Source organism: Oncorhynchus gorbuscha, linkage group LG12 (assembly GCF_021184085.1).
Source record: "Oncorhynchus gorbuscha isolate QuinsamMale2020 ecotype Even-year linkage group LG12, OgorEven_v1.0, whole genome shotgun sequence".
Taxonomy (NCBI): domain Eukaryota; kingdom Metazoa; phylum Chordata; class Actinopteri; order Salmoniformes; family Salmonidae; genus Oncorhynchus; species Oncorhynchus gorbuscha.
The window spans coordinates 41,429,007-41,501,095 of NC_060184.1; the positions used below are offsets into that span (position 1 = coordinate 41,429,007).

General features: G+C 42.3%; 1 protein-coding gene across 1 annotated transcript; it reads left to right on the plus strand.

Moving 5' to 3' along the window:
- The first annotated feature begins 1,359 nt into the window (after positions 1-1,359).
- On the plus strand, positions 1,360-49,109 carry LOC123991019 (prospero homeobox protein 1-like). The gene is made up of 5 exons (XM_046292129.1): positions 1,360-1,688; positions 8,752-10,770; positions 17,476-17,583; positions 27,034-27,228; positions 47,880-49,109. Exons 2-5 carry the CDS (start codon positions 8,818-8,820, stop codon positions 48,063-48,065), a joined length of 2,442 nt encoding a protein of 813 aa, XP_046148085.1. The 5' UTR covers positions 1,360-1,688; positions 8,752-8,817; the 3' UTR covers positions 48,066-49,109.
- The last annotated feature ends 22,980 nt before the right edge of the window (positions 49,110-72,089 follow it).

The window sequence follows — 72,089 nt, forward strand, 5'->3', positions numbered from 1 at the left end:
ATTAGAAATCATATATCAAAATAACAAATAATGCTATTCACACATTTGGATTTAAATATATAACCTAGATTTTAATTTATGGGGAACATTTAGCCTCTAGTTATACTTACTATGAACACATATGGAACTAGGGCTAAAGACATTAGATTATTTTACAGAAGACCGGTTCAGATATTACATTTACATTTTAGCAATCTACTACAAACATGCGTGAGAATTGTACACTGAAATTCACTAGTCTACAAATCACAAATATGTTGAAGTGGATAATATGCCTATTCAGTTGATTAGGTGCTGGTTATTTGTTAGAGGTGTCTTCAATTAAAATATACAGAGGGTAAAAAGTAAGGCCAAGAATTGCAAAGAACAAAATTAAAACTTTCCGAAGCAAACCTCTTGCAAACTGAACACCGTAACTAATTGCCTAAATGTCAAATGACAAATATAAAACATAAAATGTGAGGATTACGTAGCCTATAATTGATCATCTAAATTGCCCACTTAAATGCATAGGCTATACTAAAAGACACACATTGATGTTTGCTCAGTAGTAAATATAGTATTAGCCTAATATGCAGTGAAACAGAGGGATGGAATTTTGTCTCACTCCGTGACAGAAATAACTGTGAATGAAATCAAATGTAACTTAATAAACTCGTATTTGAAATGACTCTGGCCAGTGTTATCAGGCAATAATATAATAACATTTCCATGATATAGTGTATTCAAACCTTAGCGTGTTCGTCTGTGGTTGGTAAATCAAACCAGGATAGTGATATACCGACACCATGCCTTTCTGAGCCCCTGCGGGCAGTTACGTTCAACCCCTGGACTCAGGAGACTCACAAAGTTAATCTTATCGTTGTTACAAGGATAGTGTTGCACTAAACACAACTCAATCGGCCTAACCGAGACACGACAATTAATCTCTTATCGAAAGGCAAACTTGGAAATAAAAAACTAAATGAAACAATGTTGCGTACAATTTGTGAGGAATGTGTGTCTTTAATGGACACCGTTTAATATGAGTTTAAATTACATAAACACGTATTCAGGACATTTAAAATATAAATGTTGTGCCTTAAAAAAAATGCTATTATCATATATCCACAATAACATGTCCATAAAATGAATGTTCATGCAAACATTAGGCCTATTAACAGTATTGTATTGCCATAAGCTACTTCTCAATGAGGGTTTCTTACATATTAAATCATTTATTTGTAAACAAAATAAGATACTTTTTTGGTCTGTTGAAGTCCTGTTCCTCGGTCAAGTTCAGTGCATTGTACTCCTCGGTATACGACGGACGGTTCTTATTGGTAGGTGCGATCCGTTACATCACCAAGCGTATGACGCGCCGTCTTCCTGTTTCCTTCAGCTGTGTCTTAAAGTGAATCTTGTTGGTGGAGGAGAGCTCGAGCGTCGAAGCTCTGCATCGCGTGCGCCTCGGTCAAGCTGCTACGACATCATCACCAGTCGTTCACCCCTCGAGAGAAGATGACAGAGAGCGGAGCAAAATAGCTCTTGTATGTCTATTTTTATGTCCTACGGACGCGCTCATCACTCACTTTACTCATACTCTTCCTTCCCTGAGAAATTATAATATTGAACGTTTCGCGGCGAAGCTTTCATAGTCCCTATTCTTTTTTTCAGCAGTAAAAAAAGGCCTTTCCCTTCATCCGTGGGTAAGTAACCTTGTCCTCAGATACCTCCCTCTTGTTCTTTTGCGTCGAGTGCGTTTGGTGGGCAGAAAAACAAAAACAAATCAAAAGATAAACAGCAGAATTTATTCTAATGAAAGACAACATTAACTGTCTTTGACGATATTATTAAGCTGAATTGTTTTTTTAACCTAAAATGTGACTAAGTTGCTTCATTGTTATGATGTGCAGAATACTTTATTATTACAGATTATTTCTCACTTTCAAAAGTAAGTTACTGTCTTTTAAAATGTGTTATTTGTGAATAAATTATTTATTTTAGCATATAGGCTGAAGACTTTCAAGGCTGTCTGACTTGGTTTGATTTGATCAAAGGCTGAAGTCCGTTATCTTTGAATCTCTGTGGGCTACACCTTCAAGTCTCGTATATGGTCTTTGTTGTGTGTAGTCTTATTCGTTCAGTGTATTACGCTTGTGAGTCGTTTCGATTTTAACAAGCTTGGTTTTATCACTATTAATATCTGATATATATCATATCAGATGAATGGGATCTACTCTTTGAATGTTTCAGTCTAGTAGTGGTTTAACTGTTTCCCTGGAATAATTATTGTGGTGATGAGCAATTATTGTGCCAAGAATGAGCAAATGTTGATGAGGGAAAAAGTGTCCAAAGTGCACATTATGGAGACAACAGGGATATTTGGCACAGATACACACAACCTGGTCATGGCTAGAAGGAAACAGCGTTTGTCAAATGTTATTATCATTATTTTCCATTTTAGCTAACCCTAACCCTTTTCCTGACCTTAACCTAATTCTCCTAACCTTTTGCTCTGCTGCCTAAGTTCTCCCAAACTGTTAAGAGAAGTCAAATCTGACTACATCTGCGGCCTATCCCTCTGGGCACATACTGGTTGATTCAATGTTGTTTCCACGTCATTTCAATTAAATGATGTTGAACCAACGTGGAATAGAAATGTAATTGACATGATTGGGAGTCCCATAGGGTGGCGCCCAATTGGCCCAGCGTCGTCTGGGTTTGGCCGAGGTCGGTGGTAATTGTAAATAAGAATTAAATAAAGGTTAAAAAAAAGTCAGACTTGCTTGAATAGTTACTTTGCCATGTTACAAATCCAAAGGTTTATGAACTTTTTTTAACCTTCATGGTGCCCCGTTCTCTCTCTCTCTCTCTCTCTCTCTCTCTCTCTCTCTCTCTCTCTCTCTCTCTCTCTCTCTCTCTCTCTCTCTCTCTCTCTCTCTCTCTCTCTCTCTCTCTCTCTCTCTCTCTCTCTCTCTCTCTCTCTCTCTCTCTCTCTCTCTCTCTCTCTCTCTCTCTCTCTCTCAGAGCTGTAAAGATCCCGGGAACACACACAACTGCACCACCTATCACACTTTCACAAAAAAAACATGAAGACATGGCTAAAGGCCAATCAGACTTGTGAACATAATCCCTAGTTGTCTTTCCATGTTGTCTGTTGTCTGTAGCTTGTGAGGTGTGGAAACACTTTGTTGCTTTTATGGAATTGGTCTTGTTGCTTTTTGTGCTATGTTGGTCTGTCTGCATGCTACGTCTTGCTTGTCCAATGTTGCCCTGCGTGTGCTCACTGCTCATTGATTGTCTGTATTATTATTGTAATTATTTTTAATAACCTGCCCAGGCACTGTGGTTGAAAATTAGCCGGCATGCTAAACCCGGGACATTTACTGAAATGTTGATTAATGTGCACTGTCCCTGTAAAAAAATAAATAACTCAAACTCAAACTCAAAATGAGCGAGGGGGGAGAGATGAGCGTAGCTCATTGTTCAAATGCGCTCCTATTTCCTTGAAATTGCTGAAAAGTATTCCAATAGACTGCGCATGGGCAATGGGGGTGACACATGTGCCATCGGAAACGACAGATGCTAGCGGCTTTATTTTCGAGCGACAATGACCTGGCCCATTGTTAAGCTCTTGTGGCACCCAAGTCAAAGTTTTCTTGGAGATATTTCACCCTCGTTTGAACTTCTGGAGATGGATAGATGGATGGATGGAAACAGTTGAGCCAGAGCCATTTGTCATAACTAGACACAGACATGCTTTTAATAATTTTAATAATAGACCGACATTTGTTTAGTCTGTGTAATATATTTAATTTTGTTTTGCCAGATTTTGTTTCTGTAATGAGATAAAAACAAATCTGTCAAGCTTCCCCAACCTTGTTTCTTCTTCATTTAGTTACACCAATAATGTGCTAAATAGTGTACATCTTACCGCATGTTGCTCTTGTATTGCTTAATAATACAGTAATAAGCCTATCTCAAACAGTTTCCATCTAAAATTGTGTGTGTGTGTGTGTGTGTGTGTGTGTGTGTGTGTGTGTGTGTGTGTGTGTGTGTGTGTGTGTGTGTGTGTGTGTGTGTGTGTGTGTGTGTGTGTGTGTGTGTGTGTGTGTGTGTGTGTGTGTGAGAGCGAGAGAGGGGGGGAGAGAATGTGAGTTTGTGTTTATTAGAAGAGAAAATGATGCTTGTTATGCGTGGTTACTTATGGCATCAATTACGTTGACATATATCCTATAGGTGATTTTTACTCCCAGTTCAACTAAGTTACTTTATAGACGGAATGGGCTCAGATTATAAATACTTTTACACTGGCCCCATTTTTATATCCGACTCTGAGTGGTTTGAGCAGAGATCTAAACATTTGTTTTAAAAAACTACATTCTCCCTCAAAATATGTCTTGACAAATGAGTCAAAACACTCAGTAACAATATGAGCTGTTGATGAACATTTAGATATACCTATATACATCTATATTTTGTCAGTTCAAAATGTCTTTGACAGTCTATTTGCATTGTCCGTTTTATTATTGCACTAAAATCCTAAATAGTGTTTGACAGATTTAAATGAATGTACTCTACTTTGGTTCTCCAGTAAGAACTCACACAATTGTCAAGCGTAGAAAACCCTATTCACCCTATACATATATGTTATTAATATAGATTTCCTATTAGATTATCTCACCGCTGTTCTGCTTAGCAGGGCTTTAGTGGTCTTTAAAGGATCAGGCTTTGAGTAAAACGACTCGCCAGGATGAAGTCTTATTATCTTACACAGTATTGTCTGCATAGATAGACAATAGTTGAGATTTGGAAGGAGGAATTAATGAATATTAAATAATGTAACAAAATAATTCTTACATTTTACATAAAAGTTAGAATTTTTTCTCTATTGCCAGCAAATGTTAATTCATTCTGTAAATATACTGGATAAAAGTCCTACACCTCTGATGATGACATGCGTAGTCGTCAGCTGATGCTTACAACGGGGTTCTGATTCCGTCTGGATGGTGACAAAATATTTGTCGTAGTGCTCTAAGTTGCTTCTTCAATCAGTGCACATTTAGTCAGTAAAATGTAAGAAGCAATCTGCAAATAGGTTTTAGTGTTTGAGGCACTTGTTATTATAACACTTTAAATGGGTGTGATATGTGGTTTGGATGAATACACTTCCTGTACTTTCTGGTCATTCAATTTGATTTCAGTCACTTTTTGACCACTCCCTTTTGATTTGAACAAAACTTTCTATACATATTTGCCCAGTATAGAAGGGGTCAGAAAGTAAGTTCTTGGACCTGAATGCCAAAACATTTAGGAGATAGCAGAGCCCAACCCTACCACGAGACATCCATGTCTTCATCACTGTAAACGATAAACGGTTGAGTTTTATATAATTTAAAAGCTTACAAACAGGGTTGCCAAACTATTTTATAATTTCTTGTTTTTTGAACTTTAAACATCAATTATCAAAAAATGTATATGTTAAACATCATCTGAGGTGTTTGTGTTGTGCCCACCATAGGTTGAGAGACAGCATGTCTTAAACTTTCAAAATTTGGTAGCACAAAGATGGTTGGTCCACACATCAGAGAATGTTGACTTTAATGGGAATATCAGTTATTTTAAATTACACTGTCAATGTTCCATGGACAACCTATTGAAATCATATAAAAATAGATAATAAAATAGACATCCCCATTTAAGTTGACATTCAATGTTGGGTGGACCAGCAGCCATCTTTGTGGTTGTAACTGGAAGTTCAAATTTCAATTCAATTTAAATGTAAATGATGTACCAGCTAAATTCCAGTGATCCAAAAGGATATACAGTGGGGCAAAAAAAGTATTTATTCAGCTACCAATTGTGCAAGTTCTCCCACTTAGAAAGACGAGAGAGGCCTGTAATTTTCATCATAGGTACACTTCAACTATGACAGACAAAATGAGGGAAAATCACATTGTAGGATTTTTAATGAATTTATTTGCAAATTATGGTGGAAAATAAGTATTTGGTCACCTACAAACAAGCAAGATTTCTGGCTCTCACAAACCTGTAACTTCTTCTTTAAGAGGCTCCTCTGTCCTCCACTCATTACCTGTATTAATGGCACCTGTTTGAACTTGTTATCAGTATAAAAGACACCTGTCCACAACCTCAAACAGTCACACTCCAAACTCCACTATGGCCAAGACCAAAGAGCTGTCAAAGGACACCAGAAACAAAATTGTAGACCTGCACCAGACTGGGAAGACTGAATCTGCAATAGGTAAACAGTTTGATTTGAAGAAATCAACAGTGGGAGCAAATATTAGGAAATGGAAGACATACAAGACCACTGATAATCTCCCTCGATCTGGGGCTCCACGCAAGATCTCACCCCGTGGAGTCAAAATGATCACAAGAATGGTGAGCAAAAATCCCAGAGCCACACGGGAGGACCTAGTGAATGACCTGCAGAGAGCTGGGACCAAAGTAACAAAGCCTACCATCAGTAACAGACTACGCCGCCAGGGACTCAAATCCTGCAGTGCCAGACGTGTCCCCCTGCTTAAGCCAGTACATGTCCAGGCCCGTCTGAAGTTTGCTAGAGAGCATTTGGATGATACAGAAGAAGATTGGGAGAATGTCTTATGGTCAGATGAAACCAAAATAGAACTTTTTGGTAAAAACTGAACTCGTGTTTGGAAGACAAAGAATGCTGAGTTGCATCCAAAGAACACCATACCTACTGTGAAGCATGGGGGTGGAAACATCATGCTTTGGGGCTGTTTTTCTGCAAAGGGACCAGGACGACTGATCCTTGTAAAGGAAAGAATGAATGGGGCCATGTATCGTTAGATTTTGAGTGAAAACCTCCTTCCATCAGCAAGGGCATTGAAGATGAAACGTGGCTGGGTCTTTCAGCATGTCAATGATCCCAAACACACCGCCCGGGCAATGAAAGAGTGGCTTCGTAAGAAGCATTTCAAGGTCCTGGAGTGGCCTAGCCAGTCTCCTGATCTCAACCCCATAGAAAATCTTTGGAGGGAGTTGAAAGTCCGTGTTGCCCAGCAACAGCCCCAAAACATCACTGCTCTAGAGGAGATCTGCATGGAGGAATGGGCCAAAATCCCAACAACAGTGTGTGAAAACCTTGTGGAGACTTACAGAAAACGTTTGACCTCTGTCATTGCCAACAACGTGTATATAACAAAGTATTGAGAAACTTTTGTTATTGACCAAATACTTATTTTCCACCATAATTTGCAAATAAATTCATTCAAAATCCTACAATGTGATTTTCTGGATTTTGTTTCTCATTTTGTCTGACATAGTTGAAGTGTACCTATGATGAAAATTACAGGCCTCTCTCATCTTTTTAAGTGGGAGAACTTTCACAATTGGTGGCTGACTAAATTATTTTTTGCCCCACTGTATATGTCCATTCTATGAATTCTATTTCTATGACTAAAATTATACCCACCCTGAACTCAAGAGTATTCTGTGTCTCAAACGATTGCAGGCATAACACTAACACCAAAGATGATGTAAAATCATGTATAATCTACAACATGGGAAAATGGAAAATAATCTTGACTCCATGCATTTCTAGATAATTGACTTTAAACGTTCAACAAAATGTACATATTTTGTATTAAAACTTTATTTTTCAAGAAATTACAAAACAAAACAACCATGTTTGTAACATTTATAAAGAATTGCATAAAATTAAACTGTTTATATTTTCAAGTGATAAAGGAATGGATTTCTCATCATAGGATTGGATGTGCAAAATGGTTCAACTTTGAGCACCTCTATCTCCAAATATTTTTGACATTCAAGTCCAAAAGTAACTTTCTACCATCAGCAAATATGTATAGAAAGTTTTGTATAAATCAAAAGGGGTGTGGTCAAAATGTGATTGAAATCAAATTGAAGAACCCTACATGCACGTAATGAATTGCTTTGGGTATGGGCAACTTCTAATCTAAATGACTAAAATGTAACCTAAAATGTAAATGACCTACAGATGACTTTTGGAGAAGAGATTGTAATTAAGTCAGAAAGGAGTTCCACTGAGTTTACTGTGTCTTTGTGGTATTCTTAATCCAATCTCAGCCTCTCTCTTTAGTCTTTTGACTTAATGGTTTTCTGTACCGGCTTGAAGCCGCACAAACATGGAAATGAGGAAAAGTGCTTAAGTAATTATCATAATTTTATGAAGCTTTGTGTTGCCTGGGAACTGGTTCAGTGTTGCGCAGGCAGGCAGTGTGGAACAGGGGACAGACAGAGAAAATGTAGGGTGCGTGTGAAATGGCACCCTATACCACGGTTTCAGAAGCAGGACAAGACACCCTATTTTTGTCTGATGACTTGACACAAGGGGCATGTACACGATAGGCCTATCTGGTTCATATGATTATGATGTTCATAATACTTCTTGACAGTGCCACAAAGTGTATTTTCTTAGTCCAAGTAAAGTGACACAGGATGGTCATAATTCTTCATGCGGTGTCATGAAGTGTATTGTATTTTATCTGAAATATAATGAGAAAAAAACCGTGTCTGTGAAGAATTCATAACAACAACAAAGGACTTAAGAAATACATTTTTCAAACGAAGGAAAACGTCTTGACAGGGGTAAACACATTAGAATAAATATGGCTTTTGACACTCTTATGTTGTTGTCATAACCAGCCATAAAATAGCACAATATATGTCACAACAAGTGTAAATATATCGGCCATGACAGTGTTATGACCATGTTTCCTTTATGTTTTCATTCTACAGGTGTCATTCAGCAGTGGGGCTAGAGGAGCGGGTTTGTGGGATATGGCCCAATAGCAGCAGACCGTGATGCCGGACCATGACAGCGACTCCTTCCTGAGCAGACAGACCAAGAGAAGACGAGTGGACATCGGGGTGAAGAGGACTGTGGGCAGCAACGCTGCCAACGCAGCAGCAGCAGCCACAACAAGCGCAGACATCGCCCATGCCAAAGCAGCAATCTTCGGTACTATGAACTCTCTCAACTCCCACCACCATGGCTCCGATGCAGACTCCATGGACTGCTCCATGGTGCAGCCGCACGGCCACGCTGGGGTCGTCACAGCAACCAACAGCGAGTCCAAGTCCAACGTGCTCCGGAAGCTCCTGAAGAGAGCCAACTCGTATGAAGACGCCTTCCCCGGTGCCACTATCATCTCTCAGCTCCTCAAGAGCAACATGGCCAAGAACGGAAGAGGAGAGAGAGGGGAGAGAGGAGATAGAGAGGATGGGGGGTTCCCCAGGTCGGGCCTCTCCAGTGGGGGTTCCGAAGCCCACCAGGAGGACGCCTGCAGTAATTCGTCCCAGGACAGCCCCCAGGAGTGCCTTTCCCCTTTTGGCCATCCCCCGGCTCTGGGCGCCTTTGACCTAGAGCGCCTCAACGACGAGCACCTCCGGGCCAAGCGTGCCCGAGTGGAGAACATCATCCGGGGCATGAGCCACTCACCCGGGGTGGTGGTGCCCACACGCCACCTCGGAGAGCGGGACCACGAACAGGAACAATGTGGACGGGAGAGAGAGCGAGAGATGGACGGTGACAGGGACAGAGAAATGGAGATGAACTGCCCCCCACAGCCGCCCAGCCCCAGGGGAGAGGTGTGCAGCCGGGAGAACAAAAGGAAACAGCGCCTGCCCCAGCAGCAGCAGCAGAGCTTCACCCAGCTGGTGTGCCAGCGTAAAGAGCAGAAGCATGAGGAGCGCAGACAACTGAAGCTGCAGCTGGAGGACATGCAGAAGCAGCTGCGCCAGCTGCAGGAGAAGTTTTTCCAGATCTATGACTCCACCGACGACTCGGAGCATGACCTGGCCCATGACCTAGGCAACATGTCTGAGGACAGCGCTGGGAGGTCTGATGCTGGAGGAGATGACCGGACAGACCGTTCCGACAATGAGATGTCAGACCTGGATCCGGGACACTTCCTGGACCGAGCAAGGGCTTTGCTCCAGGAGCAGGCCCTGCTGGCTGAGGGGGACAAGCTCAGGAGAGAGGGGCTGGTCTGGGGGAAAGGTCCTGGTCAGGGCCCCTCCTCCTCCATGCACCATGCAGAGGGCAAGCTGCTGGCTGAGACATTGAAACAGGAGCTCAACTCGGCAATGAACCAGGTGGTGGACACAGTGGTCAAGGTGTTTGTCAAGCCCCCTCGCCCCACACCACCCCAAGTCTTCCCTCCCCTCCCCATGCCCACAGAGAGGTTTGGTGTCAACGTCAAGGGCCCCAACTTCCACACAGCCAACCAGCGCCTGCAATGCTTTGGCGACGTCGTCATTCCCAATCCCCTGGATTCGTTCGGCAGCATACCTGTGCCCGGCGCCAACGACCAGACGGAGGCGCTGCCCCTGGTGGTGAGGAAGACGCAGACGGGGCACCATCACCAATCCTCAGCCGTGGGCACCCACGGGGGCCATCACCACCCCTCCCTGCACCCCTCCTCCCTCTCTACCTCCATGGGCTTCAGCCCCCCTTCTTTCCGCCACCCCTTTCCCCTTCCTCTCATGGGTTACCCCTTCCAGAGCCCTCTGGGCCCACCCTCCGGCGGTTACCCAGGGAAGGACCGTTCCTCCCCAGACTCCATGGACCTGTCCAGGGAGACCACCAGCCTGCGGACCAAAATGTCATCAGGGCATCATGTGGGGCACCACCACCGGTCTTTCTCTCCGACCAACCCTGGGAGCACTGCAGAGGGGCTCTCCCTGTCCCTCATCAAGTCAGAGTGTGGAGACATGAGCGACATGAACGACATCTCACCATACTCAGGCAGCACTGTATCCTTCACACAGAGAGAGGGAGGGAGGTGGGGAGGGAGAGAGAGTTAGAGATGCTATAGAAGGGCTGGTTGTTCATCTTAGATAGTTTAATATATTGTTATGATGACTATTGCATATTATTGCTAAATCAGCACATTTATTTTATTTTCAGTTCTCTCTAAAACATCCCTTTTTTTATTTGATCATATACCTTTGTCTCTACTAATTGGTTGAACGCACTCTAGTCACTCTACCATTGGTCAGATAATGTCTCCACAACATTTATAGCCCTGATTCCCATTTGAAACATGACTGAACGAGACAAACACTATAGAAAGCTGAAGTTGAGCACAATGGCTCTCTGTACTGATAGTTTAACCCCTGTGTACCTCAATCATGGGCTGCAGATAAAGAGGTAAGGTACCTATGGGAGGATCACAGTCAACCAACTGGGACTGGGCCTAATAGCCTCAACTGATCCATTCAGTTTGCCCTGTTCTCCTATATAGGCTACCTCCCTATCCCTCTACCATTCAGACCTGTCTTTGCAAAGACCTTTCACTCATGAAGGCTCCGTAGGAGTTATTTTGCGTGATCACTGTCACTGAAAATGTTATATCAATGACACACACGACATACATGTACAGTGTACACTGAGTGTACAAAACATTAAGACCACCTTCCTAATATTGAGTTGCAAGCCCCCCTTTTGCTCTCAGAACCGCCTCAATTTGTCAGGCATGGACTCCACAAGTTGTTGAAAGTGTTCCACAGGGATACTGGCCCATGTTGACTCCAATGCTTCCGATGGCACACATACACAATCCATGTCTCCAATGTCTCAAGGCTTAAAATACCTTCTTTAACCTGTCTCCTTCCCTTAATCTACACTGATTGAAGTGACATCAATAAGTTATCATTGCTTTCACCTGGATTCACCTGGTCAGTCTATGTCATGGAAAGAGCTGGTGCCCTTAATGCTTTGTACACTCAGTGTATCTATGGTCTAACAGGCTTGGACATGTTTTGGCTGAGATTCGAGAGCATGTTTTATTTTTTTTTTTACTTGACTGTGTCTAAAAGTTAGACATGGCTACTGTATGTTAGTGCTGATCTATGTCTGTGTTATGATCACCTCAGGGCTTGGCCTTTGTTTGTGTGTGTGTGTGTGTGTGTGTGTGTGTGTGTGTGTGTGTGTGTGTGTGTGTGTGTGTGTGTGTGTGTGTGTGTGTGTGTGTGTGTGTGTGTGTGTGTGTGTGTGTGTGTGTGTGTGTGTGTGTGTGTGTGTGTGTGTGTGTGTGTGTGTGTGTGTATATGGTAGATAGGGTTCGCCTGAGGACTCAGTAAATATGTTTATTTATGGCCACCTGTGTCTTATCATCCCCCATTGTAAAAACAAACACTCGTTGTCGTTTCTTTTCTATTTCTTTCTCGTTTCATAAATATCTGTCAACAGCCCGGGGAGCTTTCAGCAGTTGCTTGGCACCCAAATACTTTAAAAAAAAGGTTTCTTTCTCTCCCGCTCCTCCCTTTCTTTTCTTTGAAACGGACGTTAACAGGTGTACGCAGCGAACTGCTTTTCTTTCATAACAGTGATTGTCTTCATTTGTCTTCTGACCAAAAGGGGAAGAGCACTTCCCAGAGATCCATAATATCCTCTGCTACACTGTTTCTCCTGATGGGAGGATGAAAAGAGAGGGAGAGAGAGAGAGAGAGAGAGAGAGAGAGAGAGAGAGAGAGAGAGAGAGAGAGAGAGAGAGAGAGAGAGAGAGAGAGAGAGAGAGAGTAAAACAATAACTAAAATTGATGTCAGAAGTTTACATACACTTAGGATGGAGTCATTAAAACCACTCCCCAAATTTCTTGTTAACAAACTATAGTTTTGGCAAGACATCTACTTTGTGAACGACACAAGTAATTTTTCCAACAATTGTTTACAGACAGATTATTTCACTTATAATTCAATGTATCACAATTCCAGTGAGTCAGTAGTTTAAATACACTAAGTTGACTGTGCCTTTAAACAGCTTGGAAAATTTCAGAAAATGATGTCATGGCTTTAGAAGCTTCTGATAGGCTAATTGACATCATTTGATTCAATTGGAGGTGTACCTGTGGATATATTTCAAGGCATACCTTCAAAGTCAGTACCTCCTTGCTTGACATCATGGGGAAATCATAAGAAATCAACCAGACCTCAGAAAAAAAAATTATAGACCTCCACAAGTCTGGTTCATCCTTGGGAGCAATTTCCAAATGCCTGAAGGAGCCACATTCATCTGTACAGACAATAGTACGCAAGTATAAACACCATGGGACCACGCAGCTGTCATACTGCTCAGGCAGGAGACGCAGTCTGTTCCCTTAGAGATGAACGTACTTTGGTGCGAAGAGTGCAAATAAATCCCAGAACAACAGTAAAAGACCTTGTGAAGTTGCTGGAGGAAGTAGGCACAAAAGTTTCTATATCCACAGTAAAATGATTCCTATATCGACATAACCTGAAAGGCACCCTCAGCAAGGACGAAGCCACTGCTCCAAAACCACCATCAAAAAATCTAGACTACGGTTTACAACTGCACATGGGGACAAAGATCGTACTTTATGGAGAAATGTCCTCTGGTCTGATGAAACAAAAATAGAACTGTTTGGCCATAATGACCATTGATATGTTTGGAGGAAACAGGGGGATGCTTGCAAGCCGAAGAACATCATACCACCCGTGACGCACAGGGGTGGCACCATCATGTTTTGGGGGTGCTTTGCTGCAGTTGGGGCTGGTGCACTTTGCAAAATAGATGACATCATGAGGAAGTAAAATTATGTGGATATATTAAAGCAACATCTCAAGACATCTGTCAGGAAGTTAAAGCTTGTTGGCTAATGGGTCTTCCAAATGGACAATAACCCCAAGCATACTTCTAAAGTTGTGGCAAAATGGCTTAAGGACAACAAGGACAGCTTGTGGAAGGCTACCCTAAACGTTTGACCCAAGTTAAACAATTTTAAAGGCAATGCTACCAAATACTAATTGAGTGTATGTAAACTTCTGACCCACTGGGAATGTGATGAAAGAAGTAAAAGCTGAAATAAATCTTTCTCTCTTCTATTATTCTGACATTTCACATTTTTAAAATTAAGTTGTGATCCTAACTGACCTGGAAGACATGGAAATTCTACTAGGATTAAATGCCAGGAATTGTGAAAAACGGAGTTTAAATGTAGTTGGCTAAGGTGTACGTGAACTTCCGACTTCAACTGTACATATATGCCAGATGCTTTTATCTCTAATCTGGCATATAATTTTGGGGCATTAATTAACAGATGTACTCCCTTTAATGGGAAGAATAGTTAGAACAACACGGCCATGTGTTACAGGTTTTAAAAATTTCCGCCACATGTTAATTTCACGTCTACAATAACTAAAGACAACAGATTGTCAGACATTTTGTGTTGAAGTTCATCTGCATTCCGGAGCGTCGCGCAGCAGATGGCTTCCATCAGTTTCCTCATTGTATATTGGCCTTACACCTGAAATGAGCAAGTGGAGCAGCTATTTTCTCTCTTGACTTGGGAAGAGCTGGGGAGAATGATGATATCTTGTCAGATGTGCTCAGATACCACTAACCTTGCTGGTACAAGGGCACCAACATGGCTAAATAATAGCCGTGTGTCACCCCAAGTCCAATCACTATTACATTTGCAAGCTGTTAGAGATATTAATTCATCAAGATTCACTGTTGCTTGATATTGAAGCATAGGGAGAGGATCCTGTGTTTGTAGATTTTTGCAACTTCAATTTATTTATACATATAAATGTAATCTATGTAATGATGGGATTGTCATTAGTTTTTGAATTCATTTTGATTTAGAAGCGAGCGCGTGGTAGTCTCATTGGGAAAGCCCAGTCTTATGAGACTAACATGATTGTGTCTTTACAGCAGCAAGTCATCTTGCCAGACTTGAAGAGAACAACCCTCTCCCACTCTGTCCATGCCTCTTTCTCTTCTGTCTTGCTTCCCTCTCTCTCAATTCAATTTTCAATTTAAGGGGCCTTATTGGCATTGGAAACATATGTTTACATTGTCAAAGCAATTGAAATAGATAATAAACAAAAGTGAAAAAAACAAACAATAAAACATTTCCAGTAAACATTACACTCACAAAAGTTCCACAGGAATAAACACATTTCAAATCTCTCCCTCGCTCCCTCGCTCCCTCGCTCCCTCTGAGAGGCCATGGTATCCCTCGCTCCCTCGCTCTCTCTGAGAGGCCATGGTATCCCTCGCTCCCTCGCTCCCTCTGAGAGGCCATGGTATCCCTCGCTCCCTCGCTCCCTCTGAGAGGCCATGGTATCCCTCGCTCCCTCGCTCCCTCTGAGAGGCCATGGTATCCCTCGCTCGCTCTGAGAGGCCATGGTATCCCTCGCTCCCTCGCTCAGCTCTGAGAGGCCATGGTATCCCTCGCTCGCTCTGAGAGGCCATGGTATCCCTCGCTCTTGGAGCAGATGATGTGGAGAGTGGAGTGCTGCTCTTTTGGCCAGGCCTGTTGGCCAGGCCTGCTGGCCAGGCCTGCTAGGGTTCTCCCCATAGGCCAACTCTCCCTCACTATTTTTGGAAAAGACTGTAAAAACACCAACAAATAAGCTCAAAGTGATTTTATTTTGGAAATCTGTGATTTTTAGACAAATATTATATCTGTTTGGGCTACATGCTGTCAATTTGCAGTCTACAAATAATTTCTAATTATGTTCTGTCCAATCCGCTTAAGAAAAAGTCAGCCCGCGGCTGAATCTAGTTGATGATCCCTGCTTTAGGGCCTAACTGCATGCATGCCAAATACACACCAATCACCAAATGCTTTTGAGAACTTGGGCAGAAAAAGTTAATGTCGATCCAATGAGGCAAAAGGGACGATGTCAAAGTTGAATCCAAGAAGAGAAAAGCTGTGAAATGGAGAGTTGAATATAAAGAGAAGGGAGGGCCAGAACAGTAATGTTCGGGGAAGATTTTGTGAAGTGGTAAAAGAGGATGATAGCAGTGCCGGCTATGTGTGAGGTGCTATTTGAGAGTCACAAGACAGGGACTTCAAATATGACACGTCAAGGGAACTGTAGGCTTAATAGGCGTACTGTACAGATGGGTTACATTTAATAGCCTAACTGAAATCTGGACACTTACTGTATAATATTAACCCCTGCAAGGTTTAAGCATTTCTTGCAGTAAAATTATACACTAAATGTAAATGTTGACTTGAGAACAGGAGTGGATAAGTATGATTTCTTTCTTTCAACATCTTGAGAGAAAGAATGTGCAGTTAGGGACCATCTGTAAAGGTGCTATATTTATCAGCTTCATAGAAACTGATAGTTTTTCAACCACATAAGATATTCATCCAAGCTAAACTTAAATCGTATTAGAAACATGTTGGGTTGTTTTCACTGCTTTAAATTTTGTTAAAAGCGGTCAAACTGAAATACCATGAAAAGTTCCATCCGTAGCTATATAAACATACAATCCAGAAGGAAAAGGTATTATGACATTGTCCTACTTACAGACTTACAGAGTAGCCCTTTATTTGTCGGTTCAAGATATAATAGTTACTAGAGATTGCTTTCCGCTCAACGAGAGAGCGGGTTTACCCTCATCTCTTTTCATTGTCTTAGCCCCAGATTGATATTAGCTGAATTATACAGCCATTAATTCACCATGGAAATGGTTTGGGCCGTCCGCAGCACAGATGTGTTCCAGGGATGCAGCGCCCATCGCTGGAGAGATTCACTGCCTTGGAGCCCCTCTTCCTCCTCCTCCCAAGGTTTGGCAACACTAGAAAGGCTGGAGGACGAGCAGTGGGTGTAAATGAAGTTGAAACAACTCTATCGTTCAATGTGCCTTCCCCCCATCCACCCCCTGCTTCCTCCTGAGACTTCCCTCGGAAAACCTTAGTCTCTAAAATCTATGACGTGTGTATTTTAAATGAATAAGGTCTACAGCTCTGTTATAGAGAGACAAGGCACTTAATGACTTCGTCAGAGTTGTCCCTTTAAAACCTTATTTTTATATTAATATGGATCCTGTCTTTGGTTGTCATGTCTTGTCGCCAAGCCATTAGGCTCCTCTCTCATAAACCAGTGTTAACTGCTTTCTTTGTCTGTGATATGCAAATTTCATTTTTTTCCCCTTCCTTTTTTGGGGTGGAGGTTGGAGGGGGGTATGATGGGGGGGAAGAGGGAAAGGCGTTTGCTTACTTTGACTGTGAAATTAGCTCCTTATGTAAAGGCACCAGCTGTGGCGCTGGCCGACGTTTTATTTACCGTGACACGCTCACACCTGATTAAGAGTGGATGCTAATCGCAAGCAAATGGTTTGGCCCTGGTTCACTCACTACTCTCTAACAACTGATTCAAGATCAGCCCTACCCTTCTCCAGTGCTATCACTATCCTAAAATAATGAATGTGAAATGCATAATATTGGTTTGGCCTATATCTATTATAGTCTTCAAGGAAAACAATTAACTGACTAAGTATTGTACATTAAGTACATGTTAATTACATGTTATTTATATTAAAAACACATCAACTGAAATAGCGGTGGTTTTAGGTCAAGTTACCCTACCATAACTATATGACTACACATTGAAAAGCATTGCAAGGTCAGCCATTTTAATTATAATTTTCCATCCCCCCCCAAAATATACATTTCCTTGACGGCAGACATGTTCAGATTCAGGAGGGTCTTTCCCCCAACCACCTGAAGAAGGCCAAGCTCATGTTCTTCTATGCCCGTTACCCCAGTTCCAACATGCTCAAGATTTTCTTCTCCGACGTCAAGGTGAGCCACACCCCGGGACCCCAACCTTTTACCCCTCACCTTTCCACCTCTATCATCATGAAAAGGAGTAGGATGACGTAGGCCCTAGACGGATGTAGCTCCCTGAAGTAGAAGTTGCCCTTGCGCACTGATCTAAAATCAGATTACCCTCCCAAAATCCTAAACTGAATTATTTACCCAGTGGTTATGGTAAGGATTTGGTGAGTGTAAGCTGATCCTAGATCTGTGCCTAAGGGATAAGTGCTACATGAAGCTCATGAAAACATACTCTGGGCTGGCACTCCTCTCCATAGTTATCTAACTGTACAGGTGTGTTCAACACTGTCAGTGTGTCTGTCCTTTGTCTTCCCAGCGGAAGTGACTGTCCTTGCCCCCGGTGACAAGTTGTAAGGACAGATCACCATGCCTGGACTTTTCTTCCTTTACTTTTTCTCTGTGTTTTTCTATGCCTGTGCTCTCACCTCAGACTGCAGTTAAAAGTTGAGTGAAGCAATAACTCTTCTCACTTCCCCCGAGATGTTCTTCCGGCACAGTGCTGTACTAATGTGAAGTGCCTGTTGTGTGTCTTACATTGCTTCCGTATGAGGATCTTTTCCCTACTAAGTCATGGCTTTATACAAAAGAGAGAGGATGAGGAAGGTGCAATAGGTAATATTTAGAAGCCAGCGGGGGAGCATGGATGTTACAGCATGGCAAAGGAATTGAGCGGGAGCGATAGACATGGGGTAGATTTTTTTAACCTTTATTTTACTAGGCAAATCAGTTAAGAACAAATTCTTATTTTCCAATGACAGCCTAGTGGGTTAACTGCCTTGTTCAGGGGCAGAATGACAGATTTGTACCTTATCAGCTCGGGGATTCGATCGCGCAACCTTTCGGTTACGAGTCCAATGCTCTAACCACTAGGCTACGCCGCCACCCTATCATGGGATAGCATGCAGAAAAGGGGTTATCTGAACGGTAGGGACAAGTGACGGATAGACATTGGGGAGAGGACAGAATGGAGTGCAGAGAAAGAAAGGGGTAAAGAAGAGAGAAAGAAGAGGGGTAAAAACTGTCACCGATAGTTAAGGGTATTAAGATTGTAGTGTCTTTGTCTTGGCTAACAGTGGAGGACAATGGAGGAGGCAGAGCTAAGCTAGTGTCCGTATATGGGAATGGGAGCTGCCAGTTCATATACAGTCAATGAACTAAGCAGACCAGACCCAGCTTCAATCGGATTGGTGCTTATGGGAGAGCCACCCCTTAACGAGAACGGAACTGTGACAATTATTTTCAATGGTGAATGGCATGAGTGGGACACCTTCATTCATCCACCATCTTTGGAGATGCTAGTGGCTAACTAATTAGACATGGCTAGCTGATGCAAGGCAAGGAGAGTGGCATTCTTAGACATGTGCTCTAAGAGCTAATAATATCTTGACTAATAAGGTACAAGTTCCCAGTTGTTTTGATCGCGGCATTATTCTTAGACTTTAAAAAAAAAACATTTTACCTTGATGACCTTAGCTTACGGTATAGGCTTTAAAAAAAATAGCAGAACCCTGCTTAACTGACCGGTTAATGTCTGCTTGAAAGAGCCCGCCAACCTAGCTAAGCTGCTAACGTTAGCCAGCAAGCTAAAGAAGTTTGTCCCAGTTGAGTTTTCCAATGGAGCCCTCTTTGTCTGGAGGGGTAAATGAATGGTTCCCGTGCTGTAGGAGCTGTATCTACTACGCTTCGTGTCAGGGCAAACTGGATCACTCAAAGTTCCAATGTGGCAATTGTTTGCTTGCTGAGGATTATAGGCTTGAGGTGGCTTCTTTGATCACACAGGTAGCCAGCCTACAAAGAAAACTGGGGTGGAATGTTTACCTTTTCTATGCCAGTGGCTGGACTGCGTTCGCGCATGCTGGTTGCATCTCCGTCTTGTCGTTAGTCTTTATCCGATTGGCCGGTGTTGCCCGGGGAGATATATTCTGCATCTCCTCTCCCATCTTATGGCGGAGTGGAAGGAGCACTTCAAGAGGAGCATTGCAATCAATGATGGTTGCATTTCACAAGACTGTGGAAGCGGAAGAGAGTGGCCTGCCACAAAGCAGCCTACACTCCCAACGAGAGGCCTGGAACCGATACAAACAACGAATATTTTCGCCACGTTGGAGCCTTCACCTTCATCGCTGGGGGTACCTGTGTGTGCTGCCGTCCTACCTACCCATACTCCTAGATCGAGGCCTGCACGGAGTGTGTGAAGTGTGAAGTGTTACCAATCCTTAGGAAAGTTATGGAAAATATGGTGTTTGACCAGATACAACGCTATTTTACAATAAATAAATTGACAACAGACTTTCAGCACGCCTGTAGGGAAGGACATTCAACAAGCACAGCATTTACACAAATTACTGATGATTGGTTGAGAGAAATGGGTGATAAAAATATTGTCCTGGGCTGTTTTGTTAGACTTCAGTGCGGCTTTTGACATTATCGATTGTAGTCTGCTTCTGGAAAAAAATATGTGTTATGGCTTTACACCTCCTGCTATATTGAGAATAAAGTGTTACCTGTCTAACAGAACACAGTGGGTGTTCTTTAATGGAGACTCTCCAAAATAATCCAGGTATAATCAGGAACGACTAACACACAGCTCAGACACTCATGCATACCCCACAAGACATACCAACAGAGGTGTTGGCAGCAGCTAATCCATAGTAAATACAAATAGTAAATACAAATACTAAATCGAATGATCGTGGGAAGTGGGTTGGCCCGACAATGGCGTGATGCTGCGCCGTCTTGGCGCTGGTTTACTAGGGATGGTGGAAGAACGTTCTTACTACTGACCTGATAGGTAAATGTTGTGACAGTTGAAACATACTGTGATTGTTGTTTTCACTGCAACAGTTTAGCATTACGCTATCCTTACACTACACACCATGATGGATTAACTTGTGTGCTTTGACATGGTTCAGTTAGCCATTAGTATTGATCGCCAATTACCAGCTTCTCTGTTTTGACAAATGCCCAGACAGGTCATACATAGGTTATTGTTATGGTGTGATGGATGAATAATAGGCTAAACACAATCTTAGCGTTATGTTTGGTTTCCATATTTCAGACGTTACTTGAGAAAATATGAAGTTGATGTGATGTCAGAGAGAATAAATGTCAGTGTTGTTTTAAAATGTTGGGGTCATAAATGAACGCTGAATACACAAACAAGGATGTCCCAAACTGATTCTGTTGTGAATCTTTCTCTCTCTTTCTCTCTCTTTCTCTTTCTTTTCATGAAAGCAATTGTTTTGGACACACACTGCCCCCACAACCCTCTTTCCCTCTCTCGTTTTTCTCTCTCTCTCTCTCTCTCTCTCTCTCTCTCTCTCTCTCTCTCTCTCTCTCTCTCTCTCTCTCACTCTCTCTCTCTCGCTCTTTCTCTTTCACTTCATCTCTTTATCTCTCCTTCTGCCAGGCCTTTGTGTGTATTCGGCACACTGGCCTCAGTATTTGTACAAGTCGTGCTATGGAGTGGATGAGGTCAGGAGGTTTTTCCTTTTACATGTCATTCCTTGTCTTTTCTTTTTTTCCGCTGATGGTGTGGCATCCTCCCCCCGCACGACGAAAAGCCAGGCGCTGGATTTCAGGGCTGGTTTTTGTAGAGTCAGCCAATAGACAACGAGAGATTATCTCCCACAATTCACCCCTGCAAAAACAGGAAGCAGTAGAAAGCCCTGATGACTATGGATGGGCTTTAGGCAGAGAGGGACGGGCCGCTTCTCTTTCTGTTCCTCTTGTTGTTTTTCAAATAGCTTGTTGGTCAGAGGTCATGTGTATGGATTCTTCCTCCTCTCCATTGTTTGGAAGGCAGGGAGCTAGATGGACGCAGAGCAGAGTGTACCTGTTTGTCTGTCCAGAGCAGAGCTGCTGGGTGACTTTGACTTTACTGTCAATGTCATCACAATGTGCAGGAGACACCTTGTTGGTGTGTCTCTCTCCTTTGAGGTCTTGCAGTCTGCTGTATTTGTAATGTCATACGACAACGATCACTGATAATACAGAATGGGGATTTAACATGATTTAACATGACCTAAATTTACTCAGCAGCTCTCTAAAATATTACTGGATAAGATTATGACATGTACAATACATGACTAACAATATATGGACATCTGCTGGTCGAAAATCTCATTCCAAAATCATGGGTATTAATATGGAGTTGGTCCCCCTTTTGCTGTCCCAACAGCCTCCACTCTTCTAGGAAGGCTTTTCACGAGATGTTGGAACACTGCTGCAGGGACTTGCTTTCATTCATCCACAACAGCATTAGTGAGGTTGGGCACTGATGTTGGGCGATTAGGCCTGGCTAGCAGTCGATGTTCCAATTAATTCCAAAGGTTCGATGGGGTTGAGGTCAGGGCTCTGTGCAGGCCAGTCAAGTTCTACCACTCTGATCTTGACAAACCGTTTCTGTATGGACCTCGCCTTGTGCATGGGGGCATTGTCGTGCTGAAACAGGAAGCAACCTTTCCCAAACTGTTGCCACAAAGATGGAAGCACAGAATGATCTACATGATCTATCTTGTATGCTGTAGCGTTACGATTTCACTTCACTGGAACTAAGGAGCCTAGACCGAACCATGAAAAACAGCCCCAGACCATTATTCATTCTCCATCAAACAGTTGGCACTATACATTGGAACGTCAGGCAGCCTGGTGGTTAGAGCATTGGGCCAGTAACAGAAAGTTTGCTGTATCGAATCCCTGAGCTGACAAGGTAAAAATCTATCGTTCTGCCCCTGAACAAGGCAGTTAACCCACTGTTCCCCTGTAGACTGTTTTGTAAATCAGAATATGTTCTTAACTGACTTGCCTAGTTAAATGAAGGTTAAATTTTAAATAAATTCTGCTGGCATCCGCCAAACCCAGATTTGTCCATCGGACTGCCAGATGGTAAAGCGTGGTTCAGCACTCCAGAGAACGCATGTTCACTGCTCCAGAGTCTGATGGCGGTGAGCTTTACACCACTCCATTGCACATGATGATCTTAGGCTTGTGCACCCTAATGAACAGTTATTGTGCTGACTTTGCTTCCAGAGGCAGTTTGGATTGATTTTTACCTGCTTCAGGACTCGGCGATCCCATTCTGTGAGCTTATGTGGCCTACCACTTTGTGACTGAGCCGTTGCTGCTCCTAGACGTTTCCACTTCACAAAAACAGCACTTACAGTTGACCGGGGCAACTCTAGCAGGGCAGAAATTTTACAAACTGACATGTTGGAAAGATGACATCATACGATGGTGCCACATTGAAAGTAATTGAGCTCTTCAGTAAGGCTTTTCTACTGCCAATGTTTGTCTATGGAGATTGCATGGCTGTGTACTCAATCTTATACCCCTGTCAGCAACTAGTCTTGCTGAAATAGACTAAATCCACTAATTTGAAGTGGTGTCCACATACCTTTGTATGTATAGTGAATGTCCCTGTTGTCTTACAGATAATGAGTAGGATTTTGTTTCGGTGTTGAAAAGAGCTTAATCGTTGGGACAAGAGTGTTTTCCCTCTCTGGCGCTGTGTGCATAGTTTTATGTAGGTTGCATGGTAGGGAAGCGTGTGTTTGTTTTGTTCCTTTATAGTTAACGCTTAAGGTTGACCTTTTGTAGGCTCTCGAGTGTGAGTGTGAGAAATACGCTCTCACCGTTTGTCTCTCGTTCCCCTCTTAGCTAATCACGCCTACACATACAGGCGCACACACACACTCCAACAGGCCATGGACATCTCATGTCTCTCTTGGCTCAGATTTAGGAGTCCCGGTGATGTGTTGCTTTGAAATAGTTCCCCCCGACAGAACACTGACGGACCACTGAACACTCTGGTCCCTAGCTGATATCAGGGGATATTTATCCCCCCACAAGCAACTTAATTAAACAAGAATGGGTACCTGATTTTTAGCAACAAAGACTTTTAGTAGACACACATTGAATCTCTCTCTTTCTCTCTCTCTGTATACATGTAACGTGTGATTAAACCACATTTCATCCGCGTACAGTAGATATTCCATACAGTAGATTTAACCATGCTTTGTGTCAGATAGATGTTGAGGTATAAAGCCTAGCCTGTATAATGAAAGCCATCCCTGTCCAAAGTGACAAGTCTATCAGTCAGAGGGCTGAAGTGACACTAAAGGTCTCCAGTGTGAGTGATGACATCTCTTTCACTGACTTTAATCTCAGTATGCAGCCCTCAATCACACACACACACACACACACACACACACACACACACACACACACACACACACACACACACACACACACACACACACACACACACACACACACACACACACACACACACACACACACACACACACACACGCAAACACACACGCATGCACGCACACATGCACACACGCACGCACACACACACTCCAACCCATCCAAGAGAGAGTGATGTGTCTGAGTAGTGACGTATCTGTGATAGTGAACTCGCAAATGTATGTGCATGAGTGTGTGTGTCTCAGAGTCTGTGTTGTGGATGTTGGTTCTTGCCTGTGTACAGTAATAGCCCCTGTGTGTGTGTAATTGTAAGAGTCAGTAGTTTGTTTGTTTGACACTTCGATGTCATGAGCCTTGCTTGCTGACAGCTCACGTTCCTATACTGCCCAGGTCTATTGTCCAGCCCTGCAGTTCTCTACACCCCTCTCCCTCCCCCTCCTAACTCTAACCCGCCCGCTGTTCTGCTAACCCTGCACTTTAGGCCTCGTCGCTCTGCCCCCACCCCTCCCCTCCCCTCTCCCCACCCAATCCCTCACCCCCACCCATTCCCCTCGCCACCCGACCATGCCAAACAATGTCAGGCAGACATACTCTTTCAGTCCTCCTCCCATTATGTCACCCACAGACCATTCCAGAAAAGAGTGACCCCTCCTTTCCCCCCTCCAGTCCCTTTCTCTCTCATTCTCTCCCTCTCATACTCTCTCTCTCATCTCATTTTATCTCTCCCTTTTTTGCTCTCTCCTTCTTCTCTGTCCCAGCCTATGCCTAGCTCAAATGAGGCCGTGTGTGAGCCTGCGCTAGTGTGTGTGCATGTGTGTGTGTGTGTGTCGGCCCGGATCAGATGAGAATGTGTTCTGGAACAATAGCCAGAGCCTAATCTCCATGTCAAAACCGCTCTCCCACCCCAGCGAGTGGCTGCTCAGCATTTAGTAACGTTTTGTCTCCTATTCTAACAGAATCACAAAAAGAGCAGAGAGGAGGGGTGGAGGGTGAGAGTGGGGGAGTTGGTGTAGGGGCGGGGCAGGGATAGGGGGATAGGGGGGGTGTACGGCTTTTAGGGGAGGGGGAAGGGCTGAGGAATAAGTTAAAGGATTTTGGGGGGGCTGAGGGCTGAGGTAAAGGGTTTTGAGGGATGCGTGCATGTGTGCATGTGTGTGCATATGTGTGTGTGTGACTGTCCAGGCTGGGGACTGTGCTGGGCCCTGAGGTCCTTATCTCCCTGTCTGGCTGTTTGGACAATGTGTTTTCAGTAGCGAGGCAAAACGGAAGACAGCTCCAGCGCCACTAGGCCTTTAATAGGTTTATGTCCTATTGAATCCATGCAGCCACACAGATCAGATAGCCAGACCTTCTCAGCACTCATCATCTCTCTCTCTCTATTCCTCTCTCCCTCACTTTTTTTTTTCCTTTTCCCACTTTCTTTTCTTTTCTTGTAGCCTGAGAGGTCTGGAGAAGCAGGGTGCAGTGCAGGGTAAATGGTGAATGGGGTTAAGTACATGTTTGAGCCCCCTGCGGGCAAGGGAGATTTAGATGAAGACTTAATCGTTTTCCTGGTCAATTATGTGTTTGTGGTCGCTCCCCTCCCAGCCCCGGTTATGATAGGGGGAGGTCCGGTCCCTCAGGGAAAAGAGTAACAGACACACACGCTTGCTCTTTTTTCTCTCTCCTTCTGTCTTACTTTATGTCTCTCTTTATTATCTTCTCTCTCTTAGTCCTGCTGCGGTCTTTCTCTCTCTTGTCTTGTATCTCTCTCTCTGTTATCATCCTGCCTCCAGGCTCCCTGATGTGATATGAATCCCCCTATGCCCCCTTAACTACGCTCAACATTGATGTCTTCATCACAGAGCCCAGAAAGCCTTAAAGCAATTGGTTCTGCACAATAATGTGGCCCTATATACTTTATAATGTCAAATAAAATAATCCAATATTATCAGTGTTGGTATTATCATGATGTCAATTAATTATCCAGGTTAAATAAATAACCATTATTTATTAAATAATTATTTTCATAATTATGATATTTATTATTTAAAATCTCTCTGACCCTTTATCTCTCACAGTAACTACCAGGGTTGGGCTCAATTCAGAATTGAATTGAGAATGCCTCCTGAATTCCAATTCAATTCTTGAATTTGAATTGAATTTGATGTAGTAAAAACGATCAGAATCACAATTTCAATTAAAGGAAATATAATTTAATTCAGTTAAACTGAAATTCAAATGCCTCTTCTATTATATTAGGTCTAGTCTATACAAATAAACATCTTGTACAATTTTCAGGACAAACTCTTCAAATTAATGATCAAGAAAAACAAAATCTGAATGCAAATATTATCCTAAGTTGTTATATTTCATGAATCACCTACATTTAGTTTAATATGGGGTAAATACTACATTTCCCAGAATGCATTCGTTTAACCTAAAATACATCATTTGAAAATCAAGACAAAATGGCTTCTTGTCACAAAAAGCTTAGAGATGTGATCTGAATAATGTTACTGCCCACCCTCCAATTCACTAACAAGGCTTTGGATGCAAGGACTATTGGGCCAAATTGCCGTCATTAGCTTAGCTGCATGTTAAACACCCAGCTGAGTTTTAGCTAACATTTTTGGGAACAAGTCTATGTTAAGTGATAGAGCTATTGTCCCATATGTTTTAAATTGGTTTACATTTGTATTGTTTGTAACCATGGGGGGTGGGGGGGGTTACATTCTCCAAGAATCAATGGGTTTACATTACATCCAAAAAGTACATGTCCACAAAATCTTTGCCCCAATCACAGATTGTGGCTTTAGAATACATAACACAATAAGGTAGCGTCTAATATAACTGCATTGTTTGTCGAGAAAATATAATTGCCTTTCCACACACTAAGGTTAAAAACGTATATGAACATTGTTTCTAAGTGATATGGTCTTTGGTGCTAGATAAAAGTGACATGTTCTTTGGTGTCTGGAAGTGTGACCTGTTAGATTCAATGAAAAACTCATGTTCTATGACTGAGTGCAATTTCATTGAATTGCACTGAATTAAATTATATTTCCTGTCACAAACTCATGAGTTGAATTGAGGTTCATTCCAAAATTCTGATTTGATCCCAATCCTGTTAACTTCTATAGTGTGAAAAAATGCATTCTAACAGTACTGTCGTATAATCCTTATTATTAAAGCCTCTCTCCTCTCTCTCCTCTCCTGTAGTTTAACCGCTGCATCACGTCCCAGCTCATCAAGTGGTTCAGTAACTTCCGAGAGTTCTACTACATCCAGATGGAGAAGTTTGCCCGGCAGGCCATCAACGACGGTGTCACCGGAGTGGAGGAGATGAGCGTCAGCCGCGACTGCGAGCTCTACCGAGCCCTCAACATGCACTACAACAAGGCCAACGACTTTGAGGTAGAACCGCTTTTAGTGCGTCACCCATTTACTGCTGTGCGACAATAGCCTCGCCTGAAAACTAATGTGATGCACAGTTTAATAAGGCTAATGTTGTTGAGGTAGGACACCGTTTAGTGCGACACTTATTCAGTACTACTCACTACCTGTCAGCTCACTCAGTATTTTTTGTCCTGAGACCAAACATACAGTATACATACACTACCTGGAAAGGGTGAGTTCCCCTTAGTGGACTAGATAGATTGCTTTGACAATTTAAAACACAATACAATCACACGTGCATGGATTTAAAATCATCAAGGATGAATTGTGGTCCTCTTAAATAAATAGTTAAGAAACTAACACACATAAACGTAGTAGGTCCATACTTCGGAACATTAGAAAAAGTTTACAATTTCGCCTGGACCCCCTTGTCATTGGCATCAGCCAATTACAATTGTCAATGTCATTGCATGTGATAGAACGTTACATTGGAGCTGGTCTCACCAGATAACCTGGCACACGTTAGGCCTATGGTAACCTCACTAGCTGACAATGATACTTTTGTTCTACTTGGTCTGTCTCAAGTGTAGAGTACCAATATTTCAAGATCCTTGACTAGGCTGCTAGCTACTAACGTTAGAAGTTTTCACATACAGGTATATGACAAAATCCCACGTTTTTGATCATCCGTTTCAGATATACTTTACATGCGCTTTTAAGGAAAAAAATATAAAGTAGGTCTATACAACATTTAAGTTGTCATATACCGTCTTCATCATTGCTTCATTGACAGGCCACATTAACTGTGGGTTTGAGCCCCCCTCGCGTCAAGAATTTTTGTGAAGGAAAACACTGTTCACTGTTGGTCATTGATCCTTGATTAAAATAACCCATATGTGAAAAAGTGGATTAATATTATTATACATATAAAACATTTATGTAACATAGCCTATAGCCTATAGTAGCAATGATGATTTATGTAGCAGTGCCAGTGCCGACTGTATGTGTCGGTCTGCAAGAGGGACTCCAACAAGAAGCTCCTCATTAAATGTATTCATAATCTTAATTTAAGGTTTTCGCTACACATTTCTTCTCAACACACTCAAAAACTATGAACGTATGAACGTAATTATACATTTCAAAGGGCGGGGGGGGGACAAACATGTGGAATTCGCACCCTTGCTACAATCTGCGACAAATACGAGGAGCTAACCACTGGGCACAGACATCAGTTCAACGTCTAGTTTTGATTTACACGTGGTTGATTTCACTAACGTGAAATCATCCTGAATCAACAAAAAAATTCACGTTTTTTTTTTTTTTTTTTTTTTCACCTTTATTTAACCAGGTAGGCTAGTTGAGAACAAGTTCTCATTTGCAACTGCGACCTGGCCAAGATAAAGCATAGCAGTGTGAACAGAGAACACAGAGTTACACATGGAGTAAACAATTAACAAGTCAATAACACAGTAGAAAAAAAAGAGTCTATATACATTGTGTGCAAAAGGCATGAGGAGGTAGGCGAATAATTACAATTTTTCAGATTAACACTGGAGTGATAAATGATCAGATGGTCATGTACAGGTAGAGATATTGGTGTGCAAAAGAGCAGAGAAGTAAATAAATAAAAACAGTATGGGGATGAGGTAGGTAAAAATGGTTGGTCTATTTACCGATAGACTATGTACAGCTGCAGCGATTGGTTAGCTGCTCAGATAGTAGATGTTTGAAGTTGGTGAAGGAGATAAAAGTCTCCAACTTCAGCGATTTTTGCAATTCGTTCCAGTCACAGGCAGCAGAGAACTGGAACGAAAGGCGGCCAATTGAGGTGTTGGCTTTAGGGATGATCAGTGAGATACACCTGCTGGAGCGCATGCTACAGGTGGGTGTTGCCATCGTGACCAGTGAAATGAGATAAGGCGGAGCTTTACCTAGCATGGACTTGTAGATGACCTGGAGCCAGTGGGTCTGGCGACGAATATGTAGCGAGGGCCAGCCGACTAGAGCATACAGGTCGCAGTGGTGGGTGGTATAAGGTGCTTTAGTGACAAAACGGATGGCACTGTGATAAACTGCATCCAGTTTGCTGAGTAGAGTGTTGGAAGCTATTTTGTAGATGACATCGCCGAAGTCGAGGATCGGTAGGATAGTCAGTTTTACTAGGGTAAGTTTGGCGGCGTGAGTGAAGGAGGCTTTGTTGCGGAATAGAAAGCCGACTCTAGATTTGATTTTCGATTGGAGATGTTTGATATGAGTCTGGAAGGAGAGTTTACAGTCTAGCCAGACACCTAGGTACTTATAGATGTCCACATATTCAAGGTCGGAACCATCCAGGGTGGTGATGCTAGTCAGGCGTGCGGGTGCAGGCAGCAAACAGTTGAAAAGCATGCATTTGGTTTTACTAGCGTTTAAGAGCAGTTGGAGGCCACGGAAGGAGTGTTGTATGGCATTGAAGCTCGTTTGGAGATTAGATAGTGTCCAAGGACGGGCCGGAGGTATATAGAATGGTGTCGTCTGCGTAGAGGTGGATCAGGGAATCGCCCGCAGCAAGAGCAACATCATTGATATATACAGAGAAAAGAGTCGGCCCGAGAATTGAACCCTGTGGCACCCCCATAGAGACTGCCAGAGGACCGGATAGTATGCCCTACGATTTGACACACTGAACTCTGTCTGCAAAGTAGTTGGTGAACCAGGCACGGCAGTCATCAGAAAAACCGAGGCTACTGAGTCTGCCGATAAGAATATGGTGATTGACAGAGTCGAAAGCCTTGGCAAGGTCGATGAAGACGGCTGCACAGTACTGTCTTTTATCGATGGCGGTTATGATATCGTTTAGTACCTTGAGCGTGGCTGAGGTGCACCCGTGACCGGTTCGGAAACCAGATTGCACAGCGGAGAAGGTACGGTGGGATTCGAGATGGTCAGTGACCTGTTTGTTGACTTGGCTTTCGAAGACCTTAGATAGGCAGGGCAGGATGGATATAGGTCTGTAACAGTTTGGGTCCAGGGTGTCTCCCCCTTTGAAGAGGGGGATGACTGCGGCAGCTTTCCAATCCTTGGGGATCTCAGACGATATGAAAGAGAGGTTGAACAGGCTGGTAATAGGGGTTGCGACAATGGCGGCAGATAGTTTCAGAAATAGCTCAATGTTGGGTGATAACAATATGAAATGCCCTTACGGTGATAACCTTTTGCAAATCCAATCAGGTTTTCATGTTGATTCAACATCATCACATAGTTTTTGGTGGGTTGAAATAACGTGGAAACAATGTTGATTCAACATATGTTTGCCCAGTGGGAAGGGGCTCTACACTGAGGCGTATGACCAATCAGTCAAACACATTTGATATCAGAACGTGCCGTTGGACTTCTGTTAAGTGCATTTTCATGAACAAGTGTTGGATCACATCCAACTACGTCAACGATTTGAATGGGCTGTTATGGAATTTGAACCGGATATAATCACGGTAATCTGTGCAGGTTAGGAAAGGGCTACATCTGGCAGGTTATCTGATGAGAACAGCTAACATAGCTTTAGACCACGTGTAACTACGTCAATGATTTGAATTGACTGATCTGCGTTTTGAGACGGAGGTCCAGGTTAAACTTAAACTTTTGCTAATGTTTGCAAGTATGACCTAGTATGCCTAGCCTACACAGTAGACCTAGCCTACACAGTAGACCTAGCCTACTAGTCTTACTTGGGTTACACATATAACACGTAACAATACAAAGGACAGGACTACATTGTCATAGTCTAGAGCAGGCCTCCCTCAGAAGATCAGCAATCCCAGGCTCCTAAACTGAGTTAGATGATGGTGATGGGGGTGATGCTAGATGATGGTGATGGAGTTGATTCCAGACGAGGGTGATGGAGTTGGCTTGCTGACCCTGATGTCGCCCTCCGCTCAGCCTCTCTGTAGCCTGGACTTGATAGTCCTCCACAACTAACGTGTAGCACCTACTTGGGTGGTTCCTCTGCGGCTGCTACAGCGCTAACAGCCCAGCACACATCAGTCCAGAGCAGTCGTTATCCTCCCTAAGAGCTCTCTGCCATTTCAGTAATGCAGTCAGGTTTCATTGATCAAGAAGCACCCAGTGCTGGGATGCATATTTTAAATGCAAAAAATAGCTAGCTAGCTAGCCAAACCAGACAAGTCAACCTGCCATCAGTCCTGCAACTCCGTGGGTAAAAACATCCAGACACTGTATATCCAATCAACAACTCAATGACTTATCAAAAACAAAAAAAGCTAATTAAAAAACACCCTCTTGTGTTCCCTGAGAGAGAGAACTACAGTAAGGGTGTTCTTAAGGCTTATGAAACGTGGCAGAACATCAAGTCCAGCACAATATGCCTTCAATGTCAGCTCACAATAGGCCTTTAAAAGTCTGCAGCTGAGAATGGCCTGGAGTAGTGTGTGTGTGTGTTTTGTTGTTGCTGCATTTCCCAGTGTCCTGCTCACCTCGAAGGGTACAGCCGTCCCTTGGACCGGCCGCCGTGCTGGCGAAGCACTTCTCCAGTGTGTGTGTGTGTGCATGTGTGTGTGTTTATGTGTCACTTTCAGGAGGGAAATTCTCACTGTTGTCAAGGTTAAGCGTCCCACTGTTTTAGCAAAAGGAAGAGGGAGAGAGAGAAAAAAGACGGGCAGAGAGGGAGATGGATAGAAAAGGGAGCGATGTCGGTGGAGAGCTGGGGGAAAAGAAAGAAGATGAAAAGGGGGAGAAAAGGGGCAGAGAGCGAGAAAGAAGGATAAGAGGAGAGAAAGACAACGCTTTGCGGAGAGTGCCCTTGTGGTAGGGGAATTCTGCAGCGCTCACATTTAAAGTGCCTCTCTCTCCCACTCCTATGTCCGTTATGTGTCTGTTGGGGCTCTTCTTCTCTCCTCACACCCACACACATACACATAAACACACACACACCTCCCCATACACTCTTGGCCCACTTTGGGATTTGAACTACTCTAAAAGGAACAGAAGCACTTCCATATGAAGTCATAAGGCCAAAATGTACAGCATAACAGCAACCCAAGTTCCCCAACTCAAATCAGACAAGACAGACCAGGCATTCTTCTCCTGTACCAGGAAACTAGCCTTGGCCTGGGTTAGGGAACTCTCAATTTACATACATGAATGTAGAAATTTGCAAGCAGACAGAGAGAGGGAGAGGGAGAGAGTGGGAGAGAAAGAGATGGTGCAGGTGAATAAGTCTTCTATTGACTGAGGAGCTGGTACGTGGGTGTGGGGGAGGAGGGTGTAGACGTTTTGCATATTAAGGTTTTTCGCGGCAGGTGTCTGGGAGATATAAGAGCTGATTACAGAGGAGCACAAGAAAAATTTGCCCAGCGATGCAAATACACCACGCCGACACAAACGAACTGCCTTGGCCCGTGTGAAGTCTGCCAGTGCATGCGTGTGAGGGTGTTTTGTCTGTCTGGTGTGTGTGTGTGTGTGTGTGTGTGTGTGTGTGTGTGTGTGTGTGTGTGTGTGTGTGTGTGTGTGTGTGTGTGTGTGTGTGTGTGTGTGTGTGTGTGTGTGTGTGTGTGTGTGTGTGTGTGTGTGTGTGTGTGTGTGTGTGCGCGCCCTGTGAGTCAAAGATGTGAGATGTAGATAGAAATATACTGGATTTGTATCTAGATGCCCCCAAGGAGAAGGAAGGGAAGTTATCTATAGAAAAGGGTCTTGGGGGCATCTAGATACACATCCAGTATTTTTCTATCTACACTTCACATCTCTGACTCACAAGACACGCACACACACACACACAGGTCTGTGCTTTTTCTTGTTTGATGATATTCTGATCTGTCACTGTGCTCCACTAATACACTCCCGTCTCACTAATACACTTAATGGTACCTTAAGAGAGGCTAAGACCAGATGCTGTCTTGAGACCTTGGGACTATAACTATAAGGTTTTATATGAACAAGCATAGTTCTGAGATATTGAGCATGACAGTTTTCAAATTCCAGATCTCAGAAAGGTTTTGTAGTGAATTCTTCTTTCATAACCCATTAAGGTCCTAACCCGGAATGTTACTAAAGTGCAGAGCATTAAAATCCTAAGTAAATTAACTTTTTTAGCGGGATGGAATCTCGATATGGCTCTGAAATGTCAATCTGGCTTTGGTCAGAAGGTTCTATCTAGCAAAGAATGTTAAAATTATTTCAATTACAACAGAAACATACAGACATATAATGATTAAATAAAGAGAAAACCCTTCCTTCTTTCTTTCTTTCTTTCTTTCTTTCTTTTTTTTCTCCCAATTCCATGGTAACCAATTGGTAGTTACAGTGTTGTCCCATCGCTGCAACTCCCATCGCTGCAACTGTCCGCTTAAAACTTCTTGTGACTCTCAAACCCGGGTCCGGGAGCGTAATCATCGCCTGACACTAATTAGCATAACGCAACAGACATAAATCTTCCTAGAAAATCTTCCTATTCATGAAAATCACAAGTGAAATATATTGGAACACAGCGTAGCCTTTTGTTAATCACCCTGTCATCTCAGATTTTCAAAATATGCTTTACAGCCAACGCTAGACAAGCATTTGTGTAAGTTTATCAAAGACTAGCATAGCATTATGCCTTGCTAGCAGCAGGCAACCTTGTCACGAAAATCAGAATAGCAATCAAATTAAATTGTTTACCTTTGATGAACTTCGGATGTTTTCACTCACGAGACTCCCAGGTAGATAGCCAAAGTTCATTTTTTCCCAAAAGAGTATTTTTGTAGGCGAAATAGCTCCGTTTGTTCTTCACGTTTGGCTGAGAAATCGCCCGGAAATTGCTGTCACCACAAAGCCGAAATATATTCCAAATTAGCTCCATAATATCGACAGAAAAATGGCAAACGTTGTTTATAATCAATCCTTAAGGTGCTTTTCTAATATCTATTTGATAATATATCTGTCGGGACAATTCGTTTTTCAGTAGGACCGATTGGAGTAATGGCTACCTCTGTATTTTACGCGAGAATCTCTCTCGGAGCCACCATGTGACCACTTACGCAATGTAGCCGCCTACGGCTATTCTTCAACATAAATGCGTAAAACTACGTCACAATGCCATAGACACCTTGGGGAATGCGTAGAAAGCGTAAGCTCGTTGATGGCACGTTCACAGCTCAATAGGGACTCATTGAAATGCAGCGCTTTCAAAACCTGGGGCACTTCAAGATTGGATTTTTCTCAGGTTTTTGCCTGCAACATCAGTTCTGTTATACTCACAGACAATATCTTTACAGTTTTGGAAATGTTAGAGTGTTTCCTATCCAAAGATTTCAATTATATGCATATTCTAGCATCTTGTCCTGACAAAATATCCCGTTTAAAACGGGAACATTTGTTTTCCAAAAATGAAAATACTGCCCCTAGAGTCGCAACAGGTTTAACCCGAAAGCCAGCCGCACCAATGTGTTGGAGCAAACACCGTACACCTGGCAACCGTGTACTGTCATAGGAGTTGCTAGAGCGCAATGGGACAAGAGCATCCCTGCTGGCCAAGCCCTCCCCTAGCCCGCTGCCCCATGGGTCTCCCAGTCGCGGCCGGCTGCGACAGAGCCTGGACTCGAACCAGGATCTCTAGTGGCACAGCTACTGCTCCACTCGGGAGCCCCCCCCCCCCTTCCTTCTTTCTAGTCTTATCATCAACTTTATCACAGTTTTTTTTACAATCACTTTGGCACTAATTTCAGAACCTAGTGGTCATTTTTCAAAACTCTAGACACAAAACTCAAAACGGTCATCACTTGTAACACAGGCTGTCCCATGTTCAAAACATTGCATTGTGCATTCATAACTTTAAAGAAACCTTGCACTTACAGAATCATTGGTTCAAATAACTCATTTATCATGAAATACCATAGTAACATTAATTTAGATCACCCACACACAAGATACCGATAGTTTCACTGTGTAGTTGTTCGTACAATCATTAAATATTGTAGTACAAAATATGTGATACATGTTTCAATATGCTACTACATGTAAATACATCACTGTAAAATGACTAGTAGAGAGAATATTACGGGCACTGGAATCATTGAACAAAATCTGACATTTATTGATAAAATACAATAAAATCACAACATAGGTTTCTTTGAATCAAAGCAAAAATAATTAGCTACCAAAAAAGAAAAAAACTACAGTAAAACATCAAATCAAATCAAATCAAATTTTATTACACTGCAGTGTTCCTCACCTGGCTTACTGTAAAACATCACTGCAGTGTTCCTCACCTGGCTTACTGTAAAACATCACTGCAGTGTTCCTCACCTGGCTTACTGTAAAACATCACTGCAGTGTTCCTCACCTGGCTTACTGTAAAAAGCCAAACAAAGGGTTGATTACTGTACTTCTATATTTCCCTCAACCCTGTCTTGTGGATTTGGCCATAGGTTCTCATCCACATCACAATGGATGTTTTCATTCGCCAAACATCTTGGGAAGAATCTTCGGGCATGGCGAATCCAGGCCTGACACTGGTGTGCCGTGATGTCATTGCATGCGTCATCCATGGCCTGGAGAAGGGCGGCTTGTTCGTGAGGGCGCCTATCATGTACCTTCCACCTCCATGTGGAGAAAAATTCCTCAATCGGGTTAAGGACAGGAGAGTATGGGGTTAAGTACAGGGTGGTAAATTGTGGTTGGAGCCTGACATTATCCCACACAATGACATAGGTCATGCCATCAGCTCTACAGACCTGATTTAGCTCATCAAGGAAAGTTACATTCAAACAGCGAATCATGTGGCTGCCTGCAACTCAATATATAGAGTATATAGAGTAGAGAGATTTAGACGTTGTTCGACCAAACATTAGAACAGGCAAGATGAGTAATCTAAGCCAGTTTGACCGTGGTATGATTGTTGATGCCACACATGTTGATTCTAGTATCTCAGAAACATCTGCCCTCCTGGGACTTTTACGCACTACAGTCTCTAGAGTTTACAGAGAATGGTGCAGAGAATGGTGCGATAAACAAAACACATTCAGTGAGCGGCATTTCTGTGGGCAAAAACACCTTGTTAATGAGAGAGGTCAGAGGAGATTGTCCAGACTCATTCAAGCTAACAGAAAGGCCACAAATGCTCAAATAACAGCTGTTTAAAACAGTGGTGTGCAGAAGGGCATCTCTTCACGTACAACACCATGAATAATTCAGGCTGTTGTGGTGGCAAAAGGGGGTCCTACCCAGTACTAGATAGGTATACCTAATAAAGTGGCCAGTGAGTGTACAATAATGTCAAATCTGAAAACATCGTCTGGAAAAGTGGTACATGGGACCATAGAAACAGTGTCTGATAAAGAATGATGATGAAATATTACATCCATACATAATATAGTCCAATTGGTTCATGTTCCATGGTAATTGGTGTCAATGGACCTCGTTATCCTGAAACTTTCATGATCTAAACATGGAATATTGTTTGTCAGTTTCCATAAAACTATGCATTAAGAGTAATGCAACAGTACCTTATCATTTTGAGCAGTTGTATCAATTGATATTTAGATATTGATATTTAGATCATTGTAATGAAATGAATAGACAGTCATCTCAGATGTAATGTGTGAATTGCATTTGGAAATGGTAATACTTTGATGTTAAGTTGTGTCATTTTGAACAAGTGATTTTAGTTCAAAGTTTTAGTTTAGTTTTCCAAGCAATTGGAAAAAGTGTTAGTTTTGAAAAATTTGCATTTTGATCATCGGTTTTGAGTTTTGTGTCTAGAGTTTTGAAAAATGACATCAAGGTTCCAAAATTAGTGACAAAGTGATTGTAAAAAACTGTAATACATCTTCATCTCACTTCCCTAACATGACAAATACGCTATATCCGTGCTAAAGCTTAGCTCTGGATGAGTAAACTGATATACTGGTCTGGTCTCTGACACCCAAAGTCAATAAATTACTTGCTAGTCGTCAATACAATGTGGTAAGTTTATAATTTTTGTGAATACCCCTTCGATGGAGGTTTTCATATTGACTCAAAACAAGACAAAATGCCTCTCCTAAGGCACCTGTATTTATTTGTTTCTACTATAAAGAGCATTCTTCTAAAAAAGTGGTGTATTTTAAGACTTGGGACTGTAAGGTTCTATCTGCAAAATGTAGTTTTGAGATTATGAGTATTTTTCAAGTCCCAGATGTCAGAAATGTTTTGTGATGCCTTCCTCTTTCATGATTCAAAAACGATATTACCTTACGTACAATTATTTTGGATTGACAACCCAGCATTGTGCGATTGGATTGCAGATGGAATCTTTTAGCACCAAGTTAAAAGGTGTTTGCACAGATTTTTTTAATTTTTTTTTTCATCTTACATTTACTCAAAAATCTCACATGTAAAGGACCACATAAATAGCACTCTATGTGAATAACACATTTTTGACAAACATGTCAGATTTATAGTCCCAAGGTCAGGGTCTCTCCAACTGCCGTGCCCCATAGCACTGCTTAAGCTTCACATCTCCTTCCTCTTTGCTCCCTCACTCTCCTCCCTCACTCTCCTCCTCCCTCACATTTGCTCTTTTCCAAGAGGGTAATGTCTGTCCTCTTCCCTTCTGTCTGTCTCATTCTCTCATTCCTCTCTGGTACACAGCGGGTGTGTTTGGTGTGGTGTGGTGTGTTTGTGTGTGTGTGTGTGGGTCATATCACTGACCTGCATTTAACTCTGGGGGGTGTGGGATTGAAAGGTCATGTCCAGTGGACACAGAGCAGACACACACGTGTAGTGTTTTCAATAAAAGCCGTATGTGTGTGTGTGTGTATGCGTGTGCGTGTGTGTCTGTGCGTGTGTGCGTGAGTGTCTGTGTGTGGTGAGTGTGTGTTTGTGTGCATGTGTGAATCTGTGTGTGTGTGTGTGTAGGTTGCTGTGAGAGTGTGTGACAAAAATGGTTTTAGCTGTTAACCTTGCAGACTTTAGTTTAAGGCACCAAAACAGTATTAGCAATCTCTGTGTTATTAGCCTCTAGTAGAAAGTGAAAGAAAGAGGGTAAATAATGAAGGAGAGAAGAGAGCTGCAGGTCACTCTTCACTGAGTGTCCTGCAGCTTTAAGGCCTCTGTTTGAAAAATATGGCAGGTCCCGTCTTTAGTGTGCATGTGACCGTGTGTGTATGTTTGAGTGCTTATTAAGTGAGCAGAACTGTGCTTGAAGCCTGGAGCACCAGGGATGGGGTAGACTTACTTAATGGGACCTCCTTGTTGTCTGACTTCTCTTGTCTTTTTACATTTTTAAATGTATTTATTTTTTGCATTTTTTGTTGTTGCTTTGCTCTGACTTCTCTTGTCTCTCATACACACACACACACATACTATATTTCTCCTACACACTACATATTCCATAGCCATATACTAAATGAGAATAACTGCATACTCCACTCCATTTGATCCTCTATTCCCCCCCCCCCAACCTTCTGTCCCTGGTCACCTTGTGAGGGGCAGCCTGCCTTGTGGCACAGCTGCTGATTATGTCATTATTCCTGGACGTTTTCGGTGTGTGTGTGTGACTAATGAAGCATGGCAAAGGGACCAATGCCAGAATAACCAGGGTATGCATCAGAGCTGCAGATGTGACAAAGACCCTCCCTTACACACACACACACACACACACACACACACACACACACACACACACACACACACACACACACACACACACACACACACACACACACACACACACACACACACACACACACACACACACACACACACACACGTCCCATTTCCCAGTCAAATGATTGCCAACTCAATACCTCCTCCAATCTGCAACATTATTCCCTTTCTCTTTCTTTCTCATCCACCCTTCTTCCTTTCTCCCTAATTCCCCTCCTCTCTGCTCCTTACTGCCCCCATCTTTGTCAACCCTATTCTTCTATTCTTCCAATCTCTCCTCCTCCCCTCCCTCCATTCTCTTCCTCACCAGATGTCCCTGTCCTATCTTCCAGATTCCCTCTTTATTTCCACCTCCTGGTCTCTCTCTGGGAGCTTGCCTGGCTTACTGATATAAGAGGCCCCAACACACCACTCCCTGACCCCCATTTAGATCACCGGCTGGGTCTCTGCTGGGTTGGGGAGCATATCAAATAGATAATGAAATGTGTGCTGTGTGTTTCAGTCAGAGAGTATTGTGCCTTTTGCTCATCTTAATAGACAGTACTGAGAGAGCACAAAAGATAGAGTTGCATTTCACTCCTGTATTGCAGTATTGGTTGTGTTCTTTGAATTTTGCAGTTGTGTAAAGTAGATGACAACATACATGAAGAGGTCTTTCATGATGGACAGGTCTCTCTGACGAACTTACTTCCCATCTGGAGAGAGTTAATGAGGAGGGGAGGGTATAAGAGGGATATGATTGCGGGGAATGGGGGGGGTGAGGGATGAGGGAAAGCAGCGTCTTCGACACTGTCCTGTCCTTCACTCCCTGCCTGTGGTACACCTTGAGAAACACACAGATGACGCTAGCCCAGTGTTTTCTCCTACGAGGAAAAGTACACGATGCAGCAGCCAAATGCAGGAAGGCAGCAGCCCCTAAAGGCTTCAGCTAAGGCCCCAAGGCCACCTCCACCCTACCACTATCAGTACTACAAGGAGCGTATTTACACAGCTTTCAGGTTGGTTTCCCCTTCTCCTCTCTTTCCTTTTCTTTCTTTTCCTTTCATTTAATGTCCTTCTCTTCTCTCCTCTCCTCTTGGACTCTTCAGCCATGGCATTGTCTTATCAGCTAAAGTGGGGTGGTGGGAGACAGACAGGGAGGAAGGGGGAGGAATGGGCATTGGTTCTGTTTGCCCAAATTGACAGTGCAGTCCAAGAGTTTATCAAATCCGTTGCAGATTATTGATTGATGATTTGCTCAACAAAGATCTTATATTTTCTCAAAGTTACGATTCTGTTTCCCTGCTGAACAGTTTCCAACATCAACCATTCAGAATTTGAAGCTGGTAAAATGTTGAAAGAAATTGTGTTACGTTGTCAGAGCTCAACCTCCACAGAATTCTGTGTATAGTAAAATCGGCCAGAGTCCTCAGCCAGAGCGAAAGACATGGGAAGCTTTCCTACTCCCAGGCCGGGTGCAGGTTAGGAATTACAGTGGCTTGCGAAAGTATTCACCCCTCTTGGCATTTTTCCTATTTTTTTGCCTTACAACCTGGAATTAAAATGGATTTTTGGGGGGGGTTTGTATCATTTGATTTACACAACATGCCTACCACTTTGATGATGCTAAATATGTTTTATTGTGAATCAAACAAGAAATAAGACAACAAAACAGAAAAGGTGAGAGTGCATAACTATTCACTCCCCCAAAGTAAATACTTTATAGAGTATCCTTTTGCATCAATTACAGCTGACAGTCTCTTAGGGTATGTCTCTATAAGCTTGGCACAACTTTCCACTGGGATTTTTGCCCATTCTTCAAGGCAAAACTGCTCCAGCTCCTTCAAGTTGGATGGGTTCCACTGGTGTACAGCAATCTTTAAGTCATACCACAGATTCTCAATTGGATTGAGGCCTGGGCTTTGACTAGGCCATTCCAAGACACGTAAAGGTTTCCCCTTCAACCACTCGAGTGTTGCTTTAGCAGTATGCTTAGGGTCATTGTCCTGCTGGAAGGTGAACATCCATCCCAGTCCCAAATCTCTGGAAGACTGAAACAGGTTTCCCTCAAGAATATCCCTGTATTCAGCACCATCCATCATTCCTTAAATTCTAACCAGTTTCCCAGTCCCTGCCGATGAAAAACATCCCCACAGCATGATGCTGCCACCACCATGCTTTACTGTGGGGATGTTGTTCTCGGGGTGATGAGAGGTGTTGGTTTTGTACCAGACATAGTGTTTTCCTTGATGGCAAAAATCTCTATTTTAGCCTCATCTGACCAGAGCATTTCTGCCATATGTTTGGGGAGTCTCCCACATGCCTTTTAGCGAACACCAAACATGTTTGCTTATTTTTAAATTTAAACAATAGCTTTGTTATGGCCACTCTTCTGTAAAGCCCAGTCCTGTGGAGTGTGTGGCTTAAAGAGGTTCCATGGACAGATACCCCAATCTCCCCTGTGGAACTTTGCAGCTCCTTCAGGGTTATCTTTGGTCTCTTTGATGCCTCTCTGATTAATGCCCTCCTTGCCTTGTCCGTGAGTTTTGGTGGGCAGCCCTGACTTGGCAGGTTTGTTGTGGTGCCATATTCTTTCCATTTTTTTATAATGATTTAATGGTGCTCCGTGGGATGTTCAAAGTTTCTGATATTTTTTATAACTCAACCCTGATCTGTACTTCACCACAACGGACTTGTTTGACGAGCTCCTTGGTCTTCATAGTCCTGCATGCTTTGTTGGTGCCCCTTGCTTCGTGGTGTTGCAGACTCTGGGGCCTTTCGGAAGAGGTGTATATATATACTGAGATCATGTGACACTTATATTGCACACAGGTGAACTTTATTTCACTAATTATGTGACTTCTGAAGGTAATTGGTTGCATCAGATCTTATTTAGGGTCTTCATAGCAAAGGGGGTGAATACATACAGTGGGGAGAACAAGTATTTCATACACTGCCAATTTTGCAGGTTTTCCTACTTACAAAGCATGTAGAGGGCTTGATTTTTAAGTAATTTATTTGCATTTTATTGCATGACATAAGTATTTGATACATCAGAAAAGCAGAACTTAATATTTGGTAAAGAAACCTTTTTTTTTTGCAATTACAGAGATCATACGTTTCCTGTAGTTCTTGACCAGGTTTGCACACACTGCAGCAGGGATTTTGGCCCACTCCTCCATACAGACCTTCTCCAGATCCTTCAGGTTTCGGGGCTGTCGCTGGGAAATACTGACTTTCAGCTCCATCCAAAGATTTTCTATTGGTTTCAGGTCTGGAGACTGGCTAGGCCACTCCAGGACCTTGAGATGCTTCTTACGGAGCCACTCCTTAGTTGCCCTGGCTGTGTGTTTCGAGTCGTTGTCATACTGGAAGACCCAGCCACGACCCATCTTCAATGTTCTTACTGAGGGAAGCCAAGATTGTTGTTGGCCAAGATTTCACGATACATGGCCCCATCCATCCTCCCCTCAATACGGTGCAGTCGTCCTGTCCCCTTTGCAGAAAAGCATCCCCAAAGAATGATGTTTCCCCCTCCAAGCTTCACGGTTGGGATGGTGTTCTTGGGGTTGTACTCATCCTTCTTCTTCCTCCAAACACGGCGAGTGGAGTTTAGACCAAAAAGCTCTATTTTTGTCTCATCAGACCACATGACCTTCTCCCATTCCTCCTCTGGATCATCCAGATGGTCATTGGCAAACTTCAGACGGGCCTGGACATGTGCTGGCTTGCGCAGGGGGACCTTGCGTGCGCTGCAGGATTTTAATCCATGACGGTGTAGTGTGTTACTAATGGTTTTCTTTGAGACTGTGGTCCCAGCTCTCTTCAGGTCATTGACCAGGTCCTGGTGTATAGTTCTGGGCTGATCCCTCACCTTCCTAATGATCATTGATGCACCACGATGTGAGATCTTGCATGGAGCCCAAGACCTAGCGCGATTGACCGTCATCTTGAACTTCTTCCATTTTCTAATAATTCTCACCAAGCTGCTTGCCCATTGTCCTGTAGCCCATCCCAGCTATGTGCAGGTCTACAATTTTTACCTCTGATGTCCTTACACAGCTCTCTGGTCTTGGCCATTGTGGAGAGGTTGGAGTCTGTTTGATTGAGTGTGTGGACAGGTGTCTTTTATACAGATAACGAGTTCAAACAGGTGCAGTTAATACAGGTAATGAGTGGAGAACAGGAGGGCTTCTTAAAGAAAAACTAACAGGTCTGTGAGAGCCGGAATTCTTACTGGTTGGTAGGTGATCAAATACTTATGTCATGCAATAAAATGCAAATTAACCTCTTGCTCCTACCTGACACGCAGGCGTCCCATCTAGACATCTGGAAATGCAAATGCGCTACGCTAAATCCTAATAGTACTAGTTAAAACTCAAACGTTCATTAAAATACACATGCAGGGTATTGAATTAAAGCTGCACTCGTTGTGAATCCAGGCAAAAAGTCAGATTTTTAAAATGCTTTTCGGCGAAAGCAAACAAACAAAATAATTAGCATAGTCGTCGCTACACAAACCGCAAAAATAAAATATAAAACATTCATTACCTTTGACCATCTTCTTTGTTGGCACTCCTAGATGTCCCATAATCACTATTGGGTCTTTTTTCCGATTAAATCGGTCCATATATAGCCTAGATATCGATCTATGAAGACTGTGTGATAAACAGAAAAAAATAGCATCTTATAACGTAACGTCATTTTTTTTAATTAAAAAAGTTGACGATAAACTTTCACAAAACACTTTGAAATACTTTTGTAATGCAACTTTAGGTATTAGTAAACGTTAATAAGCGATCAAATTGATCACGAGGCGAAGTATATTCTTTAGCTGTCCGTCTGGAAATAATGTCCGGGTAAATCTCAAACAAAATATCCGGTCGGAGACTTGAACAAATGGCTTGTCTCTTCTTTGTTTGACCAAGAAACAAAGCCTAGGCAAATGACAAGACTGTTGACATCGTGTGGAAGCTGTAGGTATTGCAACCTCAGCCCCATTTATTGTGGTTCGCCTTAATCAATGGGTTGAAGTGGCAGATGGATATATATTTCCATTTTCAGTGATCAGATTTTCCTGCGCTTTTCGATGAAATGCACGTTCTGTTATAGTCACAGCCGTGATTTAACCAGTTTTATAAATGTCTGAGTGTTTTCTATCCACACATACTAATCATATGCATATACTATATTCCTGGCATGAGCAGCAGGGCGCTGAAATGTTGCGCGATTTTTAACAGAATGTTCGAAAAAGTAGGGGGTAGGAGTAACAGGTTAATTACTTAAAAATCATACAATGTGATTTTCTGGATTTTTGTTTTAGATTCCATCTCTCACAGTTGAAGTGTACCTATGATACAAATTAGACCTTTACATGCTTTGTAAGTAGGAAAACCTGCAAAATCGGCAGTGTATCAAATACTTGTTCTCGCCACTGTATGCACACACCAATTTTTTAAATTTCAATTCAGCAATATAAATATTTTGTGTATGTCCATTACATGTCAAAATGCATTTAAATGACAGGTTGTAATGCAGCAAAATAGGAAAAACACCAAGGAGGATGAATACTTTTACGAAGGCACTGTAACCCAGGGGAACTCAGAGCATGTGGGCTCTGTGTGTGGTGTGCTTCTTTCAAGGCTTGCCCAGCACACACAGTGCTTATCTTCTAGGTTCTCTTTTTGTTTGTCCAGCGCTGAGCAAATAGAAGGTGCAATACATCTCCTGACAGTTCCCAAAGGCAGGCATAAAACACGCTGGCCAAACAAGCACTATACCCTGAGTCACCTGGAGGAGCTTTCTCAGGCTTTGCAGAACATAGATTCCCGCCCCTTGAACAGTAGTGGATTTAGGCCTCCTGGCTGGCTACCTTTCTGATGTTGATTTAAGCAGTCTTAAGACAGTCTGGATGATGTTGTGTGAATATCCCCCAGCAAGCAGTCTAGGAGCTGCCATTGTCCTCTGCCATATTTTATTACCCCATCAGAAAAAGAGGAAATCCGATTCCCCCTTTCTGCAAGAGAGCTTATCCTGCTGTCTCAAAGCAAGCTGTCATGAGAGAGAGAGAAGGGGAAAGAGAGACAGAGAGAGAGAGAATGAGAGAGAGAATGAGAGAGGAAGGGGCGAGTAGGGGAGACAGAGGATGAATGAGAGTGATTAAATGCCTCATCTGTGCCGCTTGTCCATGGAACCCCCTCGTTTTCTCGTTTCACCCCCCCCCCCCATCCTCAGTAGGGGGGGTGATAGGTCCACTTCTCCTTCATCAATATTTACTACCCTAACAGCAGGACTTGGGTTGGGCCATGGTGGGGGAGAGGTGGAGGGTGAGCGACATGCGTGTTGTGAGAGGGTACACAGCGTGATGAATGAATGCTGGGTAAAATATTACAACTTTTATTGTCGCCAAACAACACTCTGGCACTTTTTTTGTCCTTCCTTTCTCTGGCTCCCCCTCTCTCCTATTCTCCTATTCTCCTCCTCTCATATTGTGTTATACTGGGCAAGAGCAGTATAATATCACTTTACATGAAAGCTCTTGTTTTGGACACTCTCTCACTGCCCCCCCATTCTGCTATCACCAACGCCTCTGGAACAAAGGTCCAACAGCTGACCCAAGGAAGGAGGGAGTGGGGGACACAACAGTTAGAGCTCTCTGCTGGCCACGACAAGCAGGCATCTCGTAAACACACACACACACACACACACACACACACACACACACACACACACACACACACACACACACACACACACACACACACACACACACACACACACACACACACACACACACACACACACACACACACACACACACACACACACACACACACACATGTTGACAGACAAAGGGCTCAGGGACAAGAATAACTCTCTCTCTCTCTTGCTCCTGCCTCTCTCTCTCTCTCTCTCTCTCTCTCTCTCTCTCTCTCTCTCTCTCTCTCTCTCTCTCTCTCAGTCAAGAGGATCTGAAATACCAATACCCTTTTCTGCTTGACATTGCCTTCTCCTTGCAGTCAGCATTTTGCTGTCCTTATATAGTCAAAACGTCAGGAGAAATTCCCTGTAGGAATATTCTTAGTAATGCGGCACTGCCTGCCTGTTTGCCTCCCTACCAGTCTGGTGTCTATAGGGGACACAGTCACAGTCTCCTGCCATCCAGTTTATTGTGTCACTGTGTTTCACAGGTGACACCGGGCCAAACACGGATTTTTATTTGATTTTTTATTGTGTCGTAAAAGTGTTATCCATCAGTAAGATATGGTGTTTTGTACAGTAGGTTGTATTGACTGCTGTTATCCCTAGATGGCACACATTTGCTGAATCTGCACACATATATTCACGCGCTGTATTTTTTCTCACTCTTTTCTCACACGTACACTTTCTTATTCACGACTCACCTTGTCACACAAAGAACAGTGGACATACACACATTCCTGCACACACACACACAAACACACACACACACTCTATTCATCACACTGAGGGTGGTGTTTGGTTGTCCCGTGCCTGTGTGTGTGTGTGTGTGTGTGTGTGTGTGTGTGTGTGTGTGTGTGTGTGTGTGTGTGTGTGTGTGTGTGTGTGTGTGTGTGTGTGTGTGTGTGTGTGTGTGTGTGTGTGTGTGTGTGTGTGTGTGTGTGTGTGTGTGTGTGTGTGTGTGTGTGTGTGTGTGTGTGTGTGTGTGTGTGGGTGTCTGTGTGTTCCGGTGGCCACTAACCTTGCTGTGTCCTGATGCTCTGATGAGTATCTGCAGGACACAGGAGGAGAGGAGCGGAGTGCTCACTGTCAGGCGTTTGGGTAAGCTGCCAGGTGTGTCTGCCCGCATGTCTGCCTGTGTGTGTGTGTGTATGTATGTGTGTGTGTGTGTGTGTGTGGCTGCAGAGGGAGGCAGGCAGAGAGACAGTCAGCATTAACCAAGCAGGTGACCCCTGAATCCTGCATTGCTTTGGGGCTTTGAGTGAAGGAGAGAGGTTCAGCCAAATAAACCAGGGCTGTGTGTGTGTGCATGTGTGTCTGTGTGTGCGTGCATACATGCGTACACGCTCGTGTGTGTGTGCATGTGTGTCTCTCTCTCACAGTGTGGTGTGTCATCTACTTGGTTAAATCAGGTGTGTGTGTATGTGTGTGGACGTGCATGTGTGTGCGCGCCTTAACATGTGTATGTGTGCTGGCGTGGGGTAAGGTGTCACAGATTTTCCAGGTTCTACGGTGTCAGTGAGCTTTGCTGTCATGGACACTAAAGAGCCTGTGTGTCTGTGTGTTCCCAAAGCATTTAGTACTACTTCCTCTTTTCAGGCTGTTGTGTGGGGTCATATTTACAGTACACTCATAAAGACGTCTTTCTGAAGCTGGGGAGCGGAGGGGGGAGGAGGAGGGTGGGATATAAACCTGAGAATTTGCAAGAAATAAGCCATTATAAGTCACAACACAAGTGTACTGTATATATCAATAGATTTTTTTAGGAAGTAGCGACTAAAGAGACAGGTGATACACAATGTTACAGAACACCACAGGGCTTCTCAATACAGCCACGAATTCTACCCTTTATTGTTGTGATAACGGTGTGTTACTGTAAACGATACAATACATGATATACAATACATTTTGATACGTTTTAATAATAGTATTACTAATGGAAGGTCTCTGATATTATAATATATTATTAGGTATTATATACTTAAGCAATAAGGCTTGAGGGGGTGTGGTATATGGACAATATTCCACGGCTAAGGACTGTTCTTATGCTCGACGCAACACCGTGCCTGGGTACAGCCCTTGGCCGTGGTATTTTGGCCATATACCACAAAACCCAGAGGTGCCTTATTGATATTATAAACTGGCTACTACTAACATAATTAGAACAGTAAAAATGAATATTTTTCCATACCGGTGGTATATGGTCTCATATACCACGGCTTTCAGCCAAACAGCATTCAGGGCTGGAACCACACAGTTTAGAAATATAAGTTTATATATATATATATATATATATATATATATATATGTGTTACAGTTCATAACCATGCCATCAGGAGAACCTGAACTGTCTTCTGTCTGTGTTGGTGCAGGTTCCAGAGCTGTTCCTGGAGGTGGCTACAATTACGCTGCGTGAGTTCTTCAACGCCATTGTGGCAGGAAAAGACGTGGACCCATCCTGGAAGAAGGCCATCTACAAGGTGATCTGCAAGCTGGACAGCGAGGTGCCCGAGGTCTTTAAGTCACCCAACTGTCTCCAGGAGCTCTTACACGAGTAACCTATCATGACCTGCCTTCAACCCCCCCCACCCCCTGCCCAACACTTTTTTTGCTTTTCATGTTTTTATTTATTTATTTATTTTTATCTGATTTTCTTGCTTTTTTGAATGTATGAAGTATGAAGTTTCATTCCTCCCAATCTGATGCCTACTGGACTGTCCAAGTTATCTAGCTATTGTGTTGTTGTTATTATTATTATTATTATTAATTTCATCATGACTATGATTATTTTTATTTTTATTTTTATGATTCTATCTGAAGATACTTTTATCCTATTGAGCAAGGGTGTCAAACTCATTTGATGGAAGGCCTATTGTCTGTTTTTTTTCTTTTTTCTTTCATTTAAGCCCTAGACAACCAGTTGTGGGGAGTTCCTTACTAATTAGTGACCTTAATTCATCAATCAAGTACAAGGGAGGGGCGAAGACCCGCAGATACTCGGCCCTCCATGGATTGAGTTTGACACATGCTATTTGGTGGTTGGACTGTGTGAAACCTGATCTATCTGCCCTGATGTACTAGAAACACTAAATAGGGGTCCTCACTATGCCCAGACAAGGGATTCCCACGACCCTGTACCCTACCTACTCTAAGAATGACCCTACAATGCTAGTGAGGTCACCAATAGATTTTGGCCCACTACACTACGAAATGGGAGAGGGGTCCTCAATAGGCTCTCCCCACTATGCGAGGTGACTCCCCAATAGGTGCCCAATACAATGGATATCCCACGGAGGACAACACTACACTACACTTTATTAACTACTGAACTATACTGGAATACTAGTACTGGTCTGTATTGGTATACTGGAACTGGACTGGTATCAGTCATCTACTGAGCTCGACCTTGATACTTTAAAGTGTGCTTTCTGTGATTAGGACATTGTGTTTATTGGGTGTATATTATTAATATTATTTTTCCTGTTGTTATTGTTGTTTTTATTATTATTATTTGTCATCATTGCTTGATACAGATTGGCACTTCCAGATTTGTCCCTTGACAACGTTACAGAAAATAAATTATTATTATTGTTCCAAAAGAGTATAAATTCTCTACATATAATTACTTTGCTCTCAGCAATTTGGGCAAAAACCTCTTGCTTATTTTCATATTCCCCATCCCTCCTGTTTCTGATTGTATAGGTCCATGTTTTGTTTGAACTTCTCTACTGATAGGGAAGACAGTGGAGAGAGAGTAGGCTTCGGTCCTGGGGCTCAAGTAAATACACAAGGGGGAGTCTCGACCCTAAGCTTTGCACAACTAGAAAACATTGCTGTAAAAGGTGTTGGTTTGGAAGAGCACATGGTGCAACCAATGGCAGTGCACAAATACAAAGGTATGTGGGGCAGTGACACACACACACACACACACACACACACACACACACACACACACACACACACACACACACACACACACACACACACACACACACACACACACACACACACACACACACACACACACAGTATACATAAACACACACATAGAAACATGCAGCTTATGACCTTTTGGTATTAAGATAGACCAGTTACTGCTTGAGTTTATGACTTATTGTTTCAAGGCTGATTTTCCATATTTACTCCAGCATTGAAATATCAAGAGTACATGTTATCTTCATACATTTATGGGCCATTCACTAAGGACTACATCATTCATTCATTCGTTCATACATACATTACCAGTCAAAAGTTTGGACACACCTACTCATTCAAGAGTTGTTCTTTATTTTTACTATTTTCTACATTGTAGAATAATAGTGAAGACATCACAGCTATTAAATAACACATATGGGATCATGTAGTAACCAAAAAAGTGTTGATAATGAGAGCTTTACACACTCTTGGCATTCCCTGAACCAGCTTCACCTGGAATGCTTTTCCAACAGTCTTGAAGGAGTTCCCACATATGCTGAGCACTTGTTGGCTGGTTTTCCTTCACTCTGTGGTCCAACTCATCCCAAACCATCTCAATTTGGTTGAGGTCGGGTCTAATGCACTGCATCTCAAATCAAATCAAATTTGTCAAATACAACAGGTGTCGACATTACAGTGAAATGCTTACTTACAAGCCCTTAACCAACAATTCAGTTTTTTAAAAGGTGTTAAGTAAAATATAAATAAGAAAAATATTATTAAATAGCAGCACTAAAATAACAGTAGCGAGGCTACTATATACAGGGGGTACTGGTACAGAGTCAATGAGTAGGGGCACAGGTTAGTCGAGGTAATTGAGGTAAAATGTAGGTAGAGGTCAAGTGACTATGCATAGATAATAAACAGAAAATAGCAGCAGTGTAAAAGTGTGTGTGCAGACTAATGCAAATGAGCTGTTCAGAAGTCTTATAGCTTGGGGTTAGAAGTTGTAGAGGTCCTGGATGGCAGGAAGCTTGACCCCAGTGATGTACTGGGCTGTACGCACTACCCTCTGTAGTGCCTCTGCAGTTGCCATACCAGGCAGTGATGCAAACAGTCAGGATGCTCTCAATGGTGCAGCTGTAGAACTTTTTAAGGATCTGAGGATCCATTCCAAATCTTTTCAGTCTCCTGAGGGGGAATAGACTTTGTCAAGCCCACTTCATGACTGTCTTGGTGTGTTTGGACCATGATAGTTTTTGGTGATGTGGACACCAAGGAACTTGAAGCTCTCAACCTGCTCCACTACAGCCCCGTCGATGAGAATAGGGGTGTGCTCAATCCTCCTTTTCCTGTAGTCCAATGGTGGTTTGGAGTCGTGAACAGAGTGAACAGGGAGTACAGCACGGGACTGAGCACGCACCCCTGATGGATTCCTGTGTTGAGAATCAGCATGGCAGATGTGTTGTCACCTACCCTTACCACCTTGTGGGCGACCCGTCAGAAAGTCCAGGATCCAGTTGCAGAGGGAGGTGTTTAGTCCCAGGGTCCTAGCTTAGTGATGAGATTTGAGGGCACTTATGGTGTTGAACGCTGAACTGTAGTCAATGAATAGCATTCTCATTTATGTGTTCCTTTTGTCCAGGTGAGAAAGGGCAGTGTGGAGTGCAAGATTGCATCATCTGTGGATCTGTTGGGACGATATGCAAAAGGGTCTAGGGTTTCTGGGATAATGGTGTTTATGTGAGCCATGACCAGACATTTAAAGCAACTTCATGGCTACAGACGTGAGTGCTACGGGTCGTTAGTCATTTAGGCAGGTAAACTTAGTGTTCTTGGGCACACGTACTATGGTGGTCTGCTTGAAACATGTTGGTATTACAGACTCAGTCAGGGACAGGTTGAAAATGTCAGGGATGACACTTGCCAGTTAGTCAGTGCATGCTTGGAGCAAACGTCCTGGTAATCTCAATGTTAGAGGTGTCACTACAGACCATGGTTTGATCCCCGGCTGTATCACAACCGACCATGATTGGTAGTCCATAGGGCGGCACACAATTGGCCCAGCATCGTCCGGATTAGGGAGGGTTTAGTACAAATAAAGAAAAACCCTGAAATGAGTAGGTGTGTCCAAACTCTTGACTGGTACTATACATAGTTTACGATAGTGTGTGGATAAAATGGAAGGTATAAATGTTTTCTTTAACAGTCCTATGAGGTAACAGGAGCTACTTACTGCTACTTGTGGTTGTAATCAGGGATGAAATGGTATGCAATGGTGCTTAAATCCCAGACAAACTAAACTATAATTATTAGGTAATAATTAGGTTTTTACCATTAAAAGTACTGTTTACTTTAATACCAAGTAAATGTTGGACCTTAAAAGGACTGTAAAATAAGGCCCCAGTTATGTCTGTAATGATTGCTTTTTGCAGTGGAGTTTATCTCAACAGCATAATTCTGTGAGGAAGCTAATTACAATTATCTAAGAGGATACAACATGAAGCTAATCTCCAAGCAAATTAAAAGTTGGTTTAATATTTTATTACAACAGCACTGTACTACTCTGTGATGTAATTCTTTTTTTGCAGATATGTAGCTAGGTAAATAGATGGCTAGGTAAATACATAGATGGCTTGCTGAATATTAGAGAGAGGAGAGATCAAATCAAATCACATTTTATTGGTCACATACATATGGTTAGCAGATGGTATTGTGAGTGCATTGATATGCTTGTTGCAAAGTTTCCTAAGGACTAGAAGTGAGGCAGCTCTCTTGTCAGCGCCATACTGTAGGTAATGGGAGGGAGGAGGAGAGGGATATTTTCTTGACCATGTCATCTAACCAGAAATAAACTCAGTATGGCTATAGCCTAAAACTGGGGCCTAGAATTTTGCCTTGTCAAGTCACAAGGTCAGGAAAAAACGGAGATAAAAATACACACACAGACATTCAAAAATTGTATGGACACAGACACGTTTCTCCTCCTATATTCTCCTCTCTTCTCTTCTTCTCTGTATCATTAATCTGGTTTAGCACTAGCTGCTCCCTTTCTTCCTGAATAATACAAGGTTAGAGTTCACCACTCAGCCTAGAGGGAAATGTAGAACCTCTCAAAGACCTGATACAAAGACTCTGCCCACGATACAGAATCATTTTATTAGAGTGCTTATGCCTAGTTTATTCAGTAATTGATACATTAATATATATACACACCATTCCTTGATTTATTTCCAGTGAAATACATTAACTTTCAATATTTAGCTTTTTGTTTTGATTTTTTTGTTGTTGATCTAGTTGAATCCCTTTATCCTGTTTTGTTTGAACCTGCCTGCTCTGGCTTTGTTACCGATACAATATAGTTAGTAGTAGTTCCTTGACCTTCGATTAGAAGTACATTCTAAGCACAGAAAGATCACATACTGTATGTGTGTGTATGTATGTCTGTTTGTTTGTTTGTATGTGCATGTATGTGTGTGTGTGTGTGTGTGTAATGTGTGTGTGCTTACTTGTTATTGCCCCCGGCCACATCGGCTTTGGTTCGCTGTATGTCAAAAAATATCCAAAGGAGCAGCGTGCTTAACCTGCTGACTTGCAAAGGTGACACATAGCGTTTGGGAAAAAAGGAGGAGAGAAAGACAGAGAGCTACTCCCTTCATTATGTTCACCCCCAGACACTGTTCTTCTTAAGATCCAATCCCTGAGAGAGGCCAGGAGAGGGATTTCTCACTGAGGGGATGGGTTTGTCTTAAAGTCTCAAGGCACCAGCCAACGGCTTAAAAGATCCTGTAACACAAGACAAAGGAGAGGAAGGACACTTTTATCTGATACATGGATTAATATCCCCCTCCCTCCCCTCCTACAACCCCGCCCTAAAAAGTTGTTCCTGTGCGTTGTGTAGCTACAATGAACACATTATTCCTGCTTTAAAGGACCCTTATTTAAATGGATTATGACGACCTTAATACCACCTCACAAACATTTTTTGTTTGCGTTTTATTTTGGGTTTGTTTGGTTTCTAGAATATTGCTATCGAAATGCAGATAAATATGGTATTTTTTAAGAATGATAAAATGTAAATCTATTTTAAAAAGCTAATAATAATGTAAACCTTTGGGAAGGATCTCTGGCAGGAATTCTGGCAGGTATCATGAAGCACAACGTTTCGATCGTATTTTTTGTGATTTCTTAGTTTCGATCTATTGCAGAAAAAAAATATTTGTTGGTATCTTAAAAGTAGAATAGAAGCAACAGCAGTAGGTTTTGCAGGTTTAGTGATTGTGAAGACATTTCATTTGATTTCTCTGCATTTTGTATTGAACGGATGTGTTTTGGAGATAAAAAACGTTTTGGATTCCTTTTTGGGGAGCATAACATGTGATGCTGTAACTGTACATATTGAAAAAGGGAACGATCGCTTAGATCTTTATCATGGTGCTCCCGAGTCTAACATGACTTGGAAGGGGATAGAGGGAGTAGGGATTAAAAGAAAAAGACAGAGCGAGTGAGTGAGATATGACATACTCTCTCTACCTGCTCTCCAATCTCTTTTCCCCAAAGACACAGAGGAGAAGTTTTTACGCCATGCAACACCCTAAAAATATTGTCTGTTCCCCTCTGTGGGCGATGTCCTTGAAAACTGCACCAGCATCCCTTTTCTGTTGACGGAACATGGCGTAGGTGTCCCTTTATTATGATGTCATAGTGCCCTGTTGGCAGTGGATCCAGACTGGTCCACACAAGGTCGTTGGTGTCTCTCTTTACAACCCAAGAGAGGCCTTAGTGAGAAGAAAACTGGAATTTATTGTCCCCATAGATTACTGGTGAAAGAATGGAGGGGGAAACTATTTTTGTAAACATACTGTATGACAGTCAGTTACCCAACATTCACCGGATTCTGTCATTGGAGGAGAATAGAACTGGTCTAAAAACTGGAGGTACAGAATTAAGAAGAGTTTTGATGCACATACACACTCCATTCATCACACTGAGGGGGGTGTTTGGTTGGCCCCTGCCTGTGGGTATGCGCGTGTGTGCATGTGCGTGTGCGTGTGCGCGTGTGTGTGTGTGTGTGAATGCATACGTGCGCCAGTGTGTGTGTTTTTGCAAAGTTTCTGCATGTTGAATTATTAAAAGGGGTCTATTTCTCAATGGTTTCACTATTAGTTTTTTTGGGCTATTCTTTTGTAAATATCAAGTACGTGGAATCTAAAGTGATAAATACTGCCGTTGTATACAACTTTTGTTTATGCTTTTTGTATTATATTATTATTTAAATCTAGTGCAGTAATTCCAACTAAAATTGCCATTGCTCATATATACAGTCTCATTTATTATATACAGAGTTTAATAAGTTATAGAAAAAAATATATATTTCTATTTGTCTTTCAGATTTTATGTAATTTATTGGTTTATTTTATCCCAAAATATTCAATGTTGTGTTTTCTGTTTTTTTACCATGTGAAGGCTGTATTGTATTTCATGAGGTAGAACCAATCCAATTGAACATACACTATATATCAAAAGTTATGTGAACACCCCTTCAAATGAGTGGATTCGGCTATTTCAGCCACACCTGTTGCTGACCGGTGTATAAAATTGAGCACACAGTCATGCAATCTCCATAGAGAAACATTGGCAGTAGATTGGCCTTACTGAAAAGCTCAGTGACTTTCAACGTGGCACCGTCATAAGATGCTACCTTTCCAACAAGTCAGTTCGTCAAAAATGTCTGCCCTGCTAGAGCTGCCCTGGTCAACTGTAGGTGTTGTTATTGTAAAGTGGAAATCTCTAGGAGCAACAACTGCTCAGTGTGAAGTGGTAGGCCACACAAGCTCACAGAATGGGACCCCCGAGTGCTGAAGCACATAAACATTTTCTGTCCCCAAGTTCCAAACTGCCTTTGGAAGCAACGTCAGCACAATAACTGTACGTTGGGAGCTTCATGAAATGGGTTTCCATGGCCGAGCAGCCGCACACAAGATCACCATGCACAATGCCAAGCGGCGGCTGGAGTGGTGTAAAGCTCACAGCCATTAGACTCTGGAGCAGTGGAAACGCATTCTTTGGAGTGATGAATTGTTTCACTATCTGGCAGTCAGATGGACGATTCTGAGTTTGGCACGTGCCATGAGAACCTTGAGGTCAGGGCAGCCTTCCAATTCATCCCAAAGGTGTTCGATGGTCTTGACCATCACCAATTCTCGTGGCTGAAGTCCCAGCAGCAATGTTCCAACATGTAGTGAAAAGCCTTCCCAGAAGAGTGGAGACTATTATAGCTGCAAAAGGGGGGGAGGGGCAACTCCATTTTTAATGCCCACAATTTTGGAATGAGATGTTCGATGAGCAGGTGTCCACATACATTTGGTCATGCAGTGTACTTTAAAAAGAAGATACTTGAGAGCACTCAATCAGTTCTCTGAAATTGTCACATGAGGATTTTGACAGCTAATATTAACTGGAGAAATGTAGGAAAGGTTATGTTTTGTTAGGGGACAGGTAGAGTGCTAAAAGAAAAGTTTGAAGCATTCTTTGTATTTTCTCCAGACTTTTCCCACTCTACTGCTTTGGCCCTCCCCACAGACAGAGTAGTTGAATTGCCTATTGTGCCTTCATCCTCTATGAACTGAATGTATGTGCAGTATAAGTGCAAGCTTGAGCAAGCGTGTGCAAAATAAAAATGTAAAAGAGATTACAGAATGTCTGACTCTCCAAACTCATTTCTAAATTCAACCTACCTTCATGTGTGTGTGTGTGTGTGTGTGTGTGTGTGTGTGTGTGTGTGTGTGTGTGTGTGTGTGTGTGTGTGTGTGTGTGTGTGTGTGTGTGTGTGTGTGTGTGTGTGTGTGTGTGTGTGTGTGTGTGTGTGTGTGTGTGTGTGTGTGTGTAAGGGGGGTTCTTTGACACATCTGTAGCTCTGATGCACACCCTGGTTATTCTGGCATAGATAGAGGACGGAGAGAGAGAGAGAAAAAATAAGTAGTGTGGTTATTTGTGCGTTTGTAATTGTATGCATGCTTGACTGTGTGTGCTCGCTATGATATATTTCTTAGAAGAAAAAAAGCGTAGAGTCGATGACCGTGCCCGGTGAAAATCTAATTAGCATAATAAAGATAATAATCCCCATCAAAAAGACACCTGGCTAGAGATACCTGCATGGGCTGCGTATCAATCAACCAAAATAGCCCACGTTAACATATGTAGCTTAAGAAACAAGGATCATGAAATCAATAATATGCTGGTAACAGATGGCGTTCATATTCTGACAATCTCTGAAACTCACTTAGATAATACCTTTGATGATACATTGGTAGTAATACAAGGTTATAACATTTATAGAACATATAGAAAGGCCAATGGTGGAGGTGTTGGTGTTTAAATTCAGAACCACCTCCCTGTAAAGATTACAGGATCTCATGTTAAATACTGTTGAAGTAATATGGCTACAGGTTCATTTGCCTCACCTAAAACCCATACTGGTGGGAAGCTGCTATAGACAACCAAGTGCTAAGTCAGTATCTGGATAACGGGTGAAATGCTTGATAATGTATGTTATAACAGAGAGGTATATTTTCTGGGTGATTTAAATATTGACTGGCTTTCATCAAGCTGCCCACTCAGGAAAAAACTTCAACCTCTAAATAATGCCTGCAACCTGGATCTGGTTATCAGTCAACCAACTAGGGTAGTTACAAACAGCACATTAATGAAATCCTCAACATGTATTGATCATATCTTTACTAATGCTGCAGAATCCAGATCCATCAGATGTAGTGATCACAATATAGTAGCCATATCTAGGAAAGCCAAAGTTCCAAAGGCTGGCCCTAATACAGTGTGTAAGAGGTCATACAATAAGTTTTGTAGTGATACCTATGTTGTTGATGTAAAGAATATTTGTTGGTCCATGGTGTGTAGTAAAGAGAAAGCAGATGCTGCACCTGACACATTTGTGAAATTAGCTTATTCCATTTAGTAATAAGCATGTACCCATTAAGAAAATGACTGTAAAAACAGTTAAATCCCTGTGGATTGATGAGGAATTGAAAAAAAATATATGGTTGAGAGGTATGAGGCAAAAAAAAGTTGCAAATAAGTCTGGCTGCACAACCGATTGGCAAACGTATTGAAAATTGAGAATTCATGTGTCTAAACATAATAAAAAGGAGATGAAACTAGACTATGAAACAAAGATAAATGGCATAAAGATTGATAGTAAAAAACTTTGGAGCACCTTAAATGTAATTTCGGGGAAAAAGGCAAACTCAGCTCCAACATTTATTGAATCAGACGGTTCATTCATCACAAAACTAACTGATATTGCAAACTACTTAAATTATTTTGACATCATCGATCACAGTCTGCTGCTGGAAAAACATACGTTTTATGGCTTTACTACAACCCCTGCTATATTGTGGAAAAAATAGTTACTGAATATACTGTTTTCCATACTAATCTACGGTATCTCATTCACTTAATTAATAATGTTTACATATCTTGCATTACTCAAATGTATATACTGTATTCTATATTATTCTACTGTCTCTTAGTCCGTTCCACTCTGACATTGCTCATCCATGAATACAGTTGAAGTCGGAAGTTTGCATACACCTTAGCCAAATACATTTAAACTCAGTTTTTCACAATTCCTGACATTTAATCCTCATAAAAATACCCTGTCTTAGGTCAGTTAGGATCACCCCTTTATTTTAAGAATGTGAAATATCAGAATAATAGTAGTGAGAATTATTTATTTCAGCTTTTATTTCTTTCATCACATTCCCAGTAAGTCAGAAGTTTACATACACTCAATTAGTATTTGGTAGCATTGCCTTTAAAGGCACAGTCAACTGAGTGTATGTAAACTACTGACCCACTGGAATTGTGATAAAGTGAATTATTGTCAGATACGTCATCTTGAAAATGACCGGACCAAGGTGCAGCGTGGTGAGTGTACATTTTCCTTTATTATAAATGTTGCCAACAAAACAAGAAACAATCAGAACGACCGTGATGCTTACTAGGGCTATACAGGCCACTAACAAAGACAACTACCCACAACTAAAGTGGAAAAACAGGCGGCCTAAGTATGATTCCCAATCAGAGACAACGATAGACAGCTGTCCCTGATTGAGAACCATACCAGGCCAAAACATAGAAACAGAAAACATAGAAATAAAGAAACTAGAATGCACCCCAGTCACACCCTGGCTAAACCAAAATAGAGAATAAAAGCCTCTCTATGGCCAGGGCATGACAATTATAAGTGAAATAATCTGTCTGTAAACAATTGTTGGAAAAATTACTTGTGTCATGCACACAGTAGAAGTCCTAACCGATTTTCCAAAACTATAGTTTGTTAACAATAAATTTGTGGAGTTGTTGAAAATGAGTTTTAATGACTCCATCCTAAGTGTATGTAAACTTCTGACTGTATATAGTCTTAATTCATTCCTACTTAGATTTGTGTCTATTGGATATATGTTGTGTAATTTGTAAGATACAGTGCCTTGCAAAATAATTCATCTACCTTGGTGTTTCATTACAACCTTTAACTTAAATACATTTTTATTTGGATTTCATGTAACGGAAATACACAAAATATTCCAAGTTGGTGAATTGAAATATAAAACAATTTCTTGTTTCGAAAAAAAACCCTGTAAAATGGTGTGTGCATATGTATTCACCCCCTTTGCTACGAAGCCCCTAAACAAGATCTGATGCAACCAATTACCTTCAGAAGTCACAAATGGAAAGAATATGGCACCACAACAAACCTGCCAAGAGATGGCCGGCCCCTAACATCTTACGGACCAGGCAAGGAGGGCATTAATCAGAGAGGCAACAAAGACTCTAAAGATAACCCTGAAGGAGCTGCAAAGCTCCACAGCGGAGATTAGAGTATCTGTCCATGGGACCACTCCACAGAACTGGGCTTTACGGAAGAGTGGCCATAAAAAAAGCCATTGCTTAACTTCACTTGGGTAGGGGGCAACATTCGGAATTTTGGATGAAAAGCGTGCCCAAATTAAACTACCTGCTACTCAGGCCCAGAAGACAGGATATGCATATAATTAGTAGAGTTGGATAGAAAACACTCTAAAATTTCCACAGCTGTTAAAATAATGTCTGTGAGTATAACAGAACTTATATGGCAGGTGAAAACCCAAGGGAAATCCAACCAGGAAGTACTATTATTTTGAAAGGCTATTTTTCCATTGAAAGCCTATCCACCATACAAAGACTGAGTACCCAGTCACGATCTCTATGGCTTCCTCAACATGTGACCAGTCTTTAGGCATTGTTTCAGGCTTTTACTCTGAAAAATTAGGGAGATACAGCACTTTCAATCAGTGGCCAGTGGAAATTTCCATTCATCAGCCATGCTGATCAGCCTGATTGGGAATGTGCCTTTCTTGTATCTCCTTTCCTATTGACGAAGCTTTTGTCCGGTTGATTTTCTTCTGGACTTATTAGTGCCTTAAGCATTCGGATTACTGGACAAAATGCCCGAACAAAAAGGAGATATTTGGTCATAAAGAGGGACATTATTGAACAAAACAAACATTTATTGTCTAACATGGAGACCTGGGAGTGCCACCAGATGAAGATCATCAAAGGTAAGTGATTAATTTTAATGCTATTTCTGACTTTTGTGAAACTCTCCTTGGCTGGAAAATTGCTGTATGGATTTCTGTGGCTAGGTGCAGACCTAACATAATCACAAAGTGTGCTTTCTCCGTAAAGCCTTTTTGAAATCTGACACAGCGGTTGCATTAAGGAGAAGGTTATCTTTATTCGTATATTAAACACATCGTTTATCAATGTTTATAATTAGTATTTTTATCATTTGATGTGGCTCTCTGCACTTTCACCAGATCTTTGTCTGAGACCAAGCATTTCTGACCATAACGTGCCAATGTAAACTGCAATTTTTGGATATAAATATGAATTTTATCGATACCCTCAGATACCCTAAAATGTAATCAAACTATAACATTTATTAGAAGTATGTTCAATAGGAAACCTATTTTAGCAGGTGCATCCTGTTTACATGGCGTGCGTAAACCTGAATTTCCAAGACTGTGTCCCTGTACTAAAACTGATATTTATTATTTGTTTTTGGTGTTACAAGCCTGAAACCTTGAACATAGACTGCTGACACCTTGTGTAAGCCGTAGGAATTGCATCCAGGGAGCTCATTTTCAATATGACCTTTTACTTGTCTTTCTAAGATGATGGTCTCTCAAAAGAAAAAATCTGGTTGGTTTTGCTTTGAACTTTCTCCAACCATATATATTGTGTTATATTGCTCTACATTATTTTAACATTTCTACAAACTTCAAAGTTTTGTCTTGCCAATGGTACCAATTATATCCATATCCTGGCTTCAGGGCCTGAGCAACAGGCAGTTTGCTTTTGGCACGTCATTCAGACAGGAAGTGGAGAAAAAATGGGCCTAGCCCTGAGAAGTTTCAGATTGCTGTACACCAGCGGATCCCATCCAACTTGAAGGTGCTGGAGAAGTTTTGCCTTGAAGAATGGGTAACAATCCCAATGGCTAGATGTGTCAAGCTTATAGAGACATACCTCAAGAGACTTGCAGCTGTAATTGCTGCAAAAGGTGGCTCTACAAAGTATTGACTTTGGGGGGGTGAATAGATATGCACGCTCAAGTTTTCATTTTTTTGTCTTATTTCTTGTTTGTTTCACAATAAAACATATTTTGCATCTTCAAAGTGGTAGGAATGTTGTGTAAATGAAATGATACAACCCCCAAAAAAATATATATTTTAATTCCAGGTTGTAAGGCAACAAAATAGGAAAAAGGCCAAGGGGGTGAATACTTTTGTAAGCCACTCTATTACTTGTTAGATATTACTGCACTGTCGGAGCTAGAGGCACAAGCGTTTCACTCAGAGCTCTAGTGACCATTTCTCCAACCTCATGGCTTGGTGTTTGCTTTGACATGCACTGTCAACTGTGGGACCTTATATAGACAGGTGTGTGCCTTTCCAAATCATGTCCAATTAATAGAAATTACCACAGGTGGACTCCATTCAAGTTTTTGAAACATCTCAAGGGTGATCAATGGAAACAGGATGCACCTGAGCTCAATTTTGAGTCTCATAGCAAAGGGTCTGAATACTTATGTAAATAAGGTGTTTTTGTTTTTAATTTGAACTAAATTTACAACAACTTCTAAAAAACAGTTTTTGCTTTGTCATTATGGGGTATTGTATGCAGATTGATGACAAAAAATATTAATATTTAATCAATTTAGAATAAGGCTTTAATGTAACAAAATGTGGAAAAAGTCAAGGAGTCTGAATACTCTCCGAATGCACTGTATGAGTTCACAGAAACATGTATAGAGACACAGCACATGGAGACAAGATGATGTGATGAAGTCTAGACTGACAGAGGGACTTGATACTGATGTCTCTGAATGAAGAGAGACCTGGCACGCATAAACATTTTACTAGACACAACTTTCACTTGTGTCGTCTTTTCTATTACAGAATTGAATGGTATCATTCCCTATGGCGATGTAGAACTGTGTATTCTGCACCAGGATCAAGGAACTCCTATTGTATACGGGACACCACACAGGAAGGCATGACCACTCTGATATCTTTGCCATTACCACTAGACAAAATGTTCGTCGGCACTGCATCTGTACTGGATGGGAATGAGAATAAAATATGAAAGGGTCACATTGTTAAATGAGCAGAACACTGTATCTATGGTATTATGTAAAGGGTTGTTGAAAGTTATCAAAATACATAGTTTAGAAAACCTGATATCAATTTAGCAATTGCAGTCTTCTCATATTACTCTGTAGGCTACTGACCTATTCAAAGCCTCCTTCAGCATCTCACCATACCTGTAGTTATTGAACTCAACCTGCAGGGGGTTTGTTTGTTGCGATTGAGTTGGGGCAACAGATGTGGGCAAGGTTCTGACGGATGGGTTTGTCTTGGTAATGGCAAGGACACACCCAAGAAACACAAACATCGAACCACACCGCCCAAGCCAAGTCACGTTTGGCTTTTGTATTTCTTGCGGAGCAAGCCAAAAAACAAGGCAAAATCAGTGGGTGTAGTTCCCCTGTTGAACCAGCCTTAGTAGCGTAGGCCTATGGTAAGGGTAGTGGAGGGCTTGATATGAAGTGGAAATCAAGCAATCTGTTTTTTAAAACAAAAACAACATTTCTAAATAGGGTGGGGTCAGAAGCATGACATCATAAATCGCCTCTCTCGTTCCATGGCACTGTGTGCAGCACACGTAGGCCTAAATGTTTTCACGCATAACATTTGCACATGTCTTTGTATCGTTGCCTATTTGCAAGGCAAATTCTCCAAAAATCTACCATTGATAATGCATGTCTTTGGTAATTGGACGATGGGGAGAGATTGCTTACTTGAACAAGAAATTAAGTATGCAGGTATGTGAACTATGAATAATTAAAAAGTATCAGGGCTGAAACCTTCCGTAATATGTCAAAGAACTCCCATTAGACCATTTATTACCCCTTTATTCATAGGTTACTTGGCAAACGGTCAGGATAAAAAGTCCAGTGCACCAGTTTCTCCATGACGAAATTGCAAACAAACGTGCATTTGACACTTGCGCCTCTTTAGAGCCAGATCAAAATAAAGCCCTCTCTCTCTCTCTCTTTTTGCTAGCCTTAACCGGGAGCTACGGCTCCTTAGGTAGGACTGAGGCATCGTACTTGTACAACACCAACCGTCTGCTATGTAATCAAATACAATCTGTCTCCACATCAGAAGACTCTCACGCACAAGCACGTACGCACACTCGCACATATACGCTTTCACTCTGGTTATCTTTGTATGTGTGTATGTGTGTATTTACTATCAAGATTCCCTCTGCCCCTGGCCTGATGAGGAAGTTGATTGGGTCACATTAGTAGCTTCTATTTTCGATATGTCCCCACAGTGAGTTCAGAGGTCATTGTCGTTGGATATCCATGTTTGTTCTGGTGCCTGTGTGTCTCTGTGTCACGCAAACATTGGCTCCCGTCTCTGCTCTTCCCAGCAGAAGAGATAGTGGACTTTACCTACAGCCTTACTCCCATCCTTAAATCAATGGCCCACTATCTCAGGGCAGCAAACGCTTCCCAATGTTGACAGAATGCTTGCTACCTTTGCTTCTGCACACACAACTTTTACACAAACACTAAGGTCCTCCATGTCCCTCTTCCTCAAGGTTAGCTTGTTTTGCACTCACGTTTACAGTTTATGCAATAACACTCAATAACATTTGCTTTTCAACCAATGCAAACTGTCCCTTTTGATGATATACTGTAACCTTCTGAAAATGTTGTGTTTTATTCATTTAATTTATATAAATATATATTTTAGGTATTTTCTTATAACTGCAATCTATATATATATATATATATATATATATATATATATATATATATGAGATTGGTCAAGTCTATAGACCGATAGCTGTGGGATAAATAGATTGCAGAAAAGACAGATATATGTCTCGTTAAGGGAAGGCCTTTAGGTATGGGGACATCTAGTGGTGAGAATGTGTGGTGCATTCAGTGAGCCAGGTCATCATCATAACTAACTACACAGCTGGACTGGCAAGATGTCAGTGACGTGTGGTGAGGTTATTGGCTGGGTAAGCACCATCGGTGTAGTGCTGTTTTTGTAGGTACCGGAGAGCACATTTTTTGATATGTTATAATTTCTCAATGATAGTTGGTACCGACATGTTTCCTATTGTATGATATATAGCATGCATTTTGTGACAAAATAAACAAATGACGAATACAATTTGATATGTTTCATTTATACTGAACAAAAATATAAATGCGACATGCAACAATTTCAAAGATTTTACTGTGAGGAAATCAGTCAAATTAAATAAATGACTTAGGCCCCTAGTCTATGGATTTCACATGAAAGGTTGCAAGATTGAATCCGCGAGCTGACTAGGTAAATATCTGTAATTCAAATCAAATGTCTTTATATAGCCCTTCTTACATCAGTTGATGTCTCAAAGTGCTGTACAGAAACCCAGCCTAAAACCCCAAACAGCAAGCAATGCAGGTGTAGAAGCACGGTGGCTAGGAAAAACTCGGTTTTGGCCTAGAAAGGCCAAAACCTAGGAAGAAACCTGGAGAGGAACCAGGCTATGAGGGGTGGCCAGTCCTCTTCTGGCTGTGCTGGATGGAGATTTTAACAGAACATGGCCAAGATGTTCAAATGTTCATAAATGACCAGCACGGTCAAATAATAATAATCACAGTAGTTGTCGAGGGTGCAGCAAGTCAGCACCTCAGGAGTAAATGTCAGTTGGCTTTTCATAGCCGATCATTAAGAGTTTCTCTACATTTCCTGATGCCTCCAGAGAGTTCAAACAGCAGGTCTGGGACAGCCCGTGAACAAGGCAGTTATCCCACTCTTTCTTGGCTGTCATTGAACATAAGAATTAGTTCTTAACTGACTTGTCTAGTTAACAAAAAAACAAAAAAAGCCCTAAAAATTGTCAAAGACTCCAGCCACCCTAGTCATAGACTCTCTCTGGTACCGGAGCAAGAGCAAGAAGCCAAGAGGCTTCTAAAGAGCTTCTACCCCTAAGCCATAAGACTCCTGAACATCTAATTAAATGGCTACCAAGAATATTTGCATTGCCTCCCACCCATCTATGCTGCTACTCTCTGTTATTATCGATGCATAGTCACTTTAATAACTCTACCTACATGTACATATTATCTCAATCACCTCGACACCGGTGCCCCCACACATTGACTCTGTTCCGGTACCCCCTCTATATAGCCTCGCTATTGTTATTTTACTACTGCTCTTGAATTATTTGCTACTTTTATCTCCTACTTTTTATTTGAGGTATTTTCTTAAAACTGCATTGTTGGTTAAGGGCTTGTAAGTAAGCATTTCACTTTAAGGTCTACACCTGTTGTATTCGGCGCATGTGACTAATACATTTGATTTTATTTGATTGATTTGATTCATGACACACGGGACTAACACTTTACATATGGCATTTAGATTTTTGTCCAGTACATAGGCTAAAATGCATCATCCAAATGTAGGCCTAACAATTACCTATGCCTACAGTGGTTGAAAGAAAACGTTATATTTTTATTATCCTAAAACAGCAAATTAGGCCTACTTTATTATCAATTAGGCCATCATCATTCTCAATGATAGTTCTTCGCATCAAAACATACATGCTGCATCTGTATGCCACAATATGTTTCATGGGAATATGTATTTCAATCTTATTCTTCTGTAAGTAGCTACACTTGGGTGGGCCTGGGTGGACAAAGGCCCACCAACTGGGGAGCCAGGCCCTGCCAGTCCCACCCAATCAGATTGAGAAAAAACAAAACCATCATGCATTATCATTACATAACACTCCTCAGGAGATTTTGAGCATACAAACCACCCACATCATTGAGAAAAAAAAACTTTCATAACAGCTTTTTGAATTAGATTACCATAGGGTAAGCACTACCACCTTGCCTATCCTGACTGCATGTCATTGCAACATGTAGTACACCTGGTGGTAAAGTCATGGTATGTATCTGTGTCTGTGTGTGTGTACAAATGTCAATGAATGCTTTACCAAACTTCTAATATGTTACATAATTACTTTCTTTCACACACTCTACTCCTCTCCCTCTTGCCTCTCCTTTATATGTCATACAATATTTTGATGTCCCTCTCTCCTCTACATCCTTTCCCACTCTCTCTCGCTTCTTTCTCTCAGCCCCCCTTCCTCTGTGTGTGTTTTCTGGAGGCAGATTCCAGTTGGACAGATCATTGTGTCCTCTCTCTGATTCTTGCCCGGGGTTCTTTTCCTGGCCGGCCCCTGACGCAACTGGAGCCTCGGAGGCTCAGGAGAGGAGCCTGGGAAGGCAGAACAAAGGACAGCTCGTCCTTCTGCACCTCCGTTACTCTTCCCGCCCTCCCCTGCTCCCCTCTCATACTCCCTTCCTACCCACTCCTTCCTACCCTACCCACTGCTCCAAATTGAGACAGACAAGGAAAATGGGCCTGTTACCCAGGGTGAATGAGACACAGAATGAAAGAGAGAGTGTGAGAGAGGGAAAGAGAGTGAGAGAGAGAAAATGAGAGAGAGAAAAATGAAAGATAGAAAAAGAGCGAGAAGTAACTAACATGCCAAGAGGAGCTGCATCACAATGCAGTCGTTGTTGGAAAGCTGGGTCCTTGCTTGTTCTGTGTGTGTGAAACTGTCAGTGTGTCAACTAGCGCTGAGACACACACTCATGCATACATGTTTGTGTGTCTGTATTTCTGTCTGTTTGTGTATGTGTGTCTGTGTGAGTGTCATGATAGAACCTCTAACAGGTCTTTGCCCCTGGGCCTCCCAGCACACCTTGAAGAGTCTTTTCTCTGTCGTCAGTGTCTCTCTCTATAATGTCATCAGTATTGTCATCCATGAATCTGGGCAAGAGGTATGAGGAGAGAGGACCCAGCTACATAGAGAGAGACAGCGAGAGAGAGAGAGAGAGAGAGAGAGAGAGAGAGAGAGAGAGAGAGAGAGAGAGAGAGAGAGAGAGAGAGAGAGAGAGAGAGAGAGAGAGAGAGACGCAGATGGCCCTCAGGGCAAGGCTGGATTATCCTCCAAAAACACGCACACACTCCTATCCAGTCTTTTGGTGCCATTATTGGCATCCTTTGCCTCTCCCAGATCTCTGAATCGACATGGCCATGCATGGAGAGCTGGATTAAATCTAAAGCATTTCATAATCCTTGATAATTCAAATGTTTTAATTACTTAGATGAACAGGAGGTGTTTGAGCAAAGCCTAATCGCTGAGACATATGGGATAAACTCAGTGAGAGAGAGATAGAGAGCGAGAGAAAGACAGAAAGAGAGAAAGATGCATTGTCTTTATATTATCCTTCAAAACAGACACAGCACACAGAGCGTTGTTCATGAAATATCAGCACCGTATTACGTTTACCACCTGTTATCAACAAGATTTGTTTTTTATGCTCTTTGTATTTTTTTTCTAGTGTATGTTCTATGTGTAATTTGTGGTGTAATTGTAAGATGCATGGCTCCCCTGCAAACCGACGTTGGTCACAATGGGTCTCCATGTTAATGTGAAGGTCAAATAAAACATTTGACACTGTATTGAAGTTCTAGGAAAAGACTGTGAGCATATTTCTGCAAAGGTGTCTCAATCAGCAGTGTACCGTAAATTCTGTCAACCAGACTGCAAGACTAAGGGATCTAAACTGGGTGCTGTGACTTCATGTCAGGGTGCCAGGTCCACTCTGTTCTTTTCTGAGGGGTGTAAACACATTCAACTCCCTTTGTGTCTGGGGCAGTTTTTCAGATGCTGTTGAGTACCGAGAATCGCCTCTCAGGCACCCCCCGGGACCCCCGGAGCCCCACCAGCCTTGAGCCTTAAGACAGGGATTGACAACCAGGACAGCTGCAGGGGTTGGAAACAGGTCTCGGCAAGGCAAGCTCCCCTACTACCCAGTCGGGGTGGGCGAAGCAGCCAATCAATCCATTGTTTCTGGCATTGCCCAAGGAATTGGATACTTGACCGACATACACGGGGCTCTCCAAAAAAGACACGGGGACGAGCCTACTGCCCCCTCCTCCTCCTTCTCCAAAAGAAACCCCTAAGGTTGATGTCTGTGCCCACAAGAAAATCTAATTATTGTAATAAAACAATTCCCATAAAAATCTGTCAGTTTAATAAGCTAGAGATATCAGTTTTTTTATAACACTTCCGCATCTGCTGAAAAAGGTGAGCGCTGTTTATCAGACCATGAGACACCATGAAAATTGGTCTGTAGAATCCGAACGCTTTGGCCGACAAACTGTGGAAAGAAAATACTTTCGCAAACCAGATTGTGTTCTCCATGTTGCTATAGGACGCCCCACATGCCTCACAAGGCTAGTCTGATGAAGCAGATGCTAAACTACAGGACTGTTTTGCAAGCACAGACTGGAATATGTTCCGGGATTCTTCCTATGGCATTGAGAAGTACACCACATCAGTCACTGGCTTCATCAATAAGTGCATCGATGACGTCGTCCCTACAGTGACAGTATGTACATACCCAAACAGAAGCCATGGATTACAGGCAACATCTGCACTGAGCTAAAGGGGAGAGCTGCCTCTTTCAAGGAGCGGGACCCTAACTGGGAAGCTTATAAGAAATCCCACTATGCCATCCGACTAACCAACAAACAGACAAAGCGTCAATACAGGACTAAGATTGAATCGCACTAAACTGGCTATGACACTCATCGGATGTGGCAGGGCTTGCAAACTATTACAGACTACAAAGGGAAGCACAGCCACGAGCTGCCTAGTGATGTGAGCCTACCAGACAAGCTAAATTACTTCTATGCTCGCTTCGAGTCAAGTAACACTGAAACATGCATGAGAGCATCAGCTGTTCCGGACTACTGTGTGATCACACTCTCGGCAGCCAATGTGATTAAGACCTTTAAACAGGTCAACATTCACAAAGAAATTTGCATACCGCCCCAAAATTTGCATACCGCCCAAACAGATCCACAATTGGAAGTGGAGTGGGTCGAGAGTTTCAATTTCCTTGGTGTCCACATCACCAACAAACTATCATGGTCCACCAAGACAATTGTGAAGAGGGCACGCCAAAACCTTTTACCCTTCAGGAGACTGAAAAGATTTGGCATGAGTCCCCAGATCCTCAAAAAGGTCTACAGCTGCACCATCGAGAGCATCCTGACGGGTTGCATCACCGCCTGTTATGGCTACTGCTCCGCATCTGACTGGAAGGCACTAGAGAGTGTAGTGCGCATGTCCCAGACATTAAGGACATATATACTAGACAGTGTTAGAGGAAGGCCCAAAAAATAGTCAAAGACTCCAGTCACACAAGTCATAGATTGTTCTCTCTGCTACCACACGGCAAGTGGTACCGGAGCGCCAAGTTTAGGACCAAAAGGCTCCTTAACAGCTTCTAACCCCAAGCCATAAGACTGCTGTTACGGACACAGGTATCCTGTCTGTGTATTTTCTTTCCTTCTGCCCTAGTCACGATTGTCACTCATCAGTCCCCAATCAGTCGCCAATCAGAAGACACACCTGCTCCTTTTCTCTTACCCAATCACATCCCTTTTCCCTTGGTTTAAAATGATCCCGAATCTGTTGTCTCTGGAGTGATCTCTCTTTTGTTTTTGCACCTACATGCCACATTTGTCCATTACTATGTGAGTATGTATTGTTATGGTGTATGACTGTTTGTTTGTTGGTGGGAAAAGGGGGTACAAAGCCAAGGCGCCCATGGGCATACATTACCCGTAGGAAAACTTTGTCTAAGTACCCTAGTTAGAACTGGGTGGACCACCCACTGTATTATATTGGTTATGTAGCTATAGCTCTGCTTGAAGCAGGTAAGACTAGCTTAGGGTTTTTTGGAAATGTATTATTTCCTTCCTTGGGTCCAGCTCACCCCCCCCTGTTTACTGTGTGTTTAACAAATAAACCATAAGTGTTTGACAGTAGATTTAGGTTGTATGTTGTTATTAGTCCTCACTTTTCCTTTTTCACTATTATGATTTGCATGAGATATGTTTCGGGTCCCGTTTCCATCCCCCCTAGACTGCAGGCCCAAAGGGGTTGAACAACTGCTGAACAACTAATCAAATGTTCGCCCGGACTATTTACATTCACCCCCCCAATTAAAAGAAAAACTGTTGCTACTCGCTATTTATTATCTACACATGGTCACTTTACAAGTTACCTCAACTAAACATGTACCCCCGAACATTGACTCGGTACCGGTACCTCCTCTATATAGCTTCATTATCTTTTATTTTTTATTTGACCCCTTTTTCTCCCCAATTTTCGTGGTATCCAATTGTTTTTAGTAGCTACTATCTTGTCTCATCGCTACAACTCCCGTGCGGGCTCAGGAGAGACGAAAGTTGAAAGTCATGTGTCCTCCGATACACAACCCAACACAGCGCGCATCCAACACGGAAGTTAGCTGCACCAATGTGTCGGATGAAACACCGTCCACCTGGCAACCTTGCTTGGTTAGCACGCACTGCGCCCAGCCCGCCACAGGAGTCGCTGGTGTGCGATGAGACAAGGATATCCCTAACCGGCCAAGCCCTCCCTAACCCGGACGACGCTAGGCCAATTCTGCGTCGACCCACGGACCTCCTGGTCGCGGCCAGTTACGACAGAGCCTGGGCGCGAACCCAGAGTCTCTAGTGGCACAGCTGGCGCTGCAGTACAGGAGGCAGCCTCATTATTGTTATGTAAATGCCTTGTGCTATGTTTTGATTAATATATATATTTTATTAACTCCATTTCTTGAACTGCATTTTTGGTTGAGGGCTTGTAATTAAACATTCGACGCATGTGAGAAATACGATTTGATTTGAATAATCAGCCACTCACACATTCCACTGTGAAATAAGGGTAATAAAATAAAAACAACAAGTAAGTAACAAGTAAAAAAAAAAGGATGGAGCTGAAAACAGACAACTCGTTAATTTCTTCGATATAGGGGGCGCTCTTTTAATTTTTGGATGAAAAACGTTCCTGTTTTAAACAAGATATTTTGTCACGAAAATATGCTTGACTATGCATATAATTGACAGCTTTGGAAAGAAAACACTCTGACGTTTCCAAAACTGCAAAGATATTGTCTGTGAGTGCCACAGAACTAATGTTACAGAAAAAACTCAGATAAAAATACAAGCAGGAAGTGCCACATTTTTTGAAACTGTCTCATGGCAATGACTCCTTATATGGCTGTGGAGGAGCTAGGAGTCAGCTTACCTTTTCCACGTTGTCCCCAAGGTGTCTGCAGCATTGTGACGTCTTTGTAGGCATATCATTGGAAGAGACTACATTTACCAGGTGGTCGCTTGGTGTCCTCCGTTGCAATTATTGCGTAATCTCCAGCTGCAAGTACTTTTCCGTTTGCTACTGAGGAGAAACCCAACTGCCACAAAGGATTTATCATCAAATAGATATGTGAAAAACACCTTGAGGATGATTCTAAACAACGTTTGCCATGTTTCTGTCGATATTATGGAGTTAATTTGGAAAAAAGTCCGGCGTTGTAGTGAATGAATTTTCGTTTTTTTTTCTTAGCCAAAAGTGATGAACAAAACGGAACGATTTCTCCTACACAAATAATATTTTTGGAAAAAATGAACATTTGCTATCTAACTGAGAGTCTCCTCGTTGAAAACATCCGAAGTTCTTCAAAGGTAAATTATTTTATTTGAATGCTTTTCTTGTTTTTGTGAAAATGTTGCCTGCTGAATGCTAGGCTTAATGCTATGCTAAGCTATCAATACTCTTGTGACACGCAAGTCATCTTTAAGAATTGATTCACTCTGGTATCTAAAGCCTAGGGAGCCTAGCCGCCAAGATAGCCAGCATACATGCTGCATATGTGGCCAGGTACGCAACAGCTGCTCCCCAACAATAAAGGAAGAAGAATGGGAGGCACTCGGAGAAGAGAAGATGCAGCCTAAAATCTCTCACCTTGGGCCAGTTGTTGCCCGCAGCTACAGTGGCAGTTGGGTCCAAACCCTGGGGATGGCTATAGAGGGACAACTATAATTCACAATGTGGAAGAGGGGGAGAAAGAGAAGGGA

Excerpts from the sequence above, each read along its gene's own strand:
- LOC123991019 (XM_046292129.1), top strand. The coding sequence starts at position 8,818 with ATGCCGGACCATGACAGCGACTCCTTCCTGAGCAGACAGACCAAGAGA. Across the intron at positions 10,771-17,475 it reads CACCATACTCAGGCAGCACT|ATTCAGGAGGGTCTTTCCCC; the intron begins GTATCCTTCACA and ends AGACATGTTCAG. Across the intron at positions 27,229-47,879 it reads ACAAGGCCAACGACTTTGAG|GTTCCAGAGCTGTTCCTGGA; the intron begins GTAGAACCGCTT and ends GTGTTGGTGCAG.